The sequence below is a fragment of the Triticum aestivum genome, chromosome 6D (genome assembly GCF_018294505.1).
Source record: "Triticum aestivum cultivar Chinese Spring chromosome 6D, IWGSC CS RefSeq v2.1, whole genome shotgun sequence".
Taxonomy (NCBI): Eukaryota; Viridiplantae; Streptophyta; class Magnoliopsida; order Poales; family Poaceae; genus Triticum; species Triticum aestivum.
Window position 1 is genome coordinate 459,272,157 of NC_057811.1, and position 70,783 is coordinate 459,342,939.

Here is a 70,783-nt window from a genome sequence, read left to right on the forward strand (position 1 = left end):
CTCCTGCGAGGGGGTGCACGAGGTTCAGGCCATCGAGTACTTCACCGACGGGTGCCGAGAGGGCACCCTCCTCAAGCACCGACTCCTCTGCGACGAACCGGCTACCCTCGACGAGTTGCTGGTCATCGCGGACAAGTACGCCACGGCCGACTCCTTGATGAAGACCGAGCTTCGAGTGGACGCCTCGGGGAAGGTGATTGCTCCGGCTCCCAAGACACCTGCTGGCGACCCCAATCGGCGCCCCTACCAGAATGATCACAAGCGCAAGGCCCCCATGCCGACTTCCACGAGTCGGCAGGTGGCCACAGTTGAAGATGAGCAGCCCGTAATGCACGCATGCACACCCTACCATTATATGAGTCACCCCTGTACTCCTCTACTTCTTCTGTTGTTGTGAGGCAATAGCTCGCGTCGCTTGAAAGGAGCATGTGGTGGGCCGGCCCATCTTGACATCAATCAAATTTATTTTTCCATTCTCTTTTTTATTTTAAGCGCATATATTTCAAAACTTAAATTTACTTAAGAAATATAAAATCACAAATTTTAAAAATTGATAACATAGTATAGGAAATTTTGAACTGATCCTAGCACAGATAGTTAGGTTTTTGTCGCGGAAATAGCCCACCATGGTTCAAGTCCTACACGATATTGGTGTTTGCATTTTTCTAGATTTATTTCAGGTTTTTGATGATGTTCGTTCACTAGGAGGACACGTTTACATCAGTACGGAGTCGCCTTTGATGACTTTGCCAATCTCAAGATGATATGTCATCTCAGTCTCTCAAAGATGCTCACAGAGGTAGAGTGTGCGTGCGTGGATTCATAATAACGAGTGTACGAGTGTCTGTGTTTGTACCGTGTTAAAAAGCATAGCATAAAAAATTGTTAGCAATGTTTAACTTTTGTTGATAACTATAGAAAAAACATGTTCATGATAATGAAAAAATGTTCCCATATTTAGTAAATATATATATGCAAAGTTTCTTAAAAAGGGTATATAATGCAAAAAAATGTTTGTGTAATGTAAAAACATATTTCACGCCATTAAATAAATGTAAATGACATTTTATGAAAATAATCCCGTTTCAAAAAAGTAGTTGTAACAATTTAAAAATGTTATATACAATGCAATTTTTTTTGCATAGGTTTGAAAAATGTCTATTTCCACTCAAAAAAATGTACTACGTGATATCTTAAAGAAATATTCACGTGTTTTCAAAATATGCCCATGAAATTTTCATAAACACGCATAAAATGTAGAAAAATATCATGTTGTTCAAAATGTTTTTTTGCCATGAAATAATTGTACAACGTGTAGTGAGAAATTGTTGCCGTGTATTCAAAACATGTATTTACAAAATGTACATCACATATTCTAAAATTCACCAACTGGTGTCAAAAAAATGTTTCATAGGTGCTCTAAAATATACATTGTGTACTGAAAAACATAGACATGTGTTAAAAAATGACAAAGTATCAAAAAGACAAGCAATTAAAACCAATGAATACAAAAAAAAACCCAAAGAAGAAACAGAGAATAGTGAAGAAAGAATGAAAAATCGAGAAAATAATAATCTACATCTATGCCAATATAAAAAGACACAAAGGCACGGTTCCAACAAATCACAGCCATCAAACCAGGCCAATCCAACAACCCATACTGCTCCACTGGTGAGCGTTCAAGACATTTAGCATGCTATTAATATCATATGAAATATCAATTTCTGCACTAACACTCAAATACTCCCCTGCCTAATTTATGCGTGTAACTAATACTCCCTCCGTCCTAAAATAAGTGACTCAACTTTATACTAACTTTGAACTAAAGTTAGTGCAATGTTGAGTCACTTATTTTGGGACGGAGGGAGTATATTCCAAATATCAACGTGTGTATCAGTATAAAAAACCCGAAGGGGCAGATCCAGTAAATCTTCAAACTAGGCCAATCCAACAACTCAGACTACTCCAATGTTGTGTGCTCAACACGTTTAGCATATAGTTAATATCATACCAAATATCAATTCCAACACTAGTCGCATTCGCATAGTTAAGACGCAAATAATACCCTACCTAATATATGCGTGCAATTAATATATTTCATAATATCAACATGTGTTGCATGTACGAATTTACTAGTGAGAAAACAAAGGAAACCAGAGAAAAAAATAAAATATGAAAGAAAACCGATGAAAACCAAAGAAAAATAATAAAAAATACAAGCAAGAAAAGAAAAACAGGAAAACCAAAGGTAGCTAACCTACAACGACCGCCACGAGCTGCAGCGAACAACCGCTCTAAATGGGCCAGACCGCTAATCTAAGCAAAACGGTGGGAACCCTCGATAAGCGTCAGCGCCAGTTGGGCCGACCCAGGCATGCGGGAATAAGAACCTCGTTTTCAGTTTATTCACGTTTTTTATTTTCATTTTTACCTTTCCTTTTTACTTTACTTTATACTTTCAAATATTCTAAAGAAATATATTACAAAAATCACTCTATATAAAACATTTGAAAAATGTTGATCAAACTTTAAAAAAATGTTAAATATGTATAGAGAAAATGTTTATCGCGTATTAGGAAAACTTATACAAAAAAAATGTATGAAACAAATTGATCATGTATTTTTTTGAATGGTAATCAAGCATATGACAGAAAATGTTGAACAACTGTTTGGAAAATGTTAATCAAGCATTTGGAAAGTGTTAAATGTGCATAGAAAAAAATGTTGACCATGTATTAAAAAGATGATGGAAAACATTTGATCATCTGCATAAAAATATTAATCAAGCAATTTATTAAATGTTGAAAAATTATGTGAAAACTTTTTATCAAGCATTAAACATCTTGTAAAAATTATCGAAAAAATGTTGACCATTGTATTAAAAAACTGATGGAAAATTTTGATCATGTATATAAATTTTTTAATCATGCATTTGTAAAAATGTAAATCGAACATTTTTTTTTTACTATAAGTTCAAAAAATGCTAATATTGCATTTGAAAAATGTTAATCAAGTATTTAAAAATGTTAAATATGCATAAGAAAAATGTTGACCATGTATTACGAGATCTTATTGTTGTATTTGCAAAAATTTTATCAAGTATTTCAAAAAGTTTGAAAGTGTGTATAGAAAAATATTGACCATGTATTAATAAAAGGCTAATCTTGTATTTGAAGAATATTAATCAACCATTTGAAAACTGTTAAAGATGTGTGTAGAAAAATGTTTACCATCTATTAATAAAATGTGAAACTTGTATTGGAAAAACATTAAACGTGTATTAGGAAAATGAACGAAAATTGTAGAATGGAAACCAAAAGAAACAAAAGAAACCAAAAAATGGAAGCAGGAACGAAACGAAATAAACCACAGAAAATGAAAGGTAAAACAAAAAAAATCTGCCGAAAGAACGAAAAAAGGGAGAAGAAAAAATAAAAGAAACTGGAGAAGAAAAAAAGGAAAATAAAAAAAGAAACAAAATAAAAAGCTAAAAAAAACAAGAAAACCAATGGAAAAAACAGCTCGGTTTGCCTCTAGCAAGCCGCGCGCCTGGTGCTTATCATGTGGAGAATGCTGGCACAGTGGCAAGCTATGCCGATGAACTTCCACGAGTCCAGTGATCGATCCATGCTTCTTTTTCCTTCGACTATGTGCTAATAGACATGCCTGAATACTGTAGACCCTGCTTTTCCTTCAACTATGCGCTTATGGACAGGCCCAACCCTATTTTTCCTCCAACTGTGTGCTAATAAACATGCCCGAATACTGTTGAGCCTTCAGCGAGATTTCATACCGTCTCGCTTAATGCAAGATATAGTCGCTGCGGGAAAGCTGCATCACCGCAGCGAACAGGAGAACAGTGAGCCCAAACTACGACAGCCCAGCTCGGCTTGCGAATCAATGATGCGTGTCGTTGTTGAGAAGCATCAATTATCGAGCGATTTGTACTGTGGCATCGCCCATAACGACCGTAAGCGCAACTCCAACAGCTAAAACTATAGTTTATGCGAAGTTGGGGCAAAAAGAGCCTCCAACATCTCCCATAAACCCAGATTTTTTATGGAATCCCGTAAAAACACATCCCCCGTCATCCAAGTTTACGGGAAGATTGTCTTCCCGTATACTTTTGGTGGGTGGATAACCACCTGAATCTTCACGAGCTGAACGCCGGACCATCCCACGCCACCGCAGCGGATACATCCGTAAGGCCGCCCACGCCGCGAGGCCACCGCCGCTGCCACTGCTGCCGCCGTCGTGAGGTCACCGTCGTCGGCGCCATTGCCGCAGCTCTGCCTGCCTTGCCCGCAAAGCCAGCTGTCGCCGCTCCGCCGCCACGTGCCGCTTCAGCCGTCAGGTGCGCCACCGCCGCTCGTTGTCCCGTCCCTGTCACTCACATGTGGCCCCTTTGCTTTTGCTAGAGTTTTTAAATTGAAAATAGAAAAATAAAGATTTTACGGGATGATGCCTAAGGGACTGAGAAAAGTGACTCTCCAAAAACTTCCCATAAATAATAGAGCAATCCCGTACACTTTTAGGGATGTTTTTTCAGGGAACTCTTGGAGTTGCTCCAAATGAGTTAGGCTCGAAGCGCCTCGTGCTTTTGCCATGAGTCAGTGTAGGAGCTTGTTTTTTTTCTCTTCTGATTTTCGGTTCACTTTTTTGTTTTTGTTTTCCGTTTTCTTATGTTTTGCTTTTCTGTTTTTATATTTGTTTCCACCATCGTCTCTTTTAATTTTTCTATTATCATTTTCCGTTTTCCCTATTATTTTTGAAAGTTTTCATCCCACATTTAGAAAATGTTAATCACGTATTTGATAAAAGTTGAACATGTATAAAAATGATCCCAGTGTACAAGAAAAATGTGCAACATGCATGTAAAGTAGCCATAAAAACATGTATTTTAAATATATTAATCATGTAATTAAAAATACAAAATGTGTATAAAATGTTTTAGGTGTATTTGAAAGATATGCAATGACTACGAAAAAGTAGACATCAAAACATATGTTTGAAAAAAATGTTAATCATGTATTTGAAAAATGCTAGACCTGTATAGAAAATATTTCATGTGTATACCAAAAATATACTATTTTGGAAGAAAAAAATAAACACAGAAACATATATTTGATAAAAAATAATAATGTGTTTAAAAATGCTGAACATGTATACAAATGTTTCTAATGTACACAAAAATTTACAATTCCTAAGGAAAAAATAGACATGTGTTAAAAAAAAGTAGACATCAAAACATATATTTGAAAAGGATGTTAACAATGTATTTGGAAATGTTAAACATTATTACATTGTGAAAAAAATGATTCCGATGAATATGAAAAACGTACATTGTGTGTGAAACAATAAACATCAAAACATATATTCAAGAAAAATGCTAATTATGTATAAAAAATGTACCTGGTGTGTACAAAACATGTTCAATATATATCTCTAAAAGTAGACATCAAAACGTATATTTCAATAAAATTTATCAAATATTTAATGAATCTTAAATGCTTATAAAAAATATCCAAAAACTGGTAGAGAAGCATACAAAACAAAGGAAACCTATGAAATATGAGAAAGAATAAAAAGGAAAGAAAAGAATAAATAAAATGAAAGAAACCAGTATAGAAACATACAAGATAGAGAAAACCGGTGAAACCCAAAGAGGGAGAACAAGAAAAAATGAAGAGAAAAAGAAAGAAAAACAAACAAAAACCTAATAAAGAAGAAAAGCAAGGAAAAAAAAACAAAGAAGCCGAAGAAAACAAATAGAGAATCATAAAATCTTTGAAAAGCATAAGAAAGTTAAGAAAAAACAACAATGAAAACAAAATAAACCCATAAGAGAAAACAGAAAAAAAATGAAAAAATGAAAATGAAAACAGAGAAAATAAAGAAAGAAAAAAGGCCAATGAAAACTAGATAGTGCAACCAACCGTGAAGAAAGGAAAACCAGCTAAGCAGTACCGCGAGCGATCGAAACCCGAAGAACGAACGAAACCCGAGCAGTAGCGAGCGAAAAAAAGCCCCAATGAAGTGGGCACAGCCCAGTAATAACGCGAGGTGGAAAACCTTCACGCGAGCTGGACGTATGTGTCGCACTAAGCGATGTATAGTCCTGGCAGTCGTCGTCGTGTTCAATCGATGCCCGCGTCTAAATGTTCATCAACTAAAAAAGTGTTTGTGAATTTCTAACATTGTTCCCCAAATTCCAAAAAAAAATGTGAGTCAATTCAATTAAAATGTTCATGGATTTCAATAAAAATATTCACAATTTCAAAAAATGTTGGTGATTTAAACAAATGGTCATGATTTTCTAAAATGTTCGCAAATTTGGAAAATGCTGATGGTTTCGCAAAATATTCAGGAATTTGAAAAAATGTCATGACTCTTAGAGAATGTTCAAGATATTTTAAAAGAAATGAAAAAGAAAATAAAAATAAAAATTTAAGAACGGATATAAAAAGATTAAAACAAACATGAAAAAAGGAATAAAAAAACAAGAACGAAAATGAAAAGGCAGAAAAACACTGAAAAGAGAAAAACACAAAAAGGAGAAAAAAAAAAAGGGCGGGGGAAAGCTAGTTGAGCCGGCCAAAAAATGCACGGGCGTGGAGTTGGGGGCAAATAATATCTGGTGCACTGGTGCTTGTGATGCTAGCAATGCACCCAACTCATGCTGCACATTCTAAAATATTCAAAAAAAATGGAAAAAAAATTTAGCATATTCACACAACATTAACTTAGGTTGTCACAAAAATGAAGTCAAAACTCGAAAGATAACTCAAAAAACAAAAATAATAAATTCAACACTGAATACTACTCCCTCCATCCCATAATAGTGTCAAAAATACTCTTGTATTATGGGACTAAGGGAGTACATAACGTTGGTTGGGCTTTGGATTTGACCCATGATCACGTTAATGTCAAATTTGTTGGTTTTGCATCTCAATAAATATTTCAAATTTTGATACGAAATTTTTTGACAGCATACATTGATTTTGTCTCAATGTGCTAGATCTTTTAGAACGATCCACTGCATGTGGTGTACTGGTAGCACCACACAAGTGTGGGCGCACCGGATACATTCTGTTTCCGGCGCGTAAAATAGGAGTGGCCGTCCCAGGCCTCATCGCCCGCGCGCGGCAGACGGGGCCATCTCCGATGCTGGCAGCAAAACTGCATCAAGCATCGAGATCATGTCCATCCTTGTCGCTGTGGAAGTCAAGTCAGTAATGGTACTCAAGCAGTTAGTTGATGATCATTCAAGCGCTTAACTGGCATCCATCCTTTCTGCCCAAGCATGAGGTCCTCTCCAATCCGTATTACCAGCCTAGGCGACCATGATTGCTCTCGATTGTACAGACAGCGGGATCGGAAAGAGCCCCACGGCTGCCTTTTTCGCTGGCTATAACCGATCCATCATCCATCGATCCGGCCCTCATGGTGGTGGTAACCTCGGTGTTCTTCCAGGCTATCAGTGGTCAGGCATCGAGTGTGAGTGCAAAAAAATCAATGGTCCAGCAGAGCTCAACTTTACGACAGGGCCGGGGCAAGCACTGATACTTACCATGATCTGTGATCCATCGCACTGATGCATGCAACTCGCTCTGGATCATGGCCTCATGGATGATATGGATAATCACCTTATCAACATGACAACAAAGAAAGGCTTTAGAAATGTTAATTAGTACAGTAGTATGAATGTATGATCTTCTGACGCCTTCATTGGATTCTATGGTGAATGATTTTCGTCGAAACGGCACTGTTCTATCCTCCCGTACGTATGTAATCTTGGCAGGTATGGCAGTACCAGTACAGTACATGTGGTGGCTTGCTGGAGTAGCAAAGGCTGCAGGCCTCGTTATTGATTTCAGGCTTTTCATGATATCCCACGGCAATGATCGATCCAGGCACCGCACGCACGACGGTAATGGTTTCAGCATGATGATCCACCAACGGTAATGTTGTCCTTGAGAAGGTGGGCATTTATGCCTCCAAAAATACTCACTAAGATAAAATGATGATGAATGGCGACTCTAATGTCTGAAGTTTCAGAAGATAATGTTCAGTAGTGCAACCCAGCCCAATTCAGCATCCGCGCTACAGATTTCCCGTGGCACAGGATATGGCTTGGCACTCACACCATAGACGTGCTGATACCATATGGAGCAAGCTCGGCTATACCATTCCGGGGACTGCCTACCTGCCCCACGGCCACGAGCTGCCCCTGTTGTATTTGGTGGTGGTGGTATATCTTGTCACACTACTCCCGCTGTGTCTGTGGCAATTGGTCCAATCTTGAATCTTGTCCCGATGTTCGTTTGCTTTACCCTTTACCTTTACCTGCTGTTATGGTCCCGGCCGGCTACATACTACATAGAGAGAGTTCCGTTGGGACACATTGAATCCGATCAGATATGCTACGATCTCTTGTGTACTAGTAATTAGGATGTACCCCATGCATGATTTATTACGCAAATATACAGCGGCCCGTGCATTCCTCTGTAGTAGATACGCAACAGTACTGTTATTCGGCATTCACTACGGGTGTATAGGTGCTGCTCTGTTAAACTGTAATTTACATCTGAAGTTAATCACATTGTAAGAAGAGATGAACAGTGACCTTTGCATCCTACAGGACGTGCTCATTCAGGTCCTAGCCGTTTTAACACTGTTACAGATAATACTCCATCCGTCCCATAATATAAAAGCATAGTGTCAAAAACGCTCTTATATTATGGAACAGAGGGAGTACATTGGTTCGTGCATTCTTCAGTACTGTTAATTAGAGAAACTCCAACGCGCCGACCCAAACGGACGGCGTTTTTTTTTCGTTTTTTTGTCCGTTTGGGTCGGCCGCCCGCTCGGCGTCCGTCCTCTTTTTTGTTTGGGTCGGCAGTGCGCCCAACGCACCGACCCATATCATGTCCGTGCACAAATTTGAAAAAGCCCCGCGGTCGTAGATCATGCCAACGGCCATGCCGTCGCTCAAAGTTCATGCCGGCACCATGTCAGCGGCCGGCATACAATGCCAACTTCAAAAAATACCACACAGTTCATGCGGGCGCACTTGCCAGCGGTCAGCACACATGCCTGCGCACAAAAAGGGGTGGGAGTTGAGTTCGACCACGCCATCGCGGCCATGGCCATGCCAGCACACTTGCCGGCATACAAAAAAGGATGGCGCTCGCCGCCATAGATCACTCGTCGTCGAACTTGAGCATGTCGGCCTGCATCTTCTCGAACCACGGCCTCTTCCTTGGCGACACGGTGTTGAGATCCACCTTCATGATCTCCACCCCTGTCATCATGCTAGTGAGAGCCACCTCTTTCGCCTTGGTCTTTGCATTGGCGGCCATGATCTCTAGCATCTTGGCTTGCTTCTCCGCCTCCATCTCAAGCATCCTCGTTTGCTTCTCCGCACTTGCGTCCGCCGCGTGCCTCCGGCCCTTTCTCTTTGCTGACTCCCTCGCCCGCTGCTCGGGGGTGAGCTTTTTCTTCGGCTTGGGCGCGGCGGCGGTCTTGCCGGGGGGGGGGGGGGGGGGGGGGCTTGCCTTTGCCGGAGGGTGCGGTCGTCAATGCCGGACGAGGTGAGGGAGGCGAGGCCGGCGGTGGCATCGAGGTCATCGTCCATGGCGAGCGGCGGGAGCGCACGCGGGCGGGGGGGGGGGGGGGTTGAGGAAAGTGGAGGGAAATGGTGGAGGCTGCCACCGACTGGCAGGCCAAGGGGAGTAGTTGGCGCGCGTCCGTCTCGTGTCCGCGCCGACGCAAATGAGACTCAAAAATGAGTCGGGAATGGGTCGGCGGGCCGACGAAAAGCGGACGCGCGTCCGTTTGGGTCGGCACGTTGGGCCGACTTTTTTGTCTGCCACGACCCAAACGGACGCGCGCGGACGAAATGGGTCGCCTCGTTGGAGTTGCTCTTACAGCTTACGCACATGGAATACATCACTTTTTCTCTAACCATTTTCACCCCTTCTCTTTGGTGCCTAGAGCAAACTCTCCCCTCCCAATTTCACCGGGAGCCCGGCGGTGGTGGCAAGGAGGGGAATCCCGGTACCTTCGCCCTTGCTAGTAGTTTAGATTATGTTTTTTTAGTCATTGCGGTTGCAACGCACGGGTTGATGGCGACGCTTCTTCAAGTTTGTCTTCCAGGCTCTAATTCTCCTCGAGTTCGTCCATCTGGACGTAGTTGACGGAGCTTCGACATAGATTTTCGTCGTCTCCTTGGGGCGGCGAGGTTACGATTTCTCGTCCTGCGTGGACGACGATGAGATTTGTTGTCGGTTGCTTCAAATCTTGTTCAACGGCGACAACTACGGCTCCAATGAGTGGGTTCTTAGGTGCATGTGCATGAAGACTTCCCCGTTGTTGTCAACAAGGTCAAGCCGGCTCTAATGGGGGAGCGACATCGTCGCGTCGGCGACTTCGTTGTGACGAAGTTCGTGGTCATTCGATGGTCTAGAGACCTTGATGTGGTTTTCATTATGTGTGAGATGCGAACTTTTATACGAAAGAAAAAAAGAACAGTACTGTTATTTGGCATTGATTATGTCTGTACAAATTACTCTGTTAAATTTCATGTAATCCATACGTGAAGCTAATCACATACTCTGTTCGTCTAAAAATCTTGTCCCAAGTTTATCCTTTAAATGAATGTATCTAACACTAACTTGATGCTAGATACATTCATTTAAGGGATAATTTTTTCGAATGGATGGGGTAGTAGTAATAGATAAACAGTACGTGCCTATTCAGGTCCTGGCTGCTTTTTTTATTCGCAAAAAAAAGGCCCTAGCTGTTTTTAACCGTGCTGCGACACAAAGGCGACAAGCCGCTCCTCTAATGATTTACCGTTACAGCTTGATGAAGTTTGCTCGTCAATAGTACCATGATTTTGTGAAATGGCACTACTGTTGGAAATATGCCCTAGAGGCAATAATAAATAGGTTATTATTATATTTCCTTGTTCATGATAATCGTTTATTATCCATGCTAGAATTGTATTGATAGGAAACTCAGATACATGTGTGGATACATAGACAACACCATGTCCCTAGTAAGCCTCTAGGAGACTAGCTCGTTGATCAAAAGATGGTTACGGTTTCCTGACCATGGACATTGGATGTCGTTGATAACGGGATCACATCATTAGGAGAATGATTTGATGGACAAGACCCAATCCTAAGCCTAGCACAAGATCGTGTAGTTCGTTTGCTCAGAGCTTTTCTAATGTCAAGTATCACTTCCTTAGACCATGAGATTGTGCAACTCCCGGATACCGTAGGAATGCTTTGGGTGTACCAAACGTCACAACGTAACTGGGTGGCTATAAAGGTGCACTACGGGTATCTCCGAAAGTGTCTGTTGGGTTGGCACGAATCGAGACTGGGATTTGTCACTCCGTGTGAACGGAGAGGTATCTCTGGGCCCACTCGGTAGGACATCATCATAATGTGCACAGTGTGACCAAGGAGTTGATCACGGGATGATGTGAGTTACGGAACGAGTAAAGAGACTTGCCGGTAACGAGATTGAACAAGGTATAGGGATACCGACGATCGAATCTCGGGCAAGTAACATACCGTTAGACAAAGGGAATTGAATACGGGATTGATTGAATCCCCGACATCGTGGTTCATCCGATGAGATCATCGTGGAACATGTGGGAGCCAACATGGGTATCCAGATCCCGCTGTTGGTTATTGACCGGAGAACGTCTCGGTCATGTCTGCATGGTTCCCGAACCCGTAGGGTCTACACGCTTAAGGTTCGATGACGCTAGGGTTATAGGGAAAGCATGTACGTGGTTACCGAATGTTGTTCGGAGTCCCGGATGAGATCCCGGACGTCACGAGGAGTTCCGGAATGGTCCGGAGGTAAAGATTTATATATGGGAAGTCCTGTTTTGGTCACCGGAAAAGTTTCGGGTGAAATCGGTAATGTACCGGGACCACCGGGAGGGTCCCGGGGGTCCACCAAGTGGGGCCACCAGCCCCAGAAGGCTGCGTGGGCCAAGTGTGGGAGGGGACCAGCCCCAGGTGGGCTGGTGCGCCCCCCACCAAGGCCCAAGGCGCATGGGAGAGTGGGAGGGGGCAAACCCTAGGTCCAGATGGGCCTTAGGGCCCATGTAGTGGGGCGCCTCCCCCTCTCCTCCCCTTGGCCGCCCCCCTTGATGGGATCTAGGGCTGGCCGCCTCCTCTTGGGGGTGGAAACCCTAAGGGGGGCGCAGCCCCCTTCCCCCTATATATACTTGAGGTTTGGGCTGCCATACACACACGAGAAAGTCTCCTTTTGGTGCTGCCCTACCCCTCTCCCTCCTCCTCCTCTCCCGCGGTGCTTGGCGAAGCCCTGCGGGATTGCCACGCTCCTCCACCACCACCATGCCGTCGTGTTGCTGCTGGATGGAGTCTTCCCCAACCTCTCCCTCTCTCCTTGCTGGATCAAGGCGTGGGAGACGTCACCGGGCTGCACGTGTGTTGAACGCGGAGGCACCGTTCTTTCGGTGCTTAGATCGGAATCAACCGCGATCTGAATCGCTACGAGTACGACTCCCTCATCCGCGTTCTTGCAACGCTTCCGCATCGCGATCTACAAGGGTATGTAGATTCACTCCCCTTCCCCTCGTTGCTAGATTACTCCATAGATTGATCTTGGTGATGCGTAGAAAATTTTGAATTTCTGCTACGTTCTCCAACAACTACCACCGGAATCGTGCAGTACCGCGATCTAGTGTTTAAATGGAGCACTAGTGTGCCTGTCTTCTTCTGATGGATGAAGCTGGTCCCGGCTCTGCCATAATAACTACACAAATTTCCCCTTCGATCGCCTTGTGGCATGGATTCAGCACGGACGGATCGTGTTTGCAAGCAGGCAGACAACATTTAAAACCGGCACGCGCCGTGGCTCTCCAACAGGAGGATTTGTCAGTATCTCCGGTGCCCATACCACTGCAATCTACTCCCTCCGTCCGAAAAAACTTATCACTTAAATGGATATATCTAACACCAGCTTAGTGCTAGATATATCCATTTAAGGAACAATTTTGGGACCAGTTTTTCCGGACGGATGGAGTACAAACTAGTAATGGGATGTACTACCAGCTAGGAGTAGTGCTGATCTGATTATCAACATAGGTTTCAACCCTTCATGTCCTACTCTAGTAACTAGAAATTCAGTAGCACGATCCAGTGATCCTACTGGCGAAAGATGGATGCTGCTGGACCTGCAGCGGTTGCTTGCAGTTGCAGGCGTTCGTGCTGACATGCACTGCACGTCATTGTACAGACAGTCGCTGGTGCATGGATCATGCGCGTATTGCCGGCGTTCCCTTTTCTTTTCCTCGGAGATACCCTGCACTTTTTCGACGCGCAGCCAGGAGCGAGATCCACTTTGACTGGCAGGCTACCGCTCCTCAGCTTTTAGCCCAAAAATGTGAGCTGCCTGCAGCCCTCTACCTGGAGCAGGCAGAGTCCCGTGCCTCCATCTAAATTAGCCAGAAATGGAGAATCTGCAACTAAATGCATTCCACACGCTAATGATGAGTCTATCCACCAATGTACGTGGCTGCCAGATCAGATACGAGTAGTTGTCAGAGGTAGGGCCGTGCTAGCAGTAGCAGTAGCAGTAGGCATTAGTTTGTGACTGAGTAAGGTGCGGTTAATTATGGCCATTGGTAAAGCATGAAAGACCTTGAGCTGGGTACCGCTAGTGCTACCACTGTACCACTCCTGCTTAATTATTACCGTTAGCACTACTGGTTACCACCACTTGGCTACTTTGATTGATCCGATCTACTGCCTTTTTATCAGGCTCCAACGCTGCTTCTTCTGCTGCAGCTGCCCCCTCTGCCATCAATCTGCATATGGTTCCATATCTGCTTTCACGGTCCACTGGCTACAGTGAGTGAGTCTATCTGTTTACCTAAGCAGCTTTCTGTTGACAATGACACACCCTTTGCCCTTTTTAGCTGGCCAAGTTTAGCTTCCAGCGACCCAGCAGCTCAACGCTCTGTCCGTTCTAGCAGTAGCAGTAGACAGTAATGGCGTCCCGAAAGGCATTGGTCAGATGGGGTTTTGGGTTTTGTATTTGTTTGCGAATATCCCACAAGTCATCTTCTTCTCGCGAGCTCATTTGAGCCTGTGATGAACACTAAAATGCCCAAAATAAAACAAAAATTTCTGAATTTTTCTCGTGGCAAACTACAAATGTTTTCAGCGTTTGCCAAATTTCATCATGAAATGACATCCACGAAAGTCGTGAGGGAAAAAAAATCGGCACTCAGAAATGCTTTAAAAAATAACACTTTTAAAGCATTGATTTTTTTTTTGCCACCACGACTTCCACGATTGTCATTTAAGGGCATTTCTAACCGATCCCTTATCCGGCTGTAAGGGAGTAAATTTGAGATTTTCTCCTCTCAGTCGCACCTAGCTGATCCCTTATACCGGTTAGTGGAGTAAATTTTTTACTCCATCCCTATTTATCTCCTTATATTTACTCGCTCGTGGCGGCCGAGTAAAAACCTCCGCCTCTCTCTTCCTCTCCTCCACCACCTCTTCTCCCCCTCGCCCCGCCACCGGCACGTCCCCTGCCCTGATCCGCCGCACCCTCTCCTCCCGATGGCCGGACGCGGTGGCCGCCGCTCCCCTCCACCGATCCGCCGTCACTTCCTCGACCCGCCGCCGCTCCGCTCGGCCGATCCGCCCACCGCTGCAACCCTCCTCTGATTTGAGGACTTCTCGGAGCTCCCTCCGCCGCGGCCACTGACGAGGACCTTCCTCGGCGTCTGACAACGGTCATGGGGGACGTGGGTGGCGGAAATCACCAACCGGAGAGCCACAAGCGAATGTGGGTTGGGTCGTTCCACACGGTTGAGCTCGCGGCCATGGAGTACAACCGGTGGCAGGTCTGGCTCCACGGCCGCGAGGCGAGGCTCAACTTCCCCTTCGGGACGGCTCCGCTTCACCTTGTCCCACCGGAGGCGGGGGTGGTGAGCGCTTAGATGGTGCGGGAGGACCATGAGGCGAGGGGGCGCCTTGAGGCGGAGGCCGCCGACAAGGCCTACATGGATGACCTCCGCCGATAGTACCTGGAGCTCGTGGAAGCGGAGCGGGCGGTATTCGCCGTCAATGACGACGAAGTTATCATCATCTCCGACGACGAGGGCGGCAACGAGGGCGACAAGAACGATGGCGGCGACGAAGGTGGCGGGGAGGAGATTGACGTCGAGGAGTGGAGGGAAGGAAATCGACGTCGAGGAGTGGCAGAGCATCTTCCCCAACGACGACGACAACGGCACCAGCTCGGACCCAGCTTGCAACGGGCCTCACCAGGAAGGACTGGCTCGACCTCCACTTCGGCCGAATTTAGTTAAGTTTTTAGTATAGTTTAGTTTTAGTTCAAAGTTATGTTTAATGTTCGGTTGCGAGAATGTTAGCATCATGTGTTGATCCTTCCCAGGCAGCCATCACATATGTGAACTTCAGATCGAAGTCAACAGCAGCTGGCACATTCTGGCTTGTGTAGTGCTTCCTCCCTCTATATGTTGCAGCTTGTTACCTCGGCACTCTGGCAATGACATGAGTACCATCTATTGCTCCAATGCAATCTTGTAATGGCATTACAAGATGTTGTTAGTGCTCACCTTGAAGTATGGCTACAACAGGACAATAACAACATATCAAGGCATGAACTATATACTGTCAGTGCTCACCTTGCAGTACGGATACCATCTTGGGCTAGTATGAATCCAGGTAGGAGTCCGGCCGATTGGTGACCTGATCATCTCTCCTCTGAGCTCCCCAATAACATACAACACTTGCTTGAAGTACCTGGAGATGGTCTCCATTGATCTCCTGAAGGTGTTGTGTACAACCCCGAACCTCTGGTTATGACCAACAACGTGGAGGAACATGGCCACTTGCTCTTCCACAGTGGCGTGGATGCTATCTTCTAGCAGCCCCTGCTCCTGAACTTTGCACAAGCCTGGCGAAAGGTGCTCTTTTCATTCGAAGCATCCACAGAGCCTCGGTGTCGTTGCAGCTATTGATGTAGTGCAGATTCGCTATCCTCTCCTGATCCGGATTAATATCAGACCATACTGGATGAGAGGTTTCTCATTCCAACGAACGGCTCTCTTATGGACCAACAGGATCCAGGCCTGTACCACAGCTATCAGCGATGCTGCCTGAAATAGAAGCTATGTCCGTTCATCCACAACCTAAGCGACATCCATAATGCGGTCAGCAATGGCGCTATCGATCCTAAACGGTCCTATCGAACGACCTAACACATAATAGAGGAGGGGAGGGGTAGCTTACCAGCTTCGGGGTCGGGGGAGACATGGCGGAGACAAGGATGACCGGACGGAGTCGAAGAAGAAGGGGAGAAGCAGCTGCCACTGCCGGGGAGTGCTGCTGCCGCCACTTGCTGCTGCAGGGGAGTGTCGTAGCCGCAGATCCGAGTCGCTACCGCCGTCGCAACCGCAGATCTGAGTCGCCGCCGCCGCCGGTGCCAAGAACAAAGGAGGGCTTCTCCTACGGCTAGGGGTGAGCGAGTAAATGAGGTGGTGAGGGTATATTTCACGCCATCCCCCCTCAGCTGATTTTTCCCTCCCGCCATCTCCAACAGGAACCCCCTGTCCCGTGCCCTACGCCGCGTCTTCATTTTTCGCCCGACTTAGGCTGGCTCGCTGGAAACGGCCGATGCAAGACAGACCACTTGCAGGCAACCAAAAGGTCCAAAAACATCCCGCGCAGGCCTGATTGGGCTGTATGCAGCCTACCAAACGCATCCAAAGCACTAGACAGTAGTTTGTGACTAAGTTGGTGAAGGTGCGGTTAATAATGGCCATTGGTAAAGCACGAAAGACCTTGGCTGAGTACTATCACCACTGTACCATTCCTGCTTAATTATTACTGCTGGTACTCCACTTGGCTACTTTGATTCGATCTACTGCCTTTTCATCAGGCTCCAGCACTGCTTCTTCTGCTGCAGCTGCCCCCTCTGCCATCAGTGAGTCTGCATATGGTTTCATATCTGTTTTCACAGACCACTGGCTACAATGATCAGTGAGTGAGTCTGTTTACCTAAGCAGCTTTCTGTTGACACCAAACCCCTTGCCCTTTTTAGCTGGCCAAGTTTAGCTTCCAGCAATCGAGCAGCTCAACACTCTGTCTGTGCTAGCAGTAGCAGTAGACAGTAATGGCGTCTCCATAGGCATTGGTCAAATGGGTTTTTGGGTTTTGTATTTGTTTGCGAATATCTCGGAAGTCATCTTCTTGTCGCGAGCTCATTTGAGCTTGCGATGAACACTAAAATCCCCAAAATAAAAAAAATATTTCTGAATTTTTCTCGTGGCAAACTATAAATGTCTTCAGTGCTTGCAAAATTCCATCATGAAATTACATCCGTGAAAGTCGTGGGGAAAAAATCGGCACTCTGAAATGCTTTAAAAATAACTCTTTTAAAGCATTGTTTTTTTGCCACGACTTCCATGATTGTCATGTAAGGAAGAAATTTTGTGAGCAATCAAAACATTTTTCAATGTTTGCACCAACAAAAATTCAGAAATTTTGAATTTTTTTACTTTTTAGGATCTTTACAGTTCACTCGAACTCATTTGAGCTCGAGTTCAGAAACACCACGTTCGAGTATCCCTACTTGTTTATGGATAAAGTGATATCCAACACGACATAAAGTTTCTACGCTGGAGCTCAAATGCACCTTCATGAACACTAAAATTAAAAAAAGGTTAAAATTTAGGAAATTCTTCATTTTTTCTGGCAACAAACATTGTTAAACTATCTTCCTACGTGCACCTTTTCGTGGCGAAATCACGTTTGTGGATGTCTGGAAAAAAAATCAACACTGCGAATGCTTTAAAAGATAGTCTTTTTGGAGCCTTTTTTTGCCTAGTCCTACATGAATGTGATTTCATCACGAAAATTTACACAAAGGAAGGCGGAAGGGGTCGGGGCGGGGTCGGGATGTCGCGCCTACGTTAGGAAGGAGGCGGGGATGCTGGTGGATAACTTTTTTCTACTAATTTAGTCCGAATAAGTACCCTTTCGTTTCTTTTTACTCCATATATAAGAATTGGCTCGAGTCAAAGTTCGTAAAGCTTGACCACTTCATAGAAAAAATATCAACATTCACAATACAAAATCAATATCATGATCATGAAATTAATTTTCATATTGTGTAACTCTAGTATTTGTAGATGTTGATGTCTTTCAACGTTAATTTAATCAAACTTTGCAAAGTTTGACTTTAAACAAATCTTATGTAATACTCGATCCGTCCCATAATATACTAACGTTTTTGACACTGTACAAAGTACTAAAAAGAAACAGAGGAAACAGCGGAGAAGCGTATCACGCCGTTGGAGACGTCTGAAACCTGCAAGGGTTCAGCTCCATCAGGGCCATTTAGTAGTAAAGCACGACAAACCCTGATCCGAGTACAGCAACAGTACTACTAGTCCTGCCTAATTATTTACCACCAGTACCGCCCACCTCTTTACAATTGGCTAATCTGATCGACACTGCTTCTTCTGCTGCAGCTGCTCCCTATCTGTTTCCACGGACCACTGGCCCGATACAGTGAGCCAATTTACATAAGAAGCAGCTTTCCGTTGACAACGACACCAACGCCTAGCCCTTTCGAGCTGGCCAATGCTTCTTCCAGCATTCCGGCAGCGCCCTCTCCGGCTACAGCCGCGCCTCGGCTCCCTCTCCGTGTTAAAAGGGCCGCATGTTTCGCGCTCACTTTTACGTACCCCGCATAGGAAAAACAGGTTTGGGTCGGTGATCGGCGGCGATCGAGAATGTCTGGCGCTGTAGCTGATGGCGACGGCGCAACAGCCGAACGGCGAAAGCGTTTGCCATGTTCGCAAGCAAGTCGTCCGCTCTCTTGCTTATGTGTGGGAGCTAGTGCGGATTTGGTGTTTGGTTATTGCTAGAATCTATGCTAGTGACTAGCAGACCGTGCTGTTCGTAGATACATAAGACTAATCATGCAAGATTTGCATAAAGGATACTACTATGTGCAAGGTCACGAGCTAGGCATGATGCATGCAAGCTATGTGGCTTATCATATTGGGCAAGGTATGGGCATTGGAGTATAAATATTGGACACTGCGTGGTTCTCATTTGTTCAAACACCGCGAGGTGCAAAGTCACCTTGTGCCTACGGCATAGCGATCAGTCTACTAGGAGCACTAGTTAGCGGTACTTTTCGCTGCCCAAACGCGCTGAAACAACCGTCCTTATTTGCAGAGGCCGGGAGTTTACAATGCAAAGAAACAATAATGCTTGATTTACCAAGAATAATGCGCATGGCAAATTATGGTATCCGCCAACAAATGGGCACACATTTAGAACATGTTTCGACAGCTGTTTGGAAATGCCATTTTTTAAATCCTGATTGCAAATGCTTTTTAGTTGAGCGCCCCAACCTCTTGTGATAGCACCATGTCACACGTAGCATGCGGAAAGTTGAAACCTAGTACTACTATCGAGTACAATGAAAAGTGCCAGCATAAACGCTTATCAAGAATGATCGCATGTTCTCCCGACCAAGTTATGCCATTGACACTTTGCCAATGTTCATTGAGGTTTTTAAATTTCATGCGATCCCAGGAAGAGATTGGGTTCCACTACCAAACAGATATATAACGAAACAACTAGAAAAACAGCTGTGGGTGTAAGCCCTGCAGTCTTCATGGTAAAAAAACAACAACTAGAAAAACAACATCCTGGTGCAAAACATAAAAAGCCCTAACAAAAACGTCTCGTGGACGCTGCCGTATAAAACCGCTACAGCAAGAAGAAAACTACAATTACATGGGGAAGAAATCTACAATTACATGGGGATAAACACACTATGGATCCCATCAGAATGGACCACATTAGCAAGATATCGAACGAACAAAGTGGCCCCGGGGTTTTCCTCTTCAATCTTCTCATCTTTTTTACCCTCCTTTTCTTTTATTTTTTCAATCTTCATCAACCATTGCTACTCCATTGTCCTGGCTGGCATCTTCCTCTTTATCAACACACCTTGCCTCTAGCCAGTGTTGGGGAACGTAATAATTTTAAAAAAATTCCTACGCACACGCAAGATCATGGTGATGCATAGCGACGAGAGGGGAGAGTGTGTCCACGTACCCTCGTAGACCGAAAGCGGAAGCGTTAGCACAACGCGGTTGATGTAGTCGTACGTCTTCACGATCCGACCGATCAAGTACCGAACGCACGGCACCTCCGAGTTCAGCACACGTTCAACTCGATGACGTCCCTCGAACTCCGATCCAGCCGAGCTTTGAGGGAGAGTTCCGTCAGCACGACGGCGTGGTGACGATGATGATGTTCTACCGACGCAGGGCTTCGCCTAAGCACCGCTACGATATGACCGAGGTGGATTATGGTGGAAGGGGGCACCGCACACGGCTAAGAGATCCAAGGGATCAATTGTTGTGTCTCTGGGGTGCCCCCTCCTCCGTATATAAAGGGGGGAGGAGGTGCGCCCAAGGGGGGCAATCCTACTTCAAGTAGGATTCCCCCCTCTTTCCTAGTCCAAGTAGGAGAGGGGAAGGAAGGGAAGGAGAAGGAGAAGGAAGGAGAGGGAGGAAAAAGAGGAAAGGGGGGCCGGCCCCCTAGTCTAATTCGGTTTGGGCTAGGGGGCCGCGCGCCCTGCCTCCTCTCTTCCACCACTTGGCCCATGAGGCCCATTGCTTCTTCCTCGTATTCCCGTAACTCACCGGTACCCCCGAAAATACCTGAATCACTTGGAACCTTTCCGATGTCCGAATATAGTCGTCCAATATATCGATCTTTACGTCTCAACCATTTCTAGACTCCTCGTCATGTCCCCGATCTCATCCGGGACTCCGAACTACCTTCGGTACATCAAATCACATAAACTCATAATACAATCGTCATTGAACTTTAAGCGTGCGGACCCTACGGGTTCGAGAACTATGTAGACATGACCGAGACACGTCTCCGGTCAATAACCAATAGCGGAACCTGGATGCTCATATTGGCTCCCACATATTCTACGAAGATCTTTATCGGTCAAACCGCATAACAACATACGTTGTTCCCTTTGTCATCGGTATTTTACTTGCCCGAGATTCGATCGTCGGTATCTCAATACCTAGTTCAATCTCGTTACCGGCAAGTCTCTTTACTCGTTCCGTAATACATCATCCCGCAACTAACTCATTAGTTGTAATGCTTGCAAGGCTTAAGTGATGTGCATTACCGAGTGGGCCCTGAGATACCTCTCCGACAATCGGAGTGACAAATCCTAATCTCGAAATACGCCAACCCAACAAGTACCTTCGGAGACACCTGTAGATGATGAGGACATGACTACCTTGGATACGACCAAAAATATTGCATACGTGCATATTTGTCAGGTGATTTCTAGTGCAAACTATTCAATAATCTATTTATGTTATCAAGAACAAAAATACTTCACACACTTTTGTGTTTTGTCTAATTGCAGGTGTATGGGACATTTGTACAATCCACATATGAAGATAAGGCAAAAGGAGAAGTTTAGGTTCTGTTCAAAAAGTCTTCTCACGTCACTTTTGGGTCAAGAGAAAATCGGGTCCAAGTCTCTCACGTTCTGGATTCAGATTTGGACTGCACAGACATACCTGACTCAAAACGCCAATAACTTTTTCATACAGACTCCGAATTGGGTCATTCTTTTTTTGTTGGAAAGTAGATTTCGTCCTCTTTCCAACCCAATTGGATTCACCTTTAAATTCGTCCGGAGCGTTGAGATATGGACGAAACAATCTGACGCTGCAGCAGAATCCGAGTCAAACAACAAGTCCAAAGGTGTTGCATCACCTCCACTTGGGCCCATGAGCCTTGTACGACCTAGGGTTGGTTTTAGGCTGCCTTGGGACGTCCTTCCACCTCCTTGGTCGCCACCCCTTGCTCCCATATAAGTAGATCCATCTAGTAGCTTTTTCCTTGGGATTTGTTTAGTTAAAAGTTAGCCATTGCAACTTTGTGTACTTCGTTTGTGTCCAACGACCAGACCAAGACCGCTTTCGGATCCCCACCTTTATCAATACTTCATCTATATTCGCAATATTCAGATTGCATTATCATATTCTTGCTTGTTCTTCGATTGCGTGCAGGAATAGACCTTCGTGGTCAGGCTGATCGTGCTTCCGGCATTGTCAGTAACCTCAGGAGATTGGTTTAGCGATTGTTAAGGCGCAACGTCGTGCACGTTTGTAGTCGGATTGTCAAAGTCGACTCCACCAAGTTATCATCTCATCGAAAGATCGGGACACCCTCGCCTCTATCAGTAGAGAACCTTTATAATCACCCAGTTACGTTGTGATGTTTGATAGCACACAAAGTGTTCCTCCGGTAAACGGGAGTTGCATAATCTTATAGTCATAGGAACATGTATAAGTCATGAAGAAAGCAATAGCAACATACTAAACGATCAAGTGCTAAGCTAACGGAATGGGTCATGTCAATCAGCCAGAACACCTGGCTTTGCGTTGATGCCATCTTGGATTAGGGGGTGCTTGCCATGTCGGCTCCCAGCCAGGAGGGCCAGGCCGAGCACCCCCATGACGATCAACTAGTGGGTCACGTTCGTCATGCCCAAGAGCGCCAAGATGGATATCTCCCGAAGACTTGGCACACACTCCAAGACTTAGAGGAGGTCTATGTTATCATTGATGTAACCGACCTATGTGTAAACCCTAGGGGTGAGGGCCGTAGATGACAACCTCTCGTACACACACATATGATGGATATCTCTCTCTCTCTCTCTCTCTCTCTCTCACACACACACACACACGATCTCGTGGTAGATCAATATGTAACTCGTACTCCTCGATATCAATACAACCAGAGCAGGACGTAGGCTATTATCTCTTCGAGAGAGCCCGAACTTGGGTAAATCCATGTGTCTCCGGTTACCATCACACCAAGGCTACCAGCCCGGGACCTCCTACCCGAGATCTGCTGGATTTGACTCCATCATGCGCTCCCCCTGTCCATCACCAATTCACCATGCATCTCCAACGTTGTGTGATGTAGGGCTGCTGCTCCTTGCTCTAGCATCACACGACCACCATCAGTTTGTAGACATGCCCAATAGCGCATAAACGAGCATGCATGGCAAATGAATTCTAACATGACATTTTGACAGTTTATGTTCAAAACATACTTTGTTTTGCAAATTTCAAATTCTAAAGAATGGAGAAAGGGTTCTTATGGTGGCTAATTGTCCCGGCAAATGAGTTTTTTTTGGGAGAAAACTGATAACTAAAGGGAAAATATTGTAGGATTCCTATGGTTCGGGTTTAGGGCCTTGGGAGACATGATTGACTTAGCATAGACAAAGTCAGAAATAAAATTTCCGTGTTAGTTTTTTTTTGGAACATTGTATAAATCAGACGCACCAATGGATAATTGACTCTGTTTCGTACTCCCTCCATTCCAAAACAATTGAAGTTCTAGGTTTGTCCTAAGTCAGATATGCTTATGTTTGACCAAGTTTATATGATAATATATTAACTCCTGGAACACCCAGTTTGTCTCATGAGATTCTTTACAAAATATATTTTTGTACTATGCGTATTTGGTGTAGTAGATCTCAACACATTTTTATATGGATAAATCTGGCCAAACCTAAACAAGGCTGGCTTAGGAAAAATCTTAAACTTCAATTATTTCACAATGTAGGGAGTACATACTCTTGTGGGTACTACAACCATGTCTAGTGCACTTTTTACTGTGGAAAACAATTGCCGTTTTTTTTACCGAAAAAAGAGATTTCATTGTCTAGAGGAAAACAAGTGAATTTCCAAAACAAAAATAGCAACGTCAAAAACCAAGCTTCGGTGGCTGATCGAGAAGTGAAAAGAGAGAGGGAAGAAAGTGCTTGTCACTACGAAAATCCAACTCGGTGCCCGAGCTCATCTGAGCCCGGTGAACAATACCGTGATTTAAAATAGAATAAATATAAAAAATCGATTTCTTTTTGCAAGCAAGATGTGCATGTGCGTGATGTTTCGTTCAAAATTTGGTGATGTTTGGACATTCGAGTAGCGCCCGGCAAAAAAGACAAATCCAGGCATGAACAGTGCTGTTTTTCAAAAGTTTCTCTCATACCTGAATTTGTTTTTTTTGTCATGAGCTTCTCGAATGTTCAAACTTGTCCAAATTTGACACAGACATTACGCACTCAAACATGTTTCACCACAAAAAAAAATTAGAATTTTTTAAATTTGTTTTCTATTTTAAATCACGTTATTGTTCACTCCGGGCTAGTATGATGAACATTGAACCCGGGAGCCGAAACGCTGCTGCTCGTCACTAGGGCTACCGCTTTTCTTTTATCCCCCTAGCAACGCAACGGTACAATTTCATCGGTAGGCGAGCTGGTGCTTGGTGGTGGTGGTAGGCCACTCGCTGTGGAGCGCCGTGCCGTGCCGTGCCGCGGCAGTTTTTAATCACTGCTTACGCACTCGCTTAATCCCCGCAATCAAACACGGCACGCAGCTAAAGGAGTGGGAGGAGAAATGATGCTCCCCATGAAGTGGCTTAGCTTAGCTTAGCTAGTGACCGATCGATCGGCCGGCCATTGGAGGAGAAGCATTCGGTCGTGGATCAGGCAAAAAACAAATTAAAAAGGTGGAAAAGAGGAAAGGTGGAAAGCGGAACTGTAGTACTCACTGAGATTTACTTTTAACCTTTTAATAACTCATGGAATTGATTATGATCAAGTTCCCCATTTATCAGCGTACCAGTAACTACTTGAGTTAAGTAAAAATAACAATGTCAACATAAAAATGGTTTAGATTCTAAAAAGATAAAAACGTTAATTTGGCAAAAAAACATAAAAAAATGTTTCTTAAATGAAATAAAAATTCCGATTTGTTTATTTTTCCCGGTCAGACGCGTCGCGTAAGAAAAGTTTGGTCCAGCCAGGCAGGCACCGAGCAACGTTGCTTTCATCGGGTGAACCGCGCGAGAGAGACCGAGACCCGTCTCCGTTTTCCTCCTCCCTCGTCTCCCCTCCCCTTCCCTTGCCTTCCCCGCACGCACGGGCACGCCCGCCCTACGCGATCGCGACCTCGATTCGGGACCCCCTCCGGCAGGCGCGGCGGCGGCGCCAATTCTCCGGCCGCGACGACGAGGTCAGCAGCATCGGCCCCGCTTCCCCCTTGGTTCCCTTTGATCCTGTCATCCCGTCGGTTTTGGGTTCGGGGTGCGCCGCGTATTTGGGGGGAGTCGCGGGGCATTGTTCCGGGAGAGAGGCGAAGCGGCGGCCGTGTCCCGATCGATCGCCTGTCGGAGCCGGCCGGCTGGGTTGGGGCTCGCGAAAGCTGCCGAGATGTCGCATGGCTTCATGTCTCGTCCTCCGGATTTCTTCATCAAGTTATAAATAAACAGCGGCGCGGCTCGTCGTGGGGTGGGTCTCGGTCTCGTTGGCGCGGGCCGCCGGCGCCGATCGCCTCCTCGAGCCTCCAATCAGATTGGAGTAGTATTTTATTTCATTTATTTTTTGTCCTGGAACGAACAGCTTCTGGAGCGTCCGTTTCCTCCCTGGCTCGCGTTGCAGCGCTTGACCCGCTCGCTCGGCTTCCTTCCCTGACTGCGACGACGAGGGAGCGGGGAGCAGAGGAGAGGAGGCCCCGCCATCTGCCGCACGCGCGCGAGCTAGCCGTTGCCATCGCTCTGCCTCTGGCTCCATCCAGCACAACGGCAACATTCCATTTCTCTTTTCATACTCCCACTTTTTTACCACACAATTCTTAATGCTTTTTACTACCCGCCACACAGAAAGAGCAAGCGACAGAGATGGCCCCCTCCTACCACTTGCATTCATCTCCTTAATTAATCTCAAGTACTTACTTTTATTACTCCTACGCCGCAGATTAATGTGGGCTTGGGTGTACTAGTACTTGTACTAATCATCGCATTCAGTTGCAGTTAGTCGCGTCGCCCGTCGTCCTTAACCCCAGCCAACCAAGGAAGTGGTGGCCTCCCCCATTTACAACCAACCCCCTCCCCCTCCCTCTCTCTCTCCTCTGCCTCCGTTTCTCTCTCCTCGGCGTGGCTCCGCCATTACTCGGCTTGCTGGAGCTGGGCAGCGCGGGCGTGGAGTTCCCGTGAGCTCCCTCCCTCCCTCCCTCCATCAGGCGCAGAGCGAGCCAGCACTGAGTCACTAGCCCCCCTCGCCACCACCACCACCAACCCGCTCCCTCCCCCGAAAGAGACGCCCCGATTCCTACGACGCGTACGTAAATTATTACTCCTCCCAAAGGTGGGAGGGGAATTCCATTCCTCCGGAAAACAACCTCCGGCCCTCTCATCCCCTTTTCTTTTCTTCCACCCGCCGAATCGCCTCCGCTCCGTCGCCGATCTGGTCCGAATTCCCGTCCGATTCTGCGGGATTAATCTGCCGGTTGGTTGCTGGTCCTTGTCTGAGCCACATTGGCTTGTCTTGTGTTTGCAGGCGCTGGCGGGCGGATTGGTGCTGGCTCCGTGGCGGCGCTGTCAATGCGGGTGGCTCTGACTGACCCCGACCCCGGCCGGTGGTTGCCTTGCGCCGATGGGGGACGCCTGCGGCCCGCCCGTGCCGCTGCCGCCGCAGAAATCTGACGCCAACGCCCACGACGACGCGCCTCCGGTGACGCAGCGCAGGCCGGCGACCCCGCGGCGGCACCCCTCGCCGAATGCCGCCCCCGCGGCGCCCGCCACACCGAGGAGGCACCCCTCGCCGAATGCTGCCCTGGCGGCCCCCACTACCCCGAGGCGGCACCCCTCGCCGAATGCCGCTACGGGGGTGGCCGGGTCGCAGGCCAAGAGGTCCCAGTCCACCGAGCGGCGGTCCGGGAGCACTGCGAGGCCGGCCTCCGGCGGTGGCTCCAGGGCGGCTGCCCCGTCCAGGATCTCCGCCCCGACGTCGCCGCCCTCCAGCCCGTCCTCGTCCTCCTCCAGCTCCTCCACGCCCGTGCGCGACGCCGTCTCCGACACGCAGAGCGCCCCGAGGAGGCTGTCCGGCGGCGGCCGGGCCCCCGACGGGCTGTGGCCGTCAATGCGGAGCCTCTCCTCCTCGCTCCAGCTCGAGCCCAGGGACCGGAGGGCCGCGGATCAGGCCAGGGCGAGGGACGCGTCGGCGGCGGCCGACAGGAAGAGGAGCCCGATGAGGGGGCGGACCGGCGGCGGCGAGCAGCCGGAGAACCCGCACCCCAGGGTGATTGACCACCACCGCTGGCCGGCCATGATGGGGGGCAGGGTGTCCGGCAGCGCCATGTCGAGGAGCGTGGATCTCACTGACAAGATGCACAGGCCACGCGGCGGGGCTTCGCCCAAGAGGACGGCGTCCATTTCATCCGCCGCAAGCGCCCTGTCAAGAAGCATTGATCTCGCCGACAAAATCGATCGATTGGTCTCTTCATCAAGAGGGGAGGAGTCACCTAGAAGATCATCTGCTTCAAATGGCACAGCTGATACATCAAAAAGCAGCATCACTGATGGTAAAGATGCCAGACCTGCAGCCATGGCAGTTCCATCGAGAGGGATGGTTTCTCCTGTGAGAACAGCAAGGGCCCTGTCCAAGAGCATGGATCTTACTGAAAGAGATTACAGTATGCTCTCCTCGGCAGTTTCATCGTCCTCAGTATCAAGTGTGTCCAATGCTACATCGCAAACCACAAAGTCTTCTGAGAAACCGAATGGCCGTGCTTCTTCCCCGGCCTCGTCACGGGGACGTTCACCTAGAACATCAGCAGCATCTGGTGGCAGCATTGGTGCTATATCAAAAAACACCGATGTCCCTGGAAAAGATAAGAGACCAGCTTCATCTAGAGGGACTTCGCCAAGAAGGCCACTTGCTTCTGATGGCGTTAATGCTGTTGTAAAAAATATGGATTTTTCTGAGAAGGATAGCAGGACAGTCATCTCCTCGGTTCCATCTCGAGCGGTATCTTCCCCAAGGAGAAGACAGGCCTCTGATGGTATTGATGTTATACGAAGAAGCGCAGATTTTTCTGAAAAAGATAACAGACCATCCACATCATCTTCACTGCGTGGGGTTTCTCCACGAAGAAGGCTTGGTTCTGATGGTTTCAGTGGTATATCAAAAGGGGTGGATTGTGCTGATAAAGCTAGCACACCATCCACCTCATCAGCGGCATCGCGAGGTGTTGCACCAAGAACTCAAGTGATATCTGATTGTGTTGGTACTACATCAAAGGGCAAGGATTCTGCTGATAAAGATAATAGACCATCAACCTCATATGCTACATCAAGAGGTATGTCACCACGAAGAAGGCTTGCATCTGATGGTATTAGCTCCATTTCAAGTAACATCAACTTCGCTGAAAAGGATGGCAGAACTGTGGCCTCTTTAGTCGCACATCGAGGGATCTCAACAATAAGGCGTCTTGCGTCTGATGGTGTTGATATTATACCAAAGAGTATGGATACCCCTGAGAAAGATGTCAGACCCTCCACTTCATCCGGTTCAAGAGGTCTTTCGCCAAGAAGAAGACTTGCCTCTGATGCTGTCAATGTTATATCCAAACGCATGGATCTTTCTGAAAAAGATACCAGACCTGCCACCTTGTCAGCTGCATCACGGGGAGTTTCACCAAGAAGAAGACTCGCCTCTGATAATGTAGAAGCAATGTCAAAGAGCTCAGATTCTGTTGAAAAAGAAACAAGATCATCTGCTTCGTCGATGGCATCACGAGGGGTTTCACCAAGAAGAAGACTTGCCTCTGATAATGTAGAAGCAATATCAAAGAGCTCAGATTTTGTTGAAAAAGAAACAAGACCATCCACTTCATCAATGGCATCACGAGGGGTTTCACCAAGAAGAAGACTCGCCTCTGATAGTGTAGATGGTATATCGAAGAGCTCAGATTTTGTTGAAAAAGAAACAAGACCATCCACTTCGTCAGTGGCATCACGGGGGGTTTCGCCAAGAAGAAGACTCGCCTCTGATAGTGTAGAAGCTACATCAAAGAGCTCAGATTTTGTTGAAAAAGAAACAAGATCATCCACTTCGTCGGTGGCATCACGGGGGGTTTCACCAAGAAGAAGACTCGCCTCTGATAGTGTAGAAGCTATATCGAAGAGCTCAGATTTTGCTGAAAAAGAAACAAGACCATCCACTTCATCAGTAGCATTACGGGGGGTTTCACCAAGAAGAGGACTTGCCCCTGATAGTGTAGAAGCTATATCGAAGAGCTCAGATTTTGTTGAAAAAGAAACCAGATCGTCCACTTCGTCAGTGGCATCACGAGGGGTTTCACCAAGAAGACGACTTGCGTCGGATGGTGCAAATACTTTACTGAAGAGCACTGATTTTTCTGGTAAAGACTACAGGCCATCAACCTCGTCAGCTGCATCACGAGGGACTTCACCAAGAAGCAGGGTTGCCTCTAATTCCGTTGATGCCCTGTCGAGAAGTATGAATTTTGCTGATAAAGAGAGCAGACCCTCCACCTCATCAGTAGCATCACGTGGGACTCTACAGAGAGGCGTGCTTGCTTCTGGTAGCATTGTGGATCCTGTGGATAATGGTAGTGAACGATCCACCTCATCGGCTGCATCTGGTGGGACTTCAGACAGTAGACTTGATGGTACTGATGCTCAAGTAGAAGCCATCCAGTTTACTGAGGAAGTTAATTCAGTAACTCCAGATGGCTGTAGTGATGATACTTCAGAAAGCATGTATTCTGGTAATGTAGGCACAGGTGCATCATCCTTGTCCATTGCGGTGCAAGATAGACAACCAAGCAGATCTGTTTCTGATGTCAGTGAGGATATGTCACAGAGTGTGGATGCAACTCAAAAACATGACAGAGCCATCTCGGTAAAGGTTCCATCTCGAGGAACTTCTCCAAGAAGGCGACTTGCATCTGATGGCATTAATACTATGCTCAAAAGCATGGATTTTGCTGAGAAAGATAAGAGACCCATGACCATGTCAGTATCATCACGTGGAAGGTCACCAAGAAGACCAGCAAGAGTGGACTCTGCTAATATAATGTCAAAAAGCATGGATTTTTCTGATAAATGTAATGGACAAATATCTTCAATAATTCCATCACGAGCGGTTTCTACACGAAAAATACTTGGACCAGATGGTGCTAATGCCATGTCAAGAAGCGTGGATCTGACTGATAACTTCAGACAACCAGTCTCTTCAACAGTGCAACCAAGTAGAGTTTCACCAAGGAAGATGCCTTCTGCGAGCTCAGGTTCTGCCAATGGAAATGGAAGTCAAGAGGAAAATGCCAGTTCAAGTCCAGATGCACCTTCAAATAATTCAGAAAGATTTGCACCTCCAAAGCAGTTGGCAAGGACACTGTCTTCACCATCACGTGGTCTACTACGTCCTTCATCACCAACCAAGGCTTCATCAACATCATCACTTGCCTCTAGGAGGTTGCCGAGCCCATTGAGGATTCGACCTTCAACACCTGTCTCACCATGTAGTTCTGGTAGATCCGATTCTCCCTCTTCTCTTCTCAGCTACATTGGTGATGCAACAAGAGGAAAGAAGAGCCCAAGCCACATGGAAGATGCCCATCAGTTGCGCCTCCTGTATAATAGGAACTTGCAATGGCGTTTTACAAATGCTTATGTGGATGAAATGCTATCAATCCAGAAGATGGGTGCCGAGGTAAACACTCTAAAGTTACCCCTTAACATGTATCAGTGGCCATTTATTCTAAATTGTTTCACTATATATCCTGCTTGCTAGGAAATTTTGGAAAATTATTTTTATGCTTGGTCTAAACTCAAGTTCATTTTGTACTGTATGATATTGTCATTACATGTACATGAGCTTAGTTTATTTTTCTTACTTTATTTTTTCATTTGAAGCAGACTATGCTCTACAGTGTATGGGATAGTAATTCAAGGATGTCTGACTCTATGGTTACGAAAAGGAGTTATGTTGAAAGGCTGAGGCAAGAGGTCAAATTGGGAATAGTGCTGAAACAACAAGTAAGATATGTTGAGATCTCTGATATTTTAGGCACTTGTTTCTCCTGATGGTATTGGTTAGCCTAAGATTTGTGTTATAGTTGTGCAAGGTTTAATAGTGTAACTAACATATGCAACATCTGTTTAAAACACTAGTGAAGTAATAACATTGTGGGCATTAGTACAGTGCATCAAGGCAGCAGCGCAACAAGTAACCTTCTTCCAGCATTTCATATTTTTACCTGGCTTTTCAGAGTAGATAGAGAAAAGAAAATTAAAATTCCCGATCATGTCTGTTTTGGTTGAGATAGATTGTCCTAGTAAAACGGTTGCATTGTTTGTAGAAATATGTTCATGGTACAGAAATGTGGGACACTCTACAAGTCTATATCTTCATTTCCAAACCCTGCCACTGGTTGGAAGACTAAGTTTACATGTTTCCGTACTAGTGTTTTTTTTTTCATGAAGCAAGTTTTATATTCTGTGGAGGTGCACAAGTGCTCACTGCTATTTAGCACAAGATAAAACTACCTGTGTTGAAGCTTGTGTTGCTTCATGAGTCCGACCTCACTATTGCATCTTTTGTTTTCATGATGCAGATGGACTACCTCGACCACTGGGCAGAGTTGCAAACAGATCATTCTACTTCTTTGTCCGGTGCAATTGAAGCTCTTAGAGCAAGTACATTGCGCCTTCCAGTTACAGGAGGAGCAAAGGTATCACCATTCACCAGTTCGCTTTCCAAGACATGAACCCTTCTAGAACTAGAAAACATAATACTTGAAGTATGATGACTCCTGGAGTAAAGCTAACTTCTGTACATGCTAAACAAGTCTTCCGTTTGATTCTTTGCTGTTTTATCTGTGAAATGCTTAGTGATTCTTACTGTTTACTTCTTGCAGGCTGATGTACTTACTGTTAAGAATGCTGTCAGTTCAGCAGTTGACATTATGCAAGCAATGGGCTCTTCTGTTTGCAACTTGCTATCGAAGGTAAAATAGAAGGCCTATTTTCTGCTACTGCTGCATAATTGGCAACTTTGGTAAAACTGATATGTTTCAGTGGATGCAAAATTACTTAGTTGTTTTCCTGAAATACTACCATATGAAGAACCTATACTTTCCATTGTAATTTGATATTTCAATTCATACAAGTTTAATCATAGCATAGGTTAATAGGACAATTTGTGATCATTGAACTGGTGGCTAGGAAAAAAAAAATAATCTATAATTAGCATTGGCACACTCGCGTTTCTTGTGCCTACAAGGCTACAGCCATTCAGTTATTATGATTCAATGGAGGTCCTGATTGTTAGAGTTGTGATAGTGCTGTTTGTGGTATCATGTGGCTGCAATGATTGCGAGAGGGTGGTGACATTATGCTAGCTTTCTGGCCAGTCCACTTCTGCCAAGCTGGTAGTCTCGTACTGCTAGCAGGAAAACCATAAGTTAGTGCATGGACAAAATTTAACTACTCTTATGCAAACTTGACCGTTCCAGATGATCTTTCCTTCCAAATCCAACATGTCAAATTATTGGAGATTGATGTTTGAGTTCTGGCATTACTATGGAAGTGGATGCTGATTTTCTATGCTTGCTACACTGTTTGGATCAATTCATTGATTGCCATAATCTTCTGGTAATTAAGCATTTCTAATAAATAACGCCGTTAGGTGTCTAACCATTGACCTGTGCTCTGCAGTTAGAGGCTACACACTCTCTGGTTACAGAACTCTCAGCTGTTGCTGCTAAAGAAAGCACTACCCTTAATGAGTACAGAGAACTCTTGGGTACAGCGGCAGCACTGCAGGTACAAGCTTGATATATTATTTATTCATCTCATCATCATTTCTCTTGTTCTGACTTGGGGATACATTGTCGAATGCTACTTCCATGTATCAAATATAATTATTTAGCTTGTTAAGGGCACATATGCATGAATGATATTTTTATCTACTCCTAATGAGTATCCTCGCTGAGGATAATATAATAGTTTTGTACAATAACTGATTATCAAAGTCCCAAAAGGTCATAGGTGCTTGAAACAGTTAAATAAGATGCCAACATATGCTGAGACACTGACTGAAACATAAGCAATTGTTTTAATCTTTTCTATTTGGCATGATATTTTTAATATTGCCGGATTTCTCATCACTTTGATGCTGGAAATGCTTTTTGAGTGGATCAGTTTCTAGATAACGTAGTCCTATTGTTATTTTTGATGAATATCAAAAGCTACATTCATGTCAGTAAGATAATATATAGGCTGCTGTTCCAGGCTTGAAGCTGCAACAAAAAAGGGTGTGCTTTGCTGTTCAATCTAACTTGTACCCTTATCTTCCTCTGAGCAGGTCCACGAGTCCAGCCTAAGGACACAACTCATACAAGAAACAGAGTGAACAACTTAATCCCTTGTATGTCTAACTAAGAAGATAGAGGTAACCACACCATTCATTAGTTCTCTGTAACCGTAACGTGAATATGTGTATCTTCAGTTTGTTCCCCACCCCCCTTTCTTTTTCTTCCCCTTTGTTAGGTACCCCCAAATTTCTCTTTTTTTTTCATTTCTACCTCCCATGCCCTTTTCTATTTGTACAACCTGCATGGAAGAGAAGTCAGCAAGAAAAATCATGGATTCACCATGACGACGGACCTGTCAGTGTTATTTTGTATAGCAGCTCACAAACTGAGGATGTTGAGGTTCCGAAAACCTTAAAGCCCGTTGTAAATTATAGCAGCTCCTCTGCCTTTTGTCGTTGTAACTTGTATCGCGGTAACAGTAGTAGAATGTTTGGTAGCAGATTATCTATTGCAGGTTCCCAGGCCACCAATGGGAACATCTAACCTAACACCACAGGGTAGTAGATGATGACAGGTTCCTGGTACACTGACTTCATTTACCTACACGTTTGTGGTCGCCGTCTCAAGAGAATACGGTGACGCTTTCTTGATATGTCAATGTTCTCAGCTCTATGAAATGTGTGGTTTGTCTCTTTTTTACTGCTCATTATAGTGCTGGAACTGTATGGCTTGTGTTGATTCTAGTGATGCTCTAAGGTGTTTATGCACATGGAGGTTGTCGCCTTTCGGTGCATGAGTGAATCTTGGCACACTTAGCTGATGTTGATGGCTGAACATACTTTTGTCCTCAAAGAATGTATACAACTAGTTTAGTTAGGCCCTACGCCATCATCCTGCATTGCTTAGGTTGACAGCCACTGTTTAGCCCATGATTTTTTTATCAGTTGCAAAGGAAAATGGGTCCTCCTTTGGAGGTGTGGGGCGCATGATGATAGCGAGATATTTTTCCTCTATCTTTGAATTTTTTATATTGTTCATAAGATAAGAGATGATGGTATCCCATGTAGATCAGCAACTTTCATCGCCATACTCTACAGGGGATAACCAATTGATTGTGTCCTTGATGATGATGCACATGCCTTGCTTTTGCCGTACGTGTCTGGTTGACGTTGTTCACAGGCTTTACTTTGCAACGGACGTGTTGTGAAATTTGATTCAGTTTGGAACTTCATTTTTGGCTTAAAATGAATTAGAGACACATAACAGTGCACTTAACCAAATGAGCAAGACAGTTTGGGCTTTATGGAACAGTTGTGGTTGAAACTTGAAACGCACGTTAAAAAAATGTACTTATACTTGAAAAAAAATGAAAACTAGATAGAAATTACTCTCCCTCTTCTCCGGCACTTCCAGCCAAATGTTGAAAAAATCCGAAAGCAACCATTTGATAAACAAGATACGACTACTGATCTTCTCCACAGCACCGACAAGGATTTACAACGACAGCGCCAAAACAAAACCTTGCTGACAACAATGCCGGACCAGGCAATACAAGTGAACTTTCCTAACAGTCTCCGTGACTGTGACTGTTACTGACTCACTTACTGCACGGTCCCAAGCCGTTTAGTAGATTCCGTTGGTACAATGCGAGATGATGATTCGAGGCCCCTAAACCAAAATGTTCACATGGTAGCCCCCAGCTTCTTGATATCACAGGGTTTTGTTCTGTCTGACTCCCCAGGCAAGGACGGCGAGTACAAGTACAATAGCACCATCCTTGTATTTACATGAACAGTATTGGTACCTATCATCATCAGGCAAGTGAATTTGCCACAAGGGTCAACATAACGGTTAGTATCATCAAATCATGGTAGATGATAAGTTGATAATTAATAACATAAAGGACAGAAATTACAGAAGTTGTACAAAACACGTAGCAAGTTCACTCAAGGAAAAAGACTCCAGTTGCACGAGAATGGTCCTCTCATGAACAGAAATTTGCCCTTAGTCCATTGACAGCTTCAATGCGGCTAAGCTGCTCAGGTGACAGGACACTAACTATGGTGGCATGGCCGTAGTGCTCCCGAGCTTTGCTTGCCTGATTCTTATACTTGGCACTTAAGCTTCACAAGCTTTAATTAACATTTTTGCGGACCTTAAGTACAATGCATATCTTACAAACTATTATCGGGAACCAAAACCATCCAATTATCTTCCCTTCAATTTCTTTCTCTTCTAGTTTCAGAGGTCACTTTCAGTAAAAGGTTTATTGATGGCCAATCTAGATGATTATTCAGTCTTTTGTAACAAAGAATGTCATAAAGATATCGGAAACCAGTTTTTGGTCCCTACTGTGTAACTTTTGTTGTTCCAAATGGATATTCAAGTACATAGCGCAAATCAGGGCATCAAGAAAAGCACCAAATGATACTAAACATAATTAAGTACTACCTCCGTTCGGAAATAAGTGACGTGGGTTAGTTCAAATTTGAACTAAAACCACGTCACTTATTTCCGAACGGAAGGAATATTAGACAAGATGCGACAATATATTGTTTAGAACTATAGAATACCTTCTAAAATCAGAGACGGCACCCTTGGGCTTTACAGCTAAATCAAACATTTGCTGAGACTTCTGTCTCAGGTTCCTTACTTTCCACCAGTTGTTCTATCGCGAGCTCATCCCCGTCCAAACTACTTCCCTCCAGTTGTTCCATCACGAGCTCATCCCCGTCCAAACTACTTCCCTCCAGTTGTTCGATCACAGTGTCGTCCCCATCCAATTCATCCTCTGATTGGTCCGTCTCTCCTTCCACAGTGTCCTTTTTGCTGACCCCATCTTGCTCTTTCTGTATGGCTAGTTTATTGGGTACAAGAATCAAATATATATTCCTCTCCGCAAAATTCTTACTTCCTTCTGTCGCTAGCTGAAATATGATTAGCAAAATTAATAGCTTGAAACTAGCTGATTCAACTAATAGGTAATATGCACTGTAGCAAAAGTGAAGAATAAAAACCATTTGCTCTGAAAATGAAAGAGGTTTTTTAAAGAGATAATAGGAAAATCCATGCTCTTATAGTCTTATTCTAGGCATAATAAACAAAGTATAACCTAAATTACCTCACCAACATCAGTTTGGAATCTTCTGAGAAGTTCAATCGCTTGTTTTTTGTACAAGTTCTCCCGACCTTTCAAGTTCACCACTATCTTAACCTGAAACAATGGTGGTCTAAAGTAAGTTTAACCACCTAAAAGTAATAAACATAAAAACAATAGTAGTGATAATATTAATAATAATTTCTATCACCTTGTCACCGGCTTTAAGAAATTTCTTTGCAGCTCTAAGTCTCACACTATAATCATGGATATCAATGTTGTACCTGCCAAGAAAATGCATAAAGATTCCAACATCACTTTAAGTTACAAACACAAGCAACAATTGTTAATTATTAAGAGCTATCCGGTGCCAAAGCCAAATTGTATCTAGCAATATTTTGTTACTTTCATCATGCGAAATAGCTAAGGACAGTTCCAACAACTCTGTCTACACCATTCTTTTGATTCCATTATGCCTAATCTAACCAAGTTCATCAAAATACTTCCGTTTTCGAAACACTAGAAGCATAAAGGTGATAACATAAAGAACACTTGTTTGGCATGTAACTTGGTAAGTGCATATCGACATGATCAGTACCCCATTTTCAGCTCTTTCAAGCCCATGCGTTTTGCTGTAAAGAGTAGACACCAGGGAAGAGGCAACACATATTAGCATAGTGAACACATTTGGATGGAAAATAAAATGAGTTAGTAGAAAAGTTTACCAACAGATCTTTTCTGCTGAACTCTTTTCTTCTTCTGTTGTTCGTACTTGTGTTTTCTGTACAAACCCAGCAAAAATAATTCTAGTAAATTCTGAAGGGCCAAATCTGGATAAAAGAAAAGATGACAAGTATTTTAAAAATATACAAACATATTTTTAACTGAAAACCGTTAGTCTTGCTAACTGAAGACCATGTGTTGTACAAAATATAGATTTGAACCGAGGGACTGTGCTAACTGAGTAACTGGCGACCTTACATTTGGATAATAGCCTATTATTGATCTAACCTGCAGATGCCATGTACAAGTTTGACATAGTGAAGCAGGGTCTCAAGTAGACAGGATAGGAGCTGCAGGACATTGTTTACTTTAATCTTTAGCTAATGAGGTAATATTCGATATACTTATGACATAGCTGCTGAAACCATTGTGAGGAAACTTGTCAAAACCAAATGACATCTTGAGGTGTGCATCCTACACTATGCATATCCTTGTTTTTGAAATAATATGTATAACCTTGTTTTACAGAGTGCTTAAACATACCTAGAAGTGTACTATCAATAAACATGATTTCATAATGGAAATTGATCAGATAAGAAGTGAAATTGTCAGGTGTTCACTGCAACATACTTGTAATCTTTCTCTTCAAAGAGTCGGAGTACTGGAGGATCTCCATCTAGTGACAATATTGCCTGAAATTAGAGAAATATAAACCATCCCAATTTGTGTAAAAATATTAGCACTAGTAATGCATGTCCTAACAAGATACGGCTTGAGTTAGTGTCTTGTTAAACATGAGTGCACCTTGCAAAGTAAGGACTTCTGCAGAAATACTGTGATGTTTTTGAAGATTATGCCGGTTTCATTTCTAAAAGGGGGTTATTACTATGTGAGCAATATTGTTAAATTATACTCCCTCCGTCCCAAAATAAGTGACTCAACTTTGCACTAACTTTGCCAAAGTAGTACAAAGTTGAGTCACTTATTTTGGGACGGAGGGAGTATGGTGTAAGAGATTTAGGAGTTTTAAGCTAATCTGTCCTCACAAGTTATTTCAGTCACCAATACATTAGCAACACACCTTTCCCATTCAAATGCCATGGTTTCAGCTATTTCCATTTAGTTTATAATAGCAGGACATGCCTATAAAAGCCATTGCTAAATGCTAATGAACAACTGCTTGTTCTCGCTCGTATGCTAATGAGCAACTACTTGTTCTCGCTCGTATGCTAATGTACAGTTATAGAGAAAGAAGCTAGAAGCACATGAGATGGAGAAAGTACCAGCATAAGATCATTTTCATCAGCAATTCGAACTGCCTCGCTTACAGATATAACACCAACCTGCAGAGGGACGAATGAAGGTGCGCCATCAAATACATAATCAGGTAAGAGCATTACTTACATGATTGGGCATGTGATTTACCATATTTTTCTGGGCATCCAACAGCCTGACGGTCGAAGACCTAACCAAGGGAGGCGGTTGAAATGTTAAAAGAATGAAATGAATATACAGATACGGAAGAAATCACCATACAAGACTAAATACATCACAGTTCCAGATGCTTATCTATCATGGCATCCACCTCCCATATGCCCGCGCCCTCTAACAACTACTGTAGCAAGTTATTTGGCACGCTAACACAAAACCAAGCTCTTTTCCCCCAACAGAATGTCATTGTTTTAAAAGAACATATGTTCATTTGCAGACATGAAATGAGTGTTTCAATCGGGTAACATTAATACCGCAAATAATCCAAAGAAAACTAAAATTCAGCTCCCTTGCAATTGCAAGTAATGACATGGAATCACTCGGCATTTGACGACGCAAACATGTGGGCAGCTAAGTGGAGCAGGGAAAAAATGGCGTTCGTACTGGATGCGCTCGATGTCGAGGGCGGGGTCCTGCTCCTGCTCGGGGCGGTCCCTCCGCCCGCCACCGCCCTCCTCGTCGTCTTCCTCGTCGCTCCCGTACGCGGAGTAGCGCGCGACGGCGACGAGCCGCCGCGGCCGCCCCTGCCGCGCGGCCAGCGACGACCGCGCCGAGGACGAGGGCACGGAGGCGTGGGCGGTGGAGCAGCACGGCCTGTAGGGCAGCCGCCGCGACACGGCCGGCGCGAACGCGAAGCCGGCGGCGACGCCGACCATGGCCGGTGGCGGTGGTCGGGGGTGGTGGCCGCGCCTTATCTGCTCGGTCGGAGGTTTTTGCCGCGAGCGGAGGAATCCCAAGCAACGAGTGGAGGGGATAGGCGCGGAGGTGACGTGGGAGATGATGGGGCGCTGGGCTGTGGGCCCTAGTACGCCCGGTTCTGTCTTGGGCCAAAGCTGGGCCGACAATAGGGCTGCTGATAATGTGGGCCTGGACAGATTTTAAGTTTGTGAACTTATAAATAAAAACTCCCATCGAGGAGGACCAAAGCTGAACACACGTACCCTTTCGCCGGCGCCGGCGCCGGCGCTCTATTGGATCGACCGGCAAGATGGCGGGGGGATCCTCACCCTGGAAGCTCATGGGGCAGCAGTCCAGCGCTTTTCTCCGTCGCCAAACGACCCAGGAATCTCCCGCCGACGGCGAAATCCCTAGCGCGGAAGCTGTGCTGTTGAGTCTGGAGAAGGTTCTTGCTGATCTGGAAGCGCAGGAGAGAGAGAGCTGACCAAGGTGGCCACCGGGAGCTTGGAGGATGAACAGTCGTTGCATAGAATCGAATGCAACGGATTTCTCCAAGGGTTTCTCTTGGATCAAATCGCGCCGTTGCGCCACCGGCTGTCGTCTGAGAAGAAGATTCAGGATCATCCCAGGTCCAGGGCCAAAGAGAAAAGCAATCGCGCCCACAGATTGGAGTCTGATGGTGGTGGTCATGAGTCTGAATTCAGATCACAGAGGGAGGCAGAGTCGGTGATGCTCATGGGTTTGGACACCGTTGCCAATGGGGACAGGACGGTCGAATCACACAAGCCAATGCTCCAACCTGCATATCCCAGCACCAACATATTGGGTTGTGGCGGCGACGATGAAAAGGATGAGATGGGCATGCGCAAATCAGACGCGTATTGGACTGTGAACTCGGACAAGTTGATGCTCAAACCTGCAGACACAATTGGCAGATGCTCTGTCCAAGGCTGTCCTGATCATGACGAGATGGACACACTATTGGCTAAGGAGATGGCTAGCGAGGCGGAGAGATTCGCTTCATATGTTCGCAGCTGGGAATTTGCCTGGGGCAGAACGTGCGGCTTCTTCAGAGACATGAGTGAGTGAGCAACTAACAAATCTCTCTTGTCAGGTCGCCCCTTGTATAAATGAAGATAGGGGTTCTGATTTTCCTCGAAACCATGGAAAGGGGTCAATTTACTTGATTTTCTGTGCATGTGCTTATCTAGTGATAGTTCAAGCATGTTTAATTCATTAGAACATTTCTAACACACGATTCACTTTGGTGCTGCGTGCAGCGGCGCTGAGTTCCATGCAGTTTACGCACTACACGCCGGGACAAAAACTCAACAGCGGTCCTGCGTCCGCCACTCAAACCTTGCAGATCTTCTCCATCAAGCTCACAGAAATAGCTGTCGGCCTTAAGTGGCCATTGTCTGTGTATGGCTTGGTTGCTGTCCGAGACGTCGCGGATCACAACCGCAACCTTCTCTTCTCTCGCAATAGGAGCCAGGCCCAAGAACTGAAAGAAGATGTATGTATGCTATGACTATTTTTTGATTTACCTTTAGAGACCTTGATTGCACACCTGTCCCCTTTGTTGTTGATTAATGGGATAACAATGATGATGCTTGCAGGATAGGATTTTGCGGTTGATCGGCCCATCACGCGCAATTGTGTTTACGGATAGGGTTGACTTTGAAATCCAACTGAAAGTAAAAGGTACAGGTACAAGTAAGTCTCAAGATAAAGCATTGATCAGCTATGCGGACTGTTACGACGGAGGATACGGATCCTGTGTATCAACATTTTCTGTCAGTAACTGTTTCTGCACACTGGAGTTTTGTGTGCAGACAGTCACGCGAACCTTTCAGGCCACTATCTTGGATGTCCAGGTTGTCAAAGATGATGGTTCATGGCCTTTTGAATACGGTGGTCGATTTTCCTGCTCTCCACTATCAGGGAAGTTCGTGTTCACTGATAGTGGAGTCACTCACGCTATCAATCACTCATCTAGCCAAATTGTGCTGCTTGATTCAAAAGATGGAGCATGGCTGAAACAACCTTGTGGTGGTTACCTACATATGTGGAGGCAAGTTGTTTCAGTAGAAATTGAAGGGCGGTTAGATGTTTTCATACAAGCCTACTCCAAATCTGGCGATATCGCTTCACATGGCGAGGTCCGTTTCATACCCAAATCTTGCGGCATGAGCCATGGTAAATGTGCTCTTGGTGGCTCCGAGGTATCAATTACTGTTGCTTGGTCCCTTGTTGCTACGGACAAGGGGACGATTGCAACACAGGGAAATTTGTTCGAATGTTGAACCGAGGAGATTTGTGGCGGGGAACACTGAGAAGAGAGGGCAACCCCAACCAAATTTTGTTGAAGGAGCGCTGCTATACAGCCGATTTTTGCACGATCCTGCTAATCGAACCATGCATGTGTGGGGCCAAGTGGAGGCCGGCGGCTGGATCTAGCACCGTGCAATGTATCGGCTGCTCAGTAGTTCCGTTGCTGAAGTGTCTCAGTAGTTTTGTACTCCCTCTGTAAACTAATATAAGAGTGCTTAGATAACTAAAATAGTGATCTAAACGTTCTTATATTAGTTTACGGAGGGAGTACTTGATCTCCTATGTGAAGTGTCAAACCGTTTGTGTGTATCCCCTATAACTTGTGCATGTCCATTGTCTTTTAGGTTATGTTGTGTGGAGTATTCCTGTTTTGATTAACCGGAGGTCATGTTGTCCTATTTCCTGTTGTGTAAATATTCTCTTTGCCGTTTTCGCTAGTTTTTTATTCTGTGGAATTGCTAGACGTCATGCGAGAGTAACTAATTAACGAGCGCTCTTTTGGGAGCCTCCCAATGATCACTTGCGTGGGCTAAGAACGTGCCACTTGAGACGCTCTCAGTCTCCGCCACGTGTTTCGCTCTGAGCGCTTTCTCTGGATTTTTTTAATTTTTCCGCATGCGTTTTCGGCTTGTTAGATGTTCTTTTTGGCTTTCCGGTTTTTCACCTGTCTTATTTTTTTTAATGCATTTTTTTAACTTTCATGAGAGGCACGATTTTGCTTTCGCGAGAGGCACGGCCGTGTCTCTCGAAAACGATTTTTTTCCTTCTTTGCTTCCGTGAAAGGCACAGTTTACCTTCTGCGAGAGGCACAGCCGCGCCTCTCGGACACGTCTTTCGGAAAGGAAAAAAACATGTTCCCAGTTCGTTTTTTCGTCTTTTTTTTGTGAAAAAAGTTCGTCAAAGCCTACCAACATGGGATCTAGTTTTGAAGATCTCAACGCGAGAAATCCAACTGTGAAAATGGTTTAAGATTTGGGCGCACGGTTTAAGAGATAAAATGTTTTCAATAAACGGATGTAGAAAAAAAGGAAAACTCTCAGGTTTCGACAAGTGACACCTGGAAGGTAGGAGTGATCTTTGAAAGAAGTTCTTCTCAATTAGTGATTTCGATGTCACATATGTAGTTTCTTTCTCCGGGCCATTAATTCGTTTATGTACTGTTGGGCCTCTCGAGAGTCGGTTGGCCCTAGGAAAACTCAGCCACTTCCTTAGGGCATCTTCAATGCTCGACTCTTATGTAGACGTTAATGGATAAAAAAATCTCGTCAAATAAAAAACCAACAGAGCACTCCCCACCTCAACGTTGAGCGCTAACTATAGGCGCTAATTAACTGAAAAACCGATTGCTACACAACAACGCCGTTGAACTCGTACGTAGGACAAAGGGCTAAGAGCATCTCCAACAGCCGCGCTAAATAAGCACCGCGCCGCAAATTTCTCCATTTTAGTGCACGCGCAAGCGATATAGGGGCTCCAGCGGACGCGCAATAAGCGCGCGACATATAGAGTTGGGCGCGCGGTACGAATCACCATCGCGCGCTGTGTATTTGGTGCGCCCGCTTCCGCGTGCCGCACACTCGAGCGCTCACGCCGCACTCTCTCCGCCGCGCCACCTTCGCCCCGCCCGCGCCGTCGCCGGCGAATTGACCCAATGGACGCCCGCATCGGCACCCCCTCATCCCTTCCTACACCCGCGACCCCTCCGCCGCTGCCGCCGCCGCAAACCCTAGCACGGGGAGCTTTGGCTTCGCCTCTGCCGGAGCTCCTCCAAGCACCGGCATCGCACGCGGCCTTTTCATGCCGCCACAGATGACCTCGGCGGCGGGTGGCGTCGCGCCGGGGCCCGCCGTGAAGCCACGTGCCCCCCTCTCGAAGCTCCCAAATGCGGCGCGGGCGAAGATGGGCAAGGTATCCGCGAAGAAGAACAAGGCGGCGGACGGCTCCGGCTCCTCGAAGCCGTCGAGGAAGAAGCTTGCAGGGCGTGCGACGGGCGCGGCGGCTACCGAAGCGCCGGCGAGCTCACTTGTTGAGCCGGCGGCCGACGCGCACAAGGTGTTCGAGGAAATGCCCCAAAGGTATAAAATTTCACCAACTTTTTTGTTGTTGTCATTTTTTGAATGCATACATATAGATAGCTTATTTGCTTCGTTGTATATACTTTGTAGTTTCAATGATGCGGCATATATGTCAACTATGGGTGTTGGCTCCAATAATTCGCATTGGTCTCAAACCAATGAAATGCATTTCGATGACCATGAGTTTGAGGTGGACGAGGATGGTGAGGGCATTGTCGATGCACCGAAAGGAAGAGGAGGCAACTACACCAATGAAGAAGACGTCTTGCTATGCAATACATGGTTGCAAGTGTTGAGGGATCCATCCGTTGGAGGTGATCAAAGTAGAGATGCTTATTGGAACCGGATGAAGGAGCACTTTGATCTACACCTTCCGAGCTTCACATGATGATGCGGCGCGCGGCAATGAAGAGGAGGAGAAAGAATCGTCTTCGGAGGAGGATGAATCGGAGGAAGATGAGGATGAAGACGAGGACGAGGCTTGATTGTTGATGTGCCTTTCGTTGGTGTGAACTTTTATGTCATGAACTTGGTTCGGATTTTGAACTTGGTTGGATGATGTTGTGGGCATGAATTTGAACTTATGGGCATAAACTTTTATGTCATCATGAACTTGTTTGTGTGATTTAAATTATGCCATGTCTTTGTTTTGATGTTTGAAATTCATTTCGTGTCCAAAATGCAACATATGGCAAGCACTGGCTGCTCGCGCGCTGTATTTTAGCGCGCCTGCTGGAGCTACGCGCGCGCGCTAAAGTTTACCGCGGCCGCTGGAACCAGCGCTCCCCGCCACACCAAAGCAGGCGATCGGCGCGCTGCAAACGTATTTTTAGCGCGCCGCGCGTTGGGCAGCTGTTGGAGATGCTCTAAGCGCCCGACACCAATCTTTGAGTCGAGCCGGCCTGGGCGCCAGGATTAATCAGGCCAACTACTAATTGGATAGGATTCTGATCCTGGCACCCAGCGTTGGAGATGCCCTTATGCTATCCCACAGTATCGGGTCTTGCTCAATCAACCTTGCATCTCTTCTCCGTCAAGCTCGCAGAAATAGCCGTGGCCTTGAGTGACTCGAGACATGGTGGATCACAACTGCAACCTTCTCTTCTCACGCGATAGGAGCCACTCCCATGAACTCACACAACAGGTATGCATATATGCCGCATCTTAGCTAACGATGAAGCACTGATTAGTGACTGACGCATTTACAGGGGAGGATATGGCCCCGGTTTTTGCTCTGAGAATTGTTTATGCACAATAGAGTTTTGCTTGTAGTGGGTTAGAAAATTGGTCCAGGCCACTGTCTTGGGTGTCCAAGTTGTCAAATATGGGTCATGGCCTTTTGAATATGGTGGCCGAGTTGCTTGTTCCTCACTATCAGGAAAATTTGTGATCACTGATACTTGAGTTGCTCGCATGATTAATCCCTCGTCTACCCAAATTGTGTTGCTTGATTCAAAAGATGGAGCAATGCCGAAAAGCGTTGATGGTTATCTACATTTGTTGAGGCAAGTAGTTTCTGTACAAATTGAAGCAACGTTGGACGTTCTCATACAAGCCTACTCAGAATCTGGTGATATCGCTACACAAGGCATGTCCGTTTCATGACTAAATTCTGCCACATAATCCAAGATAAATGTGCATTTGGTGACACCGAGGTGGTGATTACTGTTGCTTGGTCCCTTATAGCCACAGACAGGAGGGAAGTCACAGCACAACGAGGATTTGTTTGAAGCTGCCAGCTAGGAGATTGTGGTGTGACAAAGGGCATCATCGACCAAACCTTTACTTACCATCCATCCTGGTTGTTGAAGTGTCTTTAGTTTTTGTGTATGTAAAATGACCAACTATACGTGTATCTAATAACTTATGCCATCAAGTTATTTGCTATTGCCTAATAGGTTATGTCGTGTAAAATATTTATTTTATTAATCAAAGGTCTTGCTGTCGCATTTCCTTTTGCATATATGTTACCTTCTTGTTTTCGCTATACTTCCATTATGTCAAATTGCTAAACATCATTGAGATAATTTTTTCCAGTGCTCGCTTTTTATCGGTGAAACTCCAGAGGATTTGGTATAAGAGAATAGATTAAAGCGTATGCATGGGGCAGGGACGCGTACCCATTACATAAGAGTGAAGGCAATCACCAGATTATGTAATATTGGCTGGTACGTTAGATTGACCCTCACGTACGTCAAAAGATAAGCCTTGATCTTAACATTCTCGTGGGAATACAACAACAGCACACACGGGCTACTCCTGGAACACTCTAGAATATACGATTCACACAACACCATATGTGCATACAATTTAGCATTTGGAGGCATAATTTCTATTTTGTTGAACAATTGATCGTTTCATTTTGTTAGTTAAAACCAGATCTATGTATATGATGTGCTGAGATGATTGGATTTTCCCCAATTAAAACAAGATCTATGGGTACCGTATGCTGAGAAGGCGAGGTGCGGAGACATAAATCCTTTGCATTTTTCTTTGCGGGAAGAAATGTAACCTTATGAGCTTGATGATGCCACTTCACTGCCTCCAACTCGCTTCTTTTCCCTTTCATCTTGGTGTCAACAGGGGGATAAGTATGTTCTATTAGGTTGTGCTCGCTTTTTTTCTGTGAGTACTTTGTCACAAGCTTTCATCTTCATTTGCTTCTTATTGAGCTTGCGAGAACTTTCAAATTTTATCTAGTAGTTCTCTATATCTATATTGTCGTGTATGGGTACCATATTATTTATGTGTGGGAGACTATGTTGGTTTGTTTAGTAAAACATGGTTATACCGCATTGCTTATAGCTTGTTGCCATGTTTACATATTTATGTCTCGTCAAGGAGCTCGAGCTCTCCCAGGCTCTATTATGAGGGAGCTTAGAAACAGACGTGCAAATATTTGAACCAGAAAACCAAATTGTTTATAAATAGATGGTTTCGGACTGAACACCAATTTCGATTACAAAAAGCAATTTATCCTTCAACTTAGGAAATTGATATTTTTCATCTTAAAAAAACATAATACAAGTGCAGCCGCTTACATACATACACCTCTATGAATGCACATATGCATTTCCTACCCCTAGGAGCACCTTTTGAGAGACGGAGCCGGTTGATCTTGAGATCGACGAAGTTGCTACAAACAAATCATAGTTGACGAGCACAACATACATCAGAGAACCTAAAATAAATCCAGAAAATATGCGAGCACATGTGACAAATTTAGGACTTAAACCTGAGTGAGTTGATTCCACCACAACGAATCTAATTAACCATCTACGCTATGCTTAGTTCGCTGATCTTTTTTGTCTTGCTTCGAGCCTTGATCATTTCTTCAATTTTATGGATTGGAGTAAATGATGGACATGGGCGAAGCCACATGCACACCTCGTCAATGTTGCAAAGATCCATCCACTTCACGAGTTTGGCCTCACGCTTGACAAAGTTGTATCTAAACACGCCATCCCAAAAGACAAAGTAGGCACACCCGTCACCTTCGTCCAGTTTCGTAGCGAAGCTGGTAGGAGATCCAAGGAACAACGTGTGGTCACTTAAGTCTCGACTGTCTCTCTCGACCCATTGTATCTTCCCACTACTTGGGTCCTTCTGCATCATCACGCGGATCTTCAGCTCCAGCATGCTCGCAAGGTCGCTGCGCGTGCAGGTGGAACGATTCCACCATCGACTCAACAAAACCGATGCCAACAATAGCTCACCATGTGACTCCACGATGTAACTGCATCCATGAGAATAACCTACTCCCTCCGTCCCATCACACTACATTAGTGTCAAAAACGCTCTTATATTGTGGGACGGAGGGAGTATATCCCTGTCCATATCCCATGCCGGGTCAAGGTTACTGCTGATATCACTGCCATTGTCTTCGATCGGAACACACCGAACAGAATCGCGGTCCAGCATTAGGACCTCGCCATCATGATACATGGCATGGGATCGCCCTGATAATTCCAATCTCTTTATCATGACCGTCCATGGCACATCGTTGGGATGCAGGATCGCCGCTGTTTTTTTTTAGAACGAAGACGCTGGACGCGTCCGGCTTTAAATTAATAAAGCCCACAACTTAGGCAGCGTAACAAACATAGTCTTAGGCAACAAACACGAGCACGGAGGCTCAGGCCAACGCCGACGCGGAGTCTCGAGAGTTATCGAACATGCCAAAAAGAAGCACGCAGCGAAGCAGTTACAAGGCTCGAAGCCTGAGCGTAGAGCACGCAGCGAAGCAGTTACAAGGCTCGAAGCCTGAGCGTAGAGCACGCAGGCTCGCTCGCGCGCTAGACAAAAGGGCCACTTCACGGCGTAGAAGTGGCGGATGGCTCCCTAGCCAAAGCGTAGACCTGGCGTAGACGATCTTGAGCTTGCTTCAGTTTCTCAGCATCCTTGCGCCTCGCCAACGGACTCCACTGCTGCAGGAAAAGGTTGCATTTGTAGATGATGTTAGCAGGGTGGGTTGGGAAGATACCCTCGATCGCTAGTTTGTTCCTAGTGAGCCAGAGAGCCCAGGCCAAGGCTCCAATACAGCTCCAAAGCACTCGATTGTTGCCTCCTTTAACTGAATCTACTATGGTCACGAGGTCGGAGGCCGAGCGCGGGTTCCATGAGGTGTTGGCTGCGGCACGAACCGCACTCCAAGCAAAACGTGCGAGCGGACAGCGGAAGAAAACGTGATTCGCGTCTTCCGTGACGTTACATATCGCACACAGGCCAGCCGACGGGCCATTGCGTTTGGCAACGTTAGCCGAAGTGGGCAATCTGTTACGAAACAGTTGCCAAAAGAACACCTTAATCTTAAGCGGGAGGCGCACGTTCCATAAGCCTTTCGGCACCTGGAAGGACTGGCCCTGACAGAGCTTCCGGTACAGAGATTTGACCGAAAACTTGCCTGATGGGGTAAGGGACCAAGTCACTATGTCCTCGGTCGTGGATAACGACACCGGCGCGATGAGAGCAAGCAAGTCCGTTAGGTGTGCTTGTTCTATTCCCGTTAACTCACGCCGGAAATAGATCGCCGGGGGGGGGGGGGGAGGTGGCAAGTGCCGTGGCAACGTTTTGCTCCGGGTTGACCGCCAGGACATATAGGTCCTGGAAATCTGACCATAGGGGTTGGGGACCCACCCAATGGTCTAACCAAAAACGGGCCGAGCGGCCATTGCCAATGGAGAACTTGGCTCCCAGGGCGAAGGCTGGCCGGACTGCTTGCAGATCGTTCCAGAAAGGGGAACCCCTCGCCACTCCTTCGAAAAAATTCCCGGTCGGGAAGTACTTTGCACGCAACAGATCAACTCACAGACCCGTTGTCCCCTGCGAAAGCTTCCAAATCCACTTGCACATCAGCGCGATGTTTAGGATTCTGGTGCTCGTGATCCCTAGCCCTCCCTGGGCTTTGGGACGGCAAACCGCATCCTATCTAACCATGTGGTACTTGCGCTTGGGTCCCGATCCTTCCCAAAAGAAACGAGACCGAGGTGTGTCCATCTTGGCATGCACCCCTTCTGCCAGGAGGAACAGACCCATGGCAAATTGCGGCAACGAGGAGAGGCTCGCGTTCGTGAGCACCAACCTAGCTGCAGAGGAAAGGAACTTCCCCCTCCACGGGCATACCCGCCCTCCCACCTTGGTCCAGAGCGGAGCCCACCCGTCGATCGTTATGCGTTTGGTGTCCCACGGGAGACCCAGGTAAGTAAACGGGAGTTTGCCTAACTTGCAGTTCAGTAGGTCCGCAATGCGCCTACCTTCCTGCGCTTCCATGCCCATAGACATCACTTCACACTTGTGGAAGTTGGTTTTAAGTCCCGACATGAGTTCGAAGCTAATAAGCAAGGCTTTAACCATTGCCACGCTGTGGAGGTCGGGTTGGAACAACAATAACGTATCGTCCGCGTATTGCAAGTGGGATATCCCCCCTGGGATGAGGTGTCCCAGCACCCCTTTTATGTGCCCAGCCTCCGCGGCTTTCCGTAGCATAGCTGCCAACGCGTCGGCGACAAAATTGAACAAGAGCGGTGACATGGGATCACCTTGGTGCAAGCCGCGCTTGTTCCTGAAGAAGTTCCCTACTTCTCCATTCACCGAGACCGCAGTTTGGCCCCCCGAGACCAGTTGCATGACTCGGTGCACCCACACCGGCGAGAAGCCCCTACTGGTGAGGATCTGTCAGAGGAACTCCCAATTAACGCGGTCGTAAGCCTTCTCGAAATCTAACTTGAGGAGAATCGCAGGTTCGTGCGTGCGTTTAAGCTCGTGTAGGGTCTCTTGCAAGGCTAACGGACCCTCCAGAATGTTTCTACCGTGTATGAACGCCGACTGGGAGCGACTAATGGTGCGATGTGCGATCGGCGTGAGCCGGGTGGCGCAGCCTTTTGCACAAATTTTGAACGGGACATTAATGAGCGCAATGGGTCTGTAGTGGCGGATGTTGTCCGCACCGGGCACTTTTGGGATTAGCGAGAGCACGCCGTAGTTAAGCCTAGCGATGTCCATGAAACCACGCATGAATCCGTTACACACCTCGTATATGGGATCGCAGCAATGACCAAAAATGTTTAAACATCGCCACCGGCCACCCATCCGGTCCTGGGGCTGTCGTGGAATTGTCACGGCAGATGTCCTCAAGCTAGGACTTAGTCGTGGAGCCATCGCTACTAGGAAGCTTGAAGGGGTTAAGCGGGACAAGGAATACGAGGGTTTATACTGGTTCGGCCCCTTACGGTGAAGGTAAAAACCTACGTCCAGTTTGCGGTGGTATTGATTAGGGTTTCGATGACCAGGGAGCTTAACTGCTATGCCTGGCTTTCGTCGAGATTGTTCTTCTTCTAAACCGCCGCCGGGTCGTCCCTTTATATGGGGAGGCTGACGCCCAGCAGCTCTCAGAGTCCCGGCCGGCTCATAAGAGTGTCCGGCTCGGACTCTCAACTATTCTTGCCTTACACTACAAGTTCTACCATAATAATGATTGTAACTACGGGCTTTAAGCCATATCCGGGTCTTAAGCCCATCTTCGGCCCATCATCTTTAAGCTTGGCGTCGGGCTTCTGGCAATGACCATTGGAGTAACCCGGCCCCTCCTGGCGGGTGACTCTAAGGTCTATATCCTCAACATTAGGCCCCAGATTGATTTGAGCCGGCTCATGTCAATCTTCAATCCTTTCGACAGAAAATCGCCGGCTTACAATTGTGTGAAAACCATAACCCGTCGTGACGTCATCCTCTGGACTCCGGATAATCCGCCGTGACGTCATCTTCCATTACGCCCGTTTTTTACTCCGCCAGATCCGCAACGGATCTTTTCATTTACTGTCATCCCAAAAATCGAGGCGTTTCGTGAGGAGATAACCACGCCGTGGACTCCTTGATTCTCGCGCCCACTTATGAGCTCGCCCTTATAAATAGGCCGGCCCGACGGGCTTCTCCGCCACCCTTCTCCCTCCTCGCGCCACTGCTCCTCTACTCGAGCTCGAACTCTGCCGCCGCCGCCTCGCCCCCGGTCTTCGTCAACCTCGGCCGCTGCATCACCCTGACTCGGTCCAGACAAACGGCGGCAACCTCCGCTCCTCTTCAGCATCGGTGAGCCCTTGCTACTCCATAGGGCAGATCCGCACTAGAGCTTCATAGTTCTTCCTCTGTTCTTCGTAGTTCCTCGCGGCCCGCAGTAGATTTGAATTTTACTGCCTCTTTTTGATCTTAGCATAGGGTAGAACTAGTGCGGCGGCTGTTTAGCATTCATCTCAAATCCAAGTAAGCCTCGTTTTACTGCATAAGAGCCTTGTTCGAGCTTAAGAACTTCCTCACGTCCGTTTCTAGGTCTAGAAACTTTTCTTTTGCCCGACCATTTTGATCCAAAATAGTTACTGCAATGTGTGAAACCTGTTTTACCACACTTGGTAAAAAACTGCAATCGTTGAATCACGGCGGTTTACATTTCCGGCTTAAAGAAACCACACACCATAGAACCTTCCGGCTTAAAGAAAACCATGCTCCGTAGAATCCTCCGGCTTAGCTGTGATAAGGCCGTAGACAATTAAATTACTCTTAATCCCCCTGCGGCTTAAATAACCCGCTGCACTTAGGTATATACCATTAGTCCCCTTCACACGCCGCCACCTTGACTTTAAACTGTAGATTTCCTCCGGCTTATAATTAATCCGGACGTTTTCCTTTTTGTCATAGACTGCCGACTTTCACCATGCCTCCCAAAGCTCCCAAAGCCTCCATCACTTGCAACTGGATGAGTTCCAATGTCACCAGTGAGACACTAGCAGATTTTGTCAAGTCTGGATATCTGCCCAAGAAGGACGTCATGTCCTACCGTGCCCCTGACCCGTCAGAAGAGAGACCACAGCCAAAGGACGGGGAGGTAGTGATTTTTGCGGATCATATGAGCCGGGGCTTCGCACCGCCCGGCTCAAAGTTTTTTAGAGACGTTCTAAACTTCTTCGACCTGCGGCCTCAGGACATAGGACCCAACTCAGTGTCCAACATCTGCAACTTCCAAGTATTCTGTGAGGTTTACCTTGGAGAAGAACCTAGTCTGCTGCTCTTCAGAGAACTTTTTTACTTGAACCGTCAGAATGAGTGTGCCAATGGGCCAAGTCTGGAGTTAGGTGGCATCTCCATCCAGCGGCGAAGGGACTGCCTTTTCCCATACGCAGAGCCGCCAAGCCACCCCAAAGATTGGAATCTGACGTGGTTCTACTGTCAAGACACGTCGCCGGCTGGTGAAAGTCCGTTGCCCGGGTAATGATAACCATCTCATGTTGTTCTGATCTTTGCTCATACTTTTTGTACTAACCCTTGTTGTTCTTTCAGTGCCCAGGCAAAGCTCACCAAGAGGGCGAAGAAAACCAAGTCGGCCGGAGAGCCGGATTTGCCTGAACCGGAGGTGACGGTCCAAGAACCACCAGCTGCCTCCGCCCCCGAAGCCACCGCTCCAATCGACAAGGCACCTGTAGAAGCTTCTGCTGACCCGGAGACCTCCGGCCCGGCTCAGCCAACAAATGACCCGGACGTGGAAATCACCCGGACGGAATTTGTTGAGCCGGGGAGGCCTACGACACTGGCCAAGTGCTCTGCCAAGGGGGAAATACTGCAGCCCCACCGGGTCAGTCTGGATCTATCTGACTATGCCAACCTGAGCATCGGAGAGCTCGTCTCCGGCTACGTCAACCAAGTGCACAAGAGCCGGGACGCAGAGGTTGCCATGGTGACCCAGATCCAGCAGAAATCTGAGGTATTATCCTTCTGTCCTCTTACTTACTGCCTAGTTACTTTTACCATGCTAGCCCTCAAGTCAACGACTTATGATTGAATATGTTGTAGACTGAAGTTCCGGCTTAGCCAATTAAACCGGTAATTTGTAGATAAGAACCTTCGATACACATTAGCCCCCAAGTGCCAAGTGTCTTTGCTTGGAAAACACTTGGGACTTATCTTCCGGCTTACTCGCATGAACCGGAAAGTTGTAAATAGAAACGTTGAACATGCATTAGCCCCCAAGTGCCAAGTGTCTTTGCTTGGAAAACACTTGGGACTTGAAATTTGTATAGTAACTGTTCATGCCATAACCCGGACATTTATACAGGCTGTTGGCAAGAAGCTTGAGGCTGACCTTGCCGACCTTAAGAACCGGCTGAAGATGCAAGAAATGGAGACCCGGAAGGCAAATGCCAAGTTCGTGTCCAGCATCGCCTCACAAGAGAAGCTGAAGACAGAGTTTGACGCTGAACGAAAAGCGTGGGCCGAAGAAAAGGCCGCATTGGTGAACCGGGCTGATCAGGCGGAGAGGGCCCTGTCAGAGAAGACGGCCGAACTCTCCGGCTTAAAGCGCCAAGTGTCTCAAATGGTTGCTGCAATCTTCGGTAAGTCATCTGCCGGCTTTTATTCAGTTTAAAATTTTAATGCCTCATAACTCACCCTGGTTGGCGGCTTGTCCTGCTCTATGAAACAGGTTCCAGAAGTGCCAACCTCAACCAGAGTGTGGTAACCAAGCTAAAGGCCGTGTACACCCTGGTGGAGCAACTCTACACCGGGTCACAACGTGCCTTAGCTGTGGTAGCCTTATCCAACGAGGTGCCGACTCACTTGGCGGAGGTTCTTCGTCGGCTCGCCGTCCTGCCGCAACGTATCCAAGAGCTACGACGGGCCTCTGCGAGATCCGGAGCGATCGCCGCGCTGAGCCGGGCCAAGGCTTTCCTGCCGGAGCTAGACCTGGCAGACATCGCCCTCGGCTATCCAAGTCTGAAGGAAGATGGCACGACTTTCGACCAAAAATACTTCGCCGCCTGCGTGAAGATCGTGCGCCCGGTGGCAACTCTTATTGGAAACGACACGGATCTGACCAAGTACCAGCCGGGTTATAATGCAGAAAATCAGAGGATTCCAACCCCTCGCTATGAAGCTCTGAGTTTAATTCCGCCGGCTCGTCAGCACACCTTTGCCCCGGAGATTGACTCGGCCGGGTTAATTGACGAGGAAGCCCAATTCGAAGCGCTGAGTGGCATCGACTGGAAGTCGTCGACTTTCCAGACCTTGGGGACAGCCGGAGGAGAAGAAAGAAATGAGCCGGAGACTTCCACCCAGCAAGCGTCTTAACTTCTGCAGCCGGCTTACCAAACAATGCTCCACCCTTTTGGACTCGATGAGTCTTGTAATAGAGTAGGTGAAACATTTTATCTTTGCCGTGCCATCGTGCACATATTGAATGCTGAAGTCTATTAAAGTTGTCTCTTGATATTTCTCCGGGTCATTCATTCTCCTTAGTCTCCAATAATTGCCTTGAACTATCCTGCATAAAAGGACAAATCGCAAGTCTCTAGGCGGCTTACCGCGCTGAGAATCATCGGTTTTAGATATATAACCCGGATATGAATCAAAAAAGATTGACCCTTAATTATGTCTTTAATATAGCCGTGATAACACACTTAGCGGCCTGCCAGCGTATTTCCGGTTTAGATAACCCGGGTAATAAGGTTGGTACCTTAACTCCGGTGTATCTGTTTTAATGACACCTAATGTGTTGAACCAACACTGGAAATCAAAATTTAAACCGGCCAAGCGAGACCTGGCTGTACACACTTTGACATAATCAGAGAAAACTTGTGATAAAGCAGAACTTGGGGGCTTCCGGTTCGAATTCGACCAGAGACCCGGCCCAAAGGGGTTAAGCTAAGATTCGGATACGATCATATAGCCCCCACTGGGTGTGGCGATGCCAATCAAGAGGGTACCGACAGCTATGTTCTCTTTGGTTCGAATACGACCCATGTTTGAACAGGAAGCCCCCAAGTGATTTTAAGAATTGTTTAATGACGCTAATTCGAATACGATCCACGTCGGTTCTCAAAGGGGTTAAACTATGATTCAAATATGATCAGAGAAAACCTCCCCAATGAGCTCGGCACTTTGCCAATCAAATGGGTATCGACAGCTATGTTCTCTTTGGTTCGAATACGACCCATGTTTGAACAGGAAGCCCCCAAGTGACCTTATTACCTGCGGCTAGATTCGAATACGATCATAAGCCGGATCCTCCTTCAAGTTACCATGTTAATCTTGCAAAGAAAACACATGCACATTTGGAGGAGAAAAAGGACAGAGGTCCTGCTTTATTGCTTATCATAATATATACATGGCTGAGAGAAGTATGTACATTATGAGAGCCGGTGGCTCAAGTGTAGTAAGGCCGAAGCTGAGCTATGTTCCACGGCCGACGGGTCTCTTCCTCCGACTTACGTGAATCTTTGTGCTCCCGAATGTCAATGAGGTAATATGACCCGTTGTGCAAGTTCTTGCTGACCACAAAGGGCCCTTCCCAAGGCGGGGATAGCTTGTGCGCATCAGTTTGATCTTGGATGAGCCGGAGCACGAGATCCCCTTCCTGGAAGACCCGGGATTTAACCCGGCGGCTATGATAACGGCGCAGGTCTTGTTGGTAAATCGCTGAACGGGCTGCTGCCACATCACGCTGTTCGTCCAACAAGTCAAGAGCATCTTGGCGCGCCTGTTCATTATCCGCCTCAACGTAAGCCGCCACTCGAGGTGAGTCATGACGGATGTCACTGGGGAGGACTGCTTCTGCCCCATAAACCATGAAGAAAGGTGTAAAACCTGTAGACCTGTTAGGAGTAGTGTTGATGCTCCATAACACGGAGGGCAACTCCTCCACCCAACAACCCGGCGTCCGTTGCAAAGGGACCAAAAGCCGGGGCTTGATGCCCTTCAGAATCTCCTGATTAGCTCTCTCAGCTTGACCATTGGATTGAGGATGAGCCACTGAGGAAACATCAAGTCGGATATGCTCTCGTTGACAAAACTCTTCCATGGCGCCTTTGGAGAGATTGGTGCCATTGTCAGTGATAATGCTGTGCGGAAAACCAAAGCGAAAGATCACCTTTTTCATAAACTGAACCGCCGTGGCTGCATCACACTTGCTAACTGGCTCCGCTTCAACCCACTTGGTAAACTTGTCAACTGCCACCAAAAGGTGGGTCTTCTTATCCTTGGACCTTTTGAAAGGCCCAACCATATCAAGCCCCCAGACCGCAAAGGGCCAAGTAATTGGGATCATCCTCAGCTCTTGAGCCGGTACATGAGCCCGTCGCGAGAACCTTTGGCAACCATCACACTTACTGACCAAGTCCTCTGCATCAGCATGAGCCGTCAACCAATAAAAACCATGACGAAAAGCCTTGGCCACAAGAGACTTTGAGCCGGCGTGATGGCCACAATCCCCTTCATGGATCTCACGCAAGATCTCTTGACCTTCCTCAGGGGAAACACAACGCTGAAACGCTCCCGTAACACTGCGGTGATGCAACTCACCATTGATAACAATCATTGACTTAGCCCGCCGGGTTATTTGCCTGGCCAAAGTTTCATCCTCAGGCAACTCGCCCCGGGTCATGTAAGCCAGATATGGCATTGTCCAGTCTGGTATGATATGGAGAGCCGCCACCAGTCGTGCCTCCGGGTCAGGGACAGCCAAGTCTTCCTCTGTAGGCAACTTAACAGAAGGGCTATACAGGACGTCCAGGAAAGTGTTAGGCGGCACCGGTTTTCGCTGAGAGCCCAGCCGGCTTAAAGCATCCGCCGCCTCGTTCTTCCTGCGATCGATGTGTTCCACTTGGTAACCCTGAAAGTGCCCAGCAATGGCATCAACCTCGCGGCGATAAGCCGCCATGAGAGGGTCCTTGGAATCCCACTTTCCTGATACTTGTTGAGCCACCAAGTCTGAGTCGCCGAAGCACCTTACCCGGCTTAAGCTCATCTCTTTAGCCATCCGAAGACCATGGAGCAAGGCCTCGTACTCAGCCGCGTTGTTAGTGCAAGGAAACAGCAACTGTAGCACATAATGGAACTTGTCACCTTTAGGGGAAGCCAACACGACTCCAGCCCCCGAGCCCTCCAACTGCCTGGACCCATCAAAGTGAATAGTCCAATATGTGTTATCCGGCTTCTGCTCGGGCACTTGTGACTCTGTCCAGTCATTGATGAAATCCACCAAGGCCTGAGATTTAACAGCAGTGCGTGGCACGTACTTGAGACCATGAGGTCCAAGCTCTATAGCCCACTTAGCCACTCTCCCTGTGGCCTCTCTGTTTTGAATGATATCACCAAGAGGGGCAGAACTGACCACAGTGATGGGATGACCCTGAAAATAATGCTTAAGTTTCCGGCTCGCCATGAACACACCATACACAAGCTTCTGCCAATGCGGATACCGCTGCTTGGACTCAATGAGCACTTCGCTGACATAATAAACCGGCCGCTGAACCGGATGCTCCTTACCCTCCTCCTTGCGCTCCACCACCATAGCCACACTGACGGCTCGTGTGTTCGCCGCCACATATAATAATAAGGGCTCCTTATCAACCGGAGCAGCAAGGACTGGAGGCTCTGCCAGCTGCTTCTTCAAATCCTCAAAGGCAGTATTAGCTGCATCATTCCAGACAAAGTTATCAGTTTTCTTCATCAACTGATATAATGGCATGGCCTTCTCACCCAGACGGCTTATAAACCGGCTTAAAGCAGCGATGCGACCCGCCAAGCGCTGAACGTCATTTATACACGCCGGCTTAGCCAGGGAGGTGATGGCCTTGATCTTCTCTGGGTTAGCTTCAATGCCTCTGTCAGAAACCAAAAAACCCAAGAGTTTGCCTGCAGGAACACCAAAGACACACTTGGCCGGGTTAAGCATCATCTTGTAGACCCGGAGATTATCAAAGGTTTCTCTCAAATCATCTATCAGGGTTTCCTCCTTTATGGACTTAACCACAATATCGTCCACATAAGCATGAACATTGCGCCCAATCTGTTTATGAAGACAGTTCTGCACGCAACGCTGATAAGTCGCCTGTGCACACTTGAGTCCAAAGGGCATGGACACATAGCAGAAGGCTCCAAAGGGAGTGATGAACGCCGTCTTCTCCTGGTCCTTAACTGCCATTTTAATCTGATGATATCCGGAATAAGCGTCCAGAAAACTTAAACGCGCACAACCGGCCGTAGCATCAATAATTTGATCAATACGGGGAAGGGCAAAAGGATCAGCCGGACACGCCTTGTTCAAGTCCGTGTAGTCCACACACATCCGCCAAGTGCCGTTCTTCTTGAGTACGAGCACCGGGTTAGCTAACCACTCTGGGTGAAAGACTTCAACAATAAACCCGGCCGCCAAGAGCCGGGCCACCTCTTCACCAATAGCTTTCCGCCTCTCTTCATTAAACCGCCGAAGGAACTGCCTGACCGGCTTAAATTTTGGATCAACATTAAGAGTGTGCTCAGCGAGTTCCCTAGGTACACCTGGCATGTCAGAAGGTTTCCATGCGAAGATGTCCCTATTCTCACGGATGAACTCGATGAGCGCGCCTTCCTATTTTGGATCCAGATTTGCACTGATGCTAAACTGCTGAGATGAATCTCCTGGAACAAAATCAACAAGCTTAGTTTCATCAGCCGACTTAAATTTCATCGCCGGCTCATTTTCCGTAGTCGGCTTTTTCAGAGAGGTCATATCTGTTGGGTCAACATTGTCTTTGTAAAACTTCAACTCCTCTGTTGCACAAACAGATTCTGCATAAGCTGCATCGCCTTCCTCACATTCCAAGGCCACCTTCCGGCTGCCGTGAACCGTAATGGTCCCATTGTGACCCGGCATCTTGAGCTGTAAGTACACATAACACGGCCGTGCCATGAACTTGGCGTAAGCCGGCCGTCCAAATATAGCATGGTACGGGCTTCTTATCTTGACCACCTCAAAGGTCAATTTCTCCACCCTGTAGTTGTTCTCATCTCCAAAGGCCACTTCCAATTCAATCTTGCCGACCGGATAAGCCGACTTACCAGGTACCACACCGTGGAAAATAGTGTTGGACTGGCTGAGGTTTTTATCAATCAACCCCATACGACGGAAAGTCTCATAATAGAGGATGTTGATGCTGCTGCCTCCATCCATGAGCACCTTAGTGAACTTATATCCTCCCACCTGAGGAGCCACCACTAAGGCCAAGTGACCCGGATTATCCACCCGGGGAGGGTGATCCTCCCTACTCCACACTATAGGCTGTTCAGACCACCGCAAGTAGCGTGGAACCGCCGGCTCAATGGCATTCACTGCCCTCTTATGAAGCTTCTGATCTCGCTTACACAGACTGGTGGTAAACACATGATACTGTCCACCGCTAAGCTGCTTTGGATTGGTCTGATAACCCCCCTGCTGCTGTTGATGACCCTGGCCAGACTGCTGATTAAAGCCCCCTTGACTGTTCTGAGGATTAGAATTTGAGCCGCCGCCCGGGCCATGGAAACCGCCGGCTTCTGAGCCGCCGCCCGGGCCATTGTAGTTCTTAAAGGCCTTCATGATTGCACAATCCTTCCATAGGTGAGTCGCTGGCTTCTCTCTAGAGCCATGCCTTGGACAGGGCTCATTCAACAGCTGCTCCAGTGTTGGTCCTGACCCGCCACCTCGGGGAGGGGGCCTCCCCTTGCGTCACTGGTTATTGCCTTGTGCGCTGGCGTTGGCTACAAACTCTAGGCTGCCATCTGCCTTGCGCTTGCCTCCTCCTTGGTTCCCCGGGTTATGCTGAGGACCCTTGCCATTGCCATTCTTCTTTCCCTTCCCTGTCCTTTCCTCATCTGAAGGGGGATCCTTGGTACCATCGGAATCGGCATACTTGAAAAGAGCCGCCATTAGCGTGCCCATGTCAGTGCAGTCGCGCTTAAGCCGCCCGAGTTTCATCTTCAGGGGCACAAAACGACAATTCTGCTCCAGCATTAAAACTGCTGAGCCGGCATCCATCTTGTCTGACGAGTGTATGATCTCCTTAACCCGGCGAACCCAATGTGTCGTAGACTCACCCTCCTCCTGCTTACAGTTAGTCAAATCCACAATTGACATAGACTGCCTACATGTATCTTTGAAGTTTTGGATGAACCGGGCTTTCAGCTCAGCCCAAGACCCGATGGAATTCGGTGGTAGCCCTTTTAACCAAGTGCGGGCAGTCCCATCCAACATCATGGTGAAGTACTTGGCCATTGCCGCCTCACTGACCTCCAGTAGCTCCATGGCCATCTCATAACTCTCGATCCAGGCTGCGGGTTGTAAGTCAGCCGTGTAGTTGGGCACCTTCCTAGGGCCTTTGAAGTCCTTGGGTAAACGTTCATTGCGGATAGCCGGCACTAAACAGGGGACACCTCCCGTCCTGGTAGGGATACCCACGTCGACGGAAGTCGTCGGATAAGCCGGGGGGGGGGGTCTGGTAAGCCGTCAATTGAGGCACCTGCTCCGCCTCTTGCCGCGCTCTGTCTTGGTCCGCTGCGTGGCAGGCTCCGTTATAAGCCAGGCCATGACCAGGGGGCGGGTCATGGCGTCGGACGTTGCTTGAGCCGGTCGCTGAGACCATGTGCCTGCTGTAACTCGGGCTCCGGCCCGGACGAGGGGTCGAGTGGATCCTATCCCGGCTGTAGGAATACGCCTCTTGCTGCGCCAGTGCCGTCTGAAGGAGTTCCCTGACCCGCCAGGTTTCAATAGCCGTCGGAGAGTCGCCGTCAACTGGGAGAGCCGCCAGCCATGCTGCCGCAGCAACCATTTTCTCCAGCGGGTTATTATAATGACCCGGGGGTGTTGGCACATACTGAGGTGGGGCAGGGGGCACCTAGGGGGGCCCCATCACTCGTGGCTGAATAAGGGGCCCAGACCCGGGCGCTATGACCCCTGGTGGGTTACTAGACCCTGTACCAGGCATGCTGAAGAGGTTGCGTGGATCGTAAACCGGCGGGAGCCGAGATTGGGTCTTTTGATGCCTCCTTCTCATGACCTCATTAGACGCGTTCTGATCCATCGTGAGTTGGAAGGACTGCGCTTGGATCAACTGAGTTTGGGCATCGAGAGCCGCCCTCTCCGCAGCCATCCTGATCCCTTCCGCTGCAAGGTCCTCCTTAGCTTTCACTAGATCCAATTTTAACTGTGCCACCTCCGCATCATGCTGAGCTTGATCCGCCGGGTCAACCGTGGCGGTTAACAGGGCCGTCATCTTGTCCGTGAGATCCATCAGTACCTGAGCCGGAGAAGGCACCGGGTTTCCTGCTCCAGCCGCGGGGTTCTGAACAGGCTGTGCACCGGCCATAAAGATTCCCACCCGGCTTGGCGGCTCAAATAGGTCCGGAATACTGTCACCATCGGAACAACCCATGAGCCTGCCATCTTGAAGTTGATACAACGAGTTTGACTCATCGGTGGCCGACTCGCCGTCAGAGCCGGCGGCCGTCTCATCACCAGATCCAGATCGATCAGAGAGTCCTCCGTGGATACACCCCACAAAAGCATGCCTTAAGGCAGGCCGGGCCCGGGCGGGTCGTGCGCGCTGAGCCACCTCGATGAGATCGGCGCAGAGATCCGGCTCAGGGCCCGGCTCACCAATCTTGCCAATGAAAACATGAATTCCGCCGAAGGGGACCCGGTACCCGTACTCAATTGAGCCGGCGTCGGGGCCCCAGTTTGCATCGTCGATGTAAAGCTTGCCGCGACGACTCTTGGTCATCTGGCCCACAGCGTATCCCTTGAGCCCTTCGAAGCTGCCCTTCAAGAACTCAAATCCACCGTGCGCTGGCCCCACGGTGGGCGCCAACTGTCGTGGAATTGTCACGGCAGATGTCCTCGAGCTAGGACTTAGTCGTGGAGCCATCGCTACTAGGAAGCTTGAAGGGGTTAAGCGGGACAAGGAACACGAGGGTTTATACTGGTTCGGCCCCTTACGGTGAAGGTAAAAGCCTACGTCCAGTTTGCGGTGGTATTGATTAGGGTTTCGATGACCAGGGAGCTTAACTGCTATGCCTGGCTTTCGTCGAGATTGTTCTTCTTCTAAACCGCTGCCGGGTCGTCCCTTTATATGGGGAGGCTGACGCCCAGCAGCTCTCAGAGTCCCAGCCGGCTCATAAGAGTGTCCGGCTCGGACTCTCAACTATTCTTGCCTTACACTACAAGTTCTACCATAATAATGATTGTAACTACGGGCTTTAAGCCATATCCGGGTCTTAAGCCCATCTTCGGCCCATCATCTTTAAGCTTGGCGTCGAGCTTCTGGCAATGACCATTGGAGTAACCCGGCCCCTCCTGGCGGGTGACTCTAAGGTCTATATCCTCAACAGGGGCCGTGTTAGATTTCATGCTAAGGAGTGCATCGTCTATCTCCTTAGGGAGAAACGCGAGCCCCAGCCCCTCGTTCTCGCTAGCAAGCACCATTTGAGACGGGAGCTAGACGTCCGCGCGCAGTCACGCTCGCTGGGCCTCATCCGTCCCCATCAGACTAATATAAAAGTCGTAGATGTCTTGGGAAATCTCCGATTGCTGAAGAAGAAGCCCCTGCTCCGTCTGCAGCCTAAGAATTGAGCATTTCCTGCGCCGGCCATTCACATACGCGTGGAAATACTTTGTGTTCGCATCACCTTTGAGCGTCCACTTGAGGCCTCCCCTACGCCTCCAGTATTCCTCTTCGGCCCGCAGCAGCGCTTCGACTTGCCCTTCCAAGGCATATCGCCGCGCCCATTCTTGCTCAGAGAAAGGTCGCATGTCCGCCTGGACGTCGAGGAGTGCTATCTCATCAAGGAGCCTCGCCCTGAGGACCTTGTCATCACGCCCCTGGTTCGCGCCCCACCCCTTTAGGCTTGCGCAGAGGTGGCCCCCAACCGCGATCCAAAACTCCATTCGGCCGCGTTGCTGGCCTGTGAGCTGTACACATCGCAGCCATCTCTCCCTAAAGATGGTGTCAAAGTCAGGGACTTCGAACCATGCGGTTTCAAAGAAGAAACGCGGGCTACGGTGAACTCTATCTTCCCCGGAAGATAAGATTAGAGGAACATGGTCCGATCCGATCCTTGTTTCAGCAAGGAGCAAACATAAGGGAAACACTACTTCCCAGTCCGGAGATATGAAAGCATGATCCAGGACGGATCGCACCGGGGCTAGTTGCTTGTTTGTCCAAGTATACCTCGCCCCTGATCTGGCCACTTCCCTAAGTGCCATAGACGCAATCGCGTTGTTGAACATGGCCACCCTTGACCAATTGATGTTGTCATTGTTTTTATCTACACCCGAACGGATCAGGTTAAAGTCCCCCCCCCCATCATTAGCGGGGTCTGAGCTGCAGATAAAGCCATCACCTTGCCTTCCAGTTCTCCCAAGAACTCGGCCGGGCGTGAGTGATCTGCTGGTCCGTAGACTTGCACGATCGCGAGCTCGCGAAGCGACGCTCGCACGTGGATGTTGACCGCAATGAAGAAGGTGCCCACCTCCCAGGTCAGCACCTCGTACGTGGCACTGCAGAAACCTAGCAACATGCCACCCGAGTGGCCGTGAGCCGGGCTATGATGCCAAACAAAGCGCTCTAAGGGATCAATCGCTAGGATATCTTGATGCCGGAAGTCTGATTTAATCGTTTCCTGGAGTCCTACGATATCTATCGTTTCTTTCCTAATGTAATCCCTTAGTTGGGTGCGCCGACCCGAGTGGCCGAAGCCACGAATATTCAAAAGAAGCGCACGCATCTAAATGACGCGGTTACGCAGGCACACCCCCTGGAGGTGATCGCCTTGGCCACACGCCTCACCTTGCTGCAGCGAGGCGAGGGGGAGCAGCAACCCCTGGTGCTGTATCCCCATCGGGCCGGGTCGTTAGCACCGTCGAGGGCTCAGCCTCCACTGCCATACGATCCGCGTGTTGAGCAGCCGCCACTGCCAGCGCCGCCTGCGGCATCTCCTTCGCACGAATCAACGAGATAAGCTCGCTCATCCCACCCTCTCCCATCGGTTCCACCCCACTCTCCCCCAAGACCTCGCTCATATGATCGTCCGAAAAGGAGTCCAGAATCTTAAAACAGGGCAAGGGATTACCTGAGGTTTCCAGGTTCTTCTGCGCTTGAAGGAGTTGGGCGCGCTGAAGCGACGACATGTTTCCTTTGGTGCCCTTGGCACGCGCACTGACCCGCACGGGAGCCGCCTGCCCCTCCACCACTGCCTTGGAGCGCTTGGCCTTCGGGAAGGGCGCCGCCTTGGACGTCTCCTGAACGATCGGAGCGGGGGCAGGCACGGCCAGAGCCATCACCGCCTGGCGCGGCGTCGCCGGAGCCCCCAAGATCTCCGCTCCGCGCCCGGCCTCCGCGCTCACCTTGCGCACTGCCACCTTCTTGAGCTGCTTCACCGCGCCGAGCTTGCTGCTGCTACGACCGCATTGGGATGGAGAGCGCGAGGAGAGAGGCAGTGGCAGCGAGTCCGCAGACACCGCAATGGGGGTGCGCGCGTCGCCCACCGGCTCCTCCATCTAGTGTGAGACCACCGCCGCCTCCATCCTCATCAGAGGAGACGTGACCGACCCCAGGTTGGAGACGTACTGGTTCAGAATGGAGAGCTCCATCTCCGAGGACCCTCCCGCCAGAGATTGCTCCATCATGGGCTGCAACGCACGAGTCTTCGCCCCGCCAAGATCTGTGATGCCCAGCTTCTCCCACGCCGCGGTGTCGATGGAGTCGTCCTCCATGCTAGCATCTAGCTCCTTGTCGCCGTCCTTGTTAGCGTTGCGCCCCGTCCCGTCCGGGCCCTTGCCATGAGGAGGAGGGGGTGGGGAGGGGAGGGCGGGCGCCGCGGGATGCTCTGGGGGGAGCTCGGGCTCGACAGAGATGTTGTAGCCTTCGTTGTTGAACCAGATCTGAACCAGCCCGTGGAGCTTGCGAGGATTGCGACAGGCAAAACGCATGCGGACCGGCCCGAACGGATCAGAGACTCCTCATCGACCAGCAGGGGGCAGCCGAGCATGGTGGTGGCCACCATGAGCCGGTCGGAGCACCGCTGCTTGGGAGGTACACCGCCCAACTTGACCCACACCTCCGACATCTCCAATCCCTTGGGCGCGTCGAGGACCGCGTCGCGGATATCCACCATGAGGTTGTTGAGGGAAAGGAAAAGCTTGCCGCTCCTTGTAGCCATCCTGAGCATCGCTAGATCTGGGAACACCACCGAGAACGCACCGCCTTCTGGAGGGGAGATCTGCCAATCCCACGCACCCTCAAATAGGTGCTGCAGCTTCGCCTCCAGGATCTTCTGCGAGAGCGCACCAGAAGGCATGGAGAGCACCGCCGTGTTGGCCCCCAACAGGATCTGGACTCCTCCCGCGCGTCGTCCGGATACTGGAGGCAGAAAAAGCCCTCGCCGGAGATGGCGTGCCCCATGATTTGGAGAAGCAGAGGCTTGCCGCGGGTTGGACACTGCGCCGAGGTGTGTCCCTCCTTGCTGCACACCATGCACAGCGGCTGGAAGGTGCACATGTTCTAGAAGTGGCCTGTGCGGCCGCATTTGAAGCACTCTGGGCCGTCGGCTTCTTCGACGGGGATCGGCTCCTCCTCCATGCCCTTGGATGAGCCAGGCGCCTCGGATCTGGGCAGGAGGGGTGGCTTGGAAGCCGCCGCCCCGCAGGCTTGAACTTCTGCTTCTTCGCATGCGGGTCCCCGGCGCGGTCGCCGCCCTGAGAAGCCAGCTGCCCCTTGCGCTTGAGCTCGAGCCCTTTCTTCTTGTACTCTTCCATTTTCTTCTTCTTTCTTTCCTGCTCCTTGAGCCACCATGCGGGCGGCGGCCCCCATCCGCCCTCTTCGTCGGCGCGCCCGCGGTTGCGGTCCTGCGGCGGCTCCATGGGCGGCTTCTTCCCCCGATGGTCAGGCTTGGATCCCATCGCCACCACTTCCACGAAAGAGCGTAGCAGAGGCAGGGGGATGGAGTGGGATAGAGGAAACGAGCGGGGTGGCCGAAGCGCCGCACCTCCGATTTGGAGGCTGCAAACCCTAGTGAGATATCTAGGGTTCCACGGGGAGCCAGAGCCATTTATATGACTGCGCGGCTCGGGCACGCGTGGGCTGGGCTACCACCCTTGGGCCGGACTGGGCACTGAGAGTGAGCAGTGCCCCCTGCGTCACTGGGTCAGCACAGGACTGGGCCGGCGCACGCGAAGGCCCCGCAGTTGGGCCGCCTGGCGCCCTGGCAGCCAGGCCCAACACAACGCCTGGCGGGTCGTCCCCAACCCTAGGGTGCACGGCCCCCGGTCCCGCCTGCGCCGCCGCCACCGCGGAGGTGGCCCGGAGCAGGCCGCAGGGACAGACCCGCGTCGGCGGCGCCAGGGCTGCCATGGTGTAATACCCCAAAAATTTAACCATGATTTATCAATTAAAATTTTGCCAGGAAATTAAATTTTTATTTTCTGGATTTATCTTTTGATTTCAGAACCTCTCTTTTCTTTGATATTGTGGAATTTTTACCCCAAGTGAAAACTTTCCAAAAATATTATGGACTTGTATACCCTCTCAAGAAAACATTTCTTTTATCAGTGGATTTATTTGCATAATTGTTTTTCCTGAGCTTTATTCTTTTAAAAATGATTTTTATAAGCTTTAGAGCCTCTTTTGCACTACAACCATTTGATAAATTTATTTAAAATTCCAACCAAAATTTGGGGATGTCATGTGATATTTCCACATCACTTTTATGCAAAAATATCTCTTGGTCATTGGAGATTTTGAGCTCTACACCAAATTTTCAAATCTGGTCCAGTTGGTAATTTTGCACTACAACCTATTTAAATATTTGTTTAAAAATTCTTCAAAGTGTTTGGAGATGTCAGTAGATGCATATAATTCTACTTTATGCAAAAACCCATGAGTGTTCTTTGAAAAATTTGAGCAAATCATCCTCTTTTGCTCTCTGGTCCAGTTTGGCATTTTCTACTGCAACTCTATTTTTGTTTGCTCTGTTGCCCATGATTCTTTTTCCTGCTTATAGTCCACCCTGCAAAACCCTGAAGTCCAGGAGAGTGGACTCATTGGAGTAATTTTGGTCCATGCAAAGATAGCCTTTAGTTTCTGTCCAGATTTGGTTTTCTCAAAAACTTGCACTAAGAAGTTTTTGTTTTTAACAAAGTAACCTTGCCACCCTCTTTATCATCCAAAGAGACTAGGACCTGGAGTTTTTGGCCACCCCAAGAATTGCCTAGATGCCCATAGCATTCTGTCGAGCACTTTGTGTGCATAGCGAGATTTGGCATGATTTTTAGTTTGCATTGGGAGCTTGACCCTCTGACCCAACAAACTTGTCCACTAAGCTCCTACCTACCACTAACCTAGACCTGTTTACTACCAGCATCATTCGAGCTCTCTTACACACGTTGGCATTTCGACGAGCACGTAGCGTGCGTGCTCTGGGCGCGGCTAGAGCGCGCGTTTTGCACGTGCGTGTGCTCGAGTCGCCGCGTCCCGCTGCCGGCTCCCCGCACCCGTTCTGGTCCCTCCCCTCGCACTGCCAGCGCGCCCCAACTCCTTCCTCATCGCAGAGCCACCCGACCACCTCCTGGAGCCCCGCAGCACCGCCGTCAGGTCGGCCGTGACAGCTAGCGGACGGCCACAGCAGGCCTCTGCCATGGACGGCGCCGCCCGAGCCATACGCGCGCGCCAGCTCGCCCACTCGAGCAGTGGGGAGTTCGTCGGAATGCGCCGACCAGCGCCCGTCGCCGCCACGTCGCCCTGCCTGCTACAGAATGGCGGTTCGCCATCGAGCTTATCCCCGGCCGCCGCGGAACTGACCTTGGCCGCCTATAAAAGGATCCCCGAGCTCCTCCGAACCCCCAGGCCACCTCAGGCCATCACTCTAGAGCCACAATAGCCAGCCATCGACGGGGGAAGGCCTTCTCCCTCGTCTCCGGCCAATTCGGCCGCCGCCACCCTCCGGTGCCATACGTCGCAAGCAGAGCCTTTCCCGTCCCTCCAGTGCCTCCATCCTCCTCCCCTCGACCGTGCGGAGCCGCCCAACCTCTCAGCTTCGACGGGGAGCCGTCGTAGCTCTAGTCCCCAATCCTCCCGAAGCCACCTGCGCCGCGGAGCTCGCCGCCGGCGACTCCCTTCGCCCCGCCAGCCGTTCGACCACCGGGAGGACCGCCCTAGACTGGCGGATCCATCCCTGCCCTCGGAACCCAGTGGGGAGCCGCCGTTCGCCGGCGTCAATCGCCGGAACCCCGCCACCGCTCGGACAAAGGAGGAGGGAGGCGCGGGCGACTGGTCAAACCTGACCAGTGGGCCCAAGGGACCCACTGTCAGTGACCCAGAGCCGGTCCACGCTGGCATAAGTGAAGGCGTAAAGCACAGAGTACGCTCCCCCCGAACCGTTTTTTCTGTTTCTTTTATTTATCTATTAAAAACAGATTTTGACTAAACTTTGACTGGCTATAACTTTTTAAATATAAGTCCAATTGACTTGATTCTTTCTCTGTTGTTTCTCAAATTCTGTCTAGTTTATTTTCATATTTATTTGAATTTTTTTCCAAACAACTTTTTGTACTATTTTGAAACTATGTGTTAATTTGAATTTTCTCAAAATAGGATTTTTGAAGAAGGAAGCAACTTTCAAAAAAATGCACCCCACTTGCATAATCTTGAAGGCAAGCATTCTGAACCCTGGCATAATATTATGTGTGTTGTTTGATACGGTTACAACACCACCTTAACACAAAGTATTCATTATTTTATGTGATGATATGATCATACTCATGAGTGCATAATGAATGTTCCTTGCTGTTGGAATTTTATATGCTTGTGATAGTAATCACCCTTGTATGCCTTTCATGCCTACCGGAAGGAATCCGGGAAAGTCTCTGTCTTGGGTAGACACGAGCTTGTCTCGAGTCTTCGTCGAGACGGTTGTGTCTGGTACAGCATAGTGAGGTATGATGAGTGGTGATTTTGTCTGTTGGTTGAAACATATTTGTTATGCTAACCATGCAGGGAATACTTAAACCTCCTGAGTCGACCGTAGATCGAGTCTTGTTCCAGTAACCCCCATACTTGTTTCGTACTACCACTTGTCCCTGCCACAGGTAGGGTACGGTTCAGTAAGTTGTCAACCCCTTCCTAGCACACACCGTACAGAGAGGCCATGGTGGAAGATACCGGAGGCCCCCGGTAGGCATGCCACCTGGTCCGGGGGCATGGGTGTTTTCGGTTGGAGCCGAAGGGGTAGCTCCCCTAGTTTGCGCGCGGTATAAATTTTGTGATCCCATGCTAATCGAGGTTGTAGCCTCCCCACTTAGAGTTTCGCTTAACGGGTGTCGTGGGTGATTCCAGACACCGGTAAGTTAGGCTGGTGTGTGCGGTTAGGTGTGTTTTCAATTAAAAGACCGTAGACGGAATTAGTCCCGATGGACTAAAGAAATCCGTTACTCGTGGGTAAAGAGTACACCCTCTGCAGAGATTATATCTATTCGAATAGCCGTGTCCATGGTTAAGGACTACAGTCTGGGATGGGTCAAGTGTCGGTCTTAGTGTCGGTCTTCGGAGGAAAAACTGCTAAACCAGAACATTGATTATGACCTGTGACATATGAGGATTATGATTATTATTATTGTGGACTAACCATTTACATTATTTGAATTATTGAGTATCCCTGGGACGGTTCTACCTCCTGGATACTCACTGCGATTATTCTCTTATAAGCCCTTTATGTGGTGTCGCTCAGACGCCCGACTGTGGCATGCTTGTTATTTAAATTACTTATAAGCCCTTTATGTGGTGTCGCTCAGACGCCCGACTGTGGCATGCTTGTTATTTAAATTACTTATAAGCCCTTTATGTGGTGTCGCTCAGACGCCCGACTGTGGCATGCTTGTTATTTAAATTACTTATAAGCCCTTTATGTGGTGTCGCTCAGACGCCCGACTGTGGCATGCTTGTTATTTAAATTACTTATAAGCCCTTTATGCGGTGTCGCTCAGACACCCGACTGTGGCACGCTTGTTATTTTAAATTATTTATAAGCCCTTTATGTGGTGTCGCTCAGACGCCCGACTGAGGCATGCTTTATATTATTATCCTTTCGAGGCGTCGCTTCAGACACCCGATCGGTGCATTCTATTTCTGCTCCCTTATTGCATATTCATATGAACAACCTGCTTGCGTGCATCATGGATTTTTATTTCGTGGCTGACGTTGTGATCATAGAATATTTCAGAGCATGATCATCATTTGTTATATTATACCTGTGTTCATAATGTTTGCGAGTACATTCAAAGTACTCACTGGCTTGTCCCTGGCTATTGTCTTGGCCAGATTTCTTGCGTGGAGAGGAGCGTTGCGACGACAGCCCCGGAACCTACGCAATGATGATAGCAGCCTCGCGAAGATAGGAGTTATCCTGGTCAGCTGTTCCTGTGGGAAATGGAGTCCCATGGCCACTGATGAACCACAAGCCGCTTCCGCCATCAACCACTAGAAACCATTTGTTGTACTCATAGGCCAGAATGGTCTTGTACCACATATTTTGTATTTTGCTAGGAATTTCTGTATCAAGTTGGTGCCTCATCAGCTAACAGTAATCCTGGGGCTGGTGAGCACAAGGACCATTTTTGGGAAATTGATACCCCGAAAATCCGGTCCTGACAACCTTGGTATCAGAGCCAGGCTGACCATTGGCTAATCCTATCTTAGCCAGGTCAATAAACCTAGGTTAGCCAACCCACTAGACCTTAAAGTAACCCCGGCCAAGCTT

The 70,783-nt window shown here is 47.8% G+C and overlaps 3 protein-coding genes across 6 annotated transcripts; 2 read left to right on the forward strand and 1 right to left on the reverse strand.

Moving 5' to 3' along the window:
- The first annotated feature begins 25,048 nt into the window (after positions 1-25,048).
- LOC123145885 (serine/arginine repetitive matrix protein 2) lies at positions 25,049-33,957 on the forward strand. Of its 3 annotated transcripts, none has more exons than XM_044565399.1 (7): positions 25,049-25,198; positions 26,521-30,702; positions 30,909-31,028; positions 31,607-31,723; positions 31,910-31,999; positions 32,709-32,816; positions 33,358-33,957. In XM_044565399.1, exons 2-7 carry the CDS (start codon positions 26,617-26,619, stop codon positions 33,403-33,405), a joined length of 4,569 nt encoding a protein of 1,522 aa, XP_044421334.1. In that variant the 5' UTR covers positions 25,049-25,198; positions 26,521-26,616; the 3' UTR covers positions 33,406-33,957. The 3 variants fall into 3 exon arrangements, with proteins under 3 accessions (XP_044421334.1, XP_044421332.1, XP_044421333.1); XM_044565397.1 differs by lacking the exon at positions 25,049-25,198 and adding an exon at positions 26,069-26,430; XM_044565398.1 differs by lacking the exon at positions 25,049-25,198 and adding an exon at positions 26,071-26,301.
- Positions 33,958-34,663: 706 nt separating this feature from the next.
- On the reverse strand, positions 34,664-39,371 carry LOC123145886 (translation initiation factor IF3-4, chloroplastic). Of its 2 annotated transcripts, XM_044565400.1 has the most exons (10): positions 39,003-39,369; positions 38,553-38,592; positions 38,411-38,470; positions 37,758-37,819; positions 37,130-37,185; positions 37,003-37,036; positions 36,616-36,688; positions 36,429-36,521; positions 35,881-36,234; positions 34,664-35,111 (listed from the first exon to the last, which is right to left on the reverse strand). In XM_044565400.1, the coding sequence occupies exons 1-9, from the start codon at positions 39,272-39,274 to the stop codon at positions 35,923-35,925; spliced, it is 1,002 nt and encodes a 333-aa protein (XP_044421335.1). In that variant the 5' UTR covers positions 39,275-39,369; the 3' UTR covers positions 34,664-35,111; positions 35,881-35,922. The 2 variants fall into 2 exon arrangements, with proteins under 2 accessions (XP_044421335.1, XP_044421336.1); XM_044565401.1 differs by lacking the exon at positions 34,664-35,111 and having other exon boundaries at positions 35,878-36,234; positions 39,003-39,371.
- A 41-nt stretch (positions 39,372-39,412) lies between these two features.
- Positions 39,413-42,008, forward strand: LOC123145887 (uncharacterized). Its single transcript, XM_044565402.1, has 3 exons — positions 39,413-40,377; positions 40,577-40,812; positions 40,916-42,008. The coding sequence occupies exons 1-3, from the start codon at positions 40,026-40,028 to the stop codon at positions 41,600-41,602; spliced, it is 1,275 nt and encodes a 424-aa protein (XP_044421337.1). The 5' UTR covers positions 39,413-40,025; the 3' UTR covers positions 41,603-42,008.
- Positions 42,009-70,783: the final 28,775 nt, after the last annotated feature.

Bases quoted from the DNA above. Each gene is read 5' to 3' on its own strand.
- LOC123145886 (XM_044565400.1), bottom strand. From the start codon at position 39,274: ATGGTCGGCGTCGCCGCCGGCTTCGCGTTCGCGCCGGCCGTGTCGCGG. The intron at 36,689-37,002 runs GTACTGATCATG...TTTTCTTGGCAG, and splicing joins TTGAAAGAGCTGAAAATGGG to GTACAACATTGATATCCATG. The intron at 36,522-36,615 runs GTGATAGAAATT...CCATTGTTTCAG, and splicing joins TTCTTAAAGCCGGTGACAAG to GTTAAGATAGTGGTGAACTT.
- LOC123145887 (XM_044565402.1), top strand. From the start codon at position 40,026: ATGCTCATGGGTTTGGACACCGTTGCCAATGGGGACAGGACGGTCGAA. The intron at 40,378-40,576 runs GTGAGTGAGCAA...TGCTGCGTGCAG, and splicing joins CGGCTTCTTCAGAGACATGA to CGGCGCTGAGTTCCATGCAG. The intron at 40,813-40,915 runs GTATGTATGCTA...TGATGCTTGCAG, and splicing joins CCCAAGAACTGAAAGAAGAT to GATAGGATTTTGCGGTTGAT.
- LOC123145885 (XM_044565399.1), top strand. From the start codon at position 26,617: ATGGGGGACGCCTGCGGCCCGCCCGTGCCGCTGCCGCCGCAGAAATCT. The intron at 30,703-30,908 runs GTAAACACTCTA...CATTTGAAGCAG, and splicing joins TCCAGAAGATGGGTGCCGAG to ACTATGCTCTACAGTGTATG. The intron at 31,724-31,909 runs GTATCACCATTC...TACTTCTTGCAG, and splicing joins CAGTTACAGGAGGAGCAAAG to GCTGATGTACTTACTGTTAA.